The sequence below is a fragment of the Anguilla rostrata genome, chromosome 8, assembly GCF_018555375.3.
Source record: "Anguilla rostrata isolate EN2019 chromosome 8, ASM1855537v3, whole genome shotgun sequence".
In the NCBI taxonomy this organism is placed as follows: Eukaryota; Metazoa; Chordata; class Actinopteri; order Anguilliformes; family Anguillidae; genus Anguilla; species Anguilla rostrata.
The window spans coordinates 1,243,999-1,307,213 of NC_057940.1; the positions used below are offsets into that span (position 1 = coordinate 1,243,999).

Below are 63,215 nucleotides of genomic sequence, written 5' to 3' on the forward strand. Positions count from 1 at the left end.
AAACGGTACTCAGTTCAGCACACCGTGGCCTGCTCTGTTCAGGCCTGCCAGTACACTGGAGTGGATCTGAAGATGCCGCATAATGAGAGGGGATACAAACCTGCTCATGTGTCTCCCCCTGCTGGCAGAGAGAAGGAATGATTCGTTCAAAGAACTCCGGGTGAGGATGCGACTCCTAGAAAGGACACATTAAAAGGAAAATGGGTCAGATTCTTCTGAGCGATGCACAACGGTGAGTATGGAGACACTATGCACAGGAAAAAACCGACAAAGGATTTCCATTTATAAAATGTAAATAGCATTAGCTGAAGACCTTGATCAGCATGTCCAGCTCCATGCGCAGGGTCATGACCTCCAGGGTCACACCGGCGACCTTCTCAATGTCAGGTTCTATGACATCATCTGGGAAGCTCAGGCCATCCGGCTGCTGGTTAGAGTAACCATAGAGACAGAGCACAGCCCTACCCCCCTGTGAAAAAGGAGAAAGGGACACAGAGGCAGAGAGAGAGAGTGTGTGTGTGTGAGAGAGAGAAACACAACAAGAGAGAGGCCTAAATCAGAGCTAATCTGAAAAAACACACCCAGTGCAGTACAAAAACATTTCTATGTCGGAGATGTCCTGCCAACCCCTAAAACCCTGTGTTCATTAAGCCTGTTATGCAACAAGGAAGTGATGATAACAGGACTACATTTCCCACAATGCCTTGAGCTCACCCTGATGGCGTCCACAGTAGCTCTGAAGACGGGGTTGTTGTGCTTGACGCTGCGCCAGTACCTGGGCCGGTTTGGACCGGTCAGGTTACAGCCGTACTTCTCCAGGATGTTCAGCGCCGTAGACAGCCTCTCCAGGGAGACCAAGCTCTGGGAGGGAGGGAGAGGGAGGGAGAGAGCGAGAGAGTGAGAGGGAGAGAGAGGGAGAGAGAGAGAATAGAGGGAGGAGAGGAATGCAGACAGGGGAGGTTAAAGTTCAGAAACACAGCGCTTGAGAAACCGCGTGACCACGGTTATGAAGTCCGACGGCGTCCGTGCGGAGAAACAGGCCTGTTCCCACAAGTCCAGCGCCGCGGGGTTCACAAGCGGAAAACAAACAGCCGCTGCTCACCTCCTGCCTGTTCCTGCCGGCGCCATTTTCCGTCACCATGGTTTCGGCGGCGATGTGGCGGTATTTGGCGGACGGGGGGAGCGGGATATTGGCCATCACCATCACATCCGCTCTCACTTCGGGGGCGGAGCCTGAGGATGACAGACAGGCCTCTGCCCGGCTCCGGACCTCCCCCAGCTGGGCTGACAGGGTCGCCATAGCTGCAGGACAGGGGGGGACATGGGTTCACTGGTCACGGAAACAGCACAGCTGCCATAAGCCTGCCATAAGCATGACTTAACACCTGTCACGGCCTGCTATGTCAGCACATTACAGCTCAGGACAAATGTTATAACGCTCTCATAATACACCAAGCAAGTTTATCTAAATAGATTTCAATATAATAAATCTGTTACAAAATTATCAAAGCATACACATAGAGTCATGTCTGGTTATAACAGGATTTATGCCTGGCTTATGACAGTGTTATGAGGCTTTATGATGTGTTTAAATACATTGTTAAATTATTGGGAAGGCAGGATGCTTTTTATTTATCATACGGGCCATGTATTGGGCTGTGTTGTATACTGTTTTTAACCGTGGTTTGCTGTCAAGTTTACCTTAGTATTATAAGAAAATATTTTGCACCATCCACCAAGTTACAGGTTGCCAAGGCATATGCGATACCAATACAGACAGTTTGGGTCATATATACACCAAATGAGGCTAAATAAGGCATATTCACACTGAATAAACAGTACGGTATATTTACCCTGTACTGACAGTACAGCATAATAAATTTTAATGGATATTACAGTATACTGCTATAGCACTGAGACTGAGGTAATTCACAAACGGAAAGGACCACACAAGTACATCAATACTGCGCTGCAGGAGGGCTAACAATACATACCGACAGACTGCACTGAAAAGGGACCGATAGAGCTTGGCTAGGCCTACTGCAACTAAGAGAGATGATACAGTACATACACAAACCGACTGAGCTCTAGCAACAGTATTAGCCTACATCATTTCTTCAGTACAGAGATGTTGACACGGTGACCGACTGACTACAGGGACATAACCTGCAATGGTTAAGCTTACTAGAAAAAATATACATACTACAAAATCCAGACACAGCAGGACGAAACGCGACTTAATGTCACTTAGCACGAGTGCGTAACAGTTACCTAGCCAGCTATGTTTATACTGTATTTTAAACCACAACTGAGGAGATTTAGATTGCCTCTGGCTTCGTAGAAGACCAGCGCAGCGGAAAACTACGAACTCCGTCAATCTAGCATGAGGATCTATAAATCTCGTTACAGTTTGTACATTTCTGAAGTCAATAGACTAGCGAACTTCCAGCTGCTCACGATGACATGCGAACTACAGACAGAAACGTTGGATATCAAGCTAGCTGGCTAGCAGGCTAGTTAGAAACCAGATTGAGCTTCGTAGACTACCTACCAATGCGCTTTCGCTTATTTTCACAGAGGTTGTGTCCACCGATAACGTCTTGACATTTCCCGTTGATTTAATACATTTTTATAACGAACGATTCTCAAAGGAGCCCAAACAAAAACAGAAAGTGATTTAGTTAAGCGGCTATTCCGTTTACCCGGAAACTGACAGCTATTTTGACGCTATCTGGGTAGGTAAACGTTACAGTCATCGTGCCCTGCTTGCTAACAGATCTAAGATCAGCGTGTCCAACCCCTACACCCAACTGTTTGCCTTTGGTGTACAATGTTTATTCTGACCCAGGATCCGTTGGTAAAGATATAACTTTAGCCTTCTTTGGACGACAGTACTGCCCCCGTGTGTTGAGTCCACATAACTGTCATTGAGTCTCGGAAACTGTCTTACTTAAGGCTGCCATTTTGTGTCAATATTCAGTTGCTCTCGAACAACGCAGCGTCATCCTCGTGGAGCCAAAACGGCGGCGCTATGCCCATTAACGTTTGGCAGATGGCATATCCAGTTTGTGCCACCCATGTTGTCTTGACAGTTATTTCAAATTGTCATTCCCAACGAAAGGACAATGTAAACGAGTACAGTGCACATAATTATGTCCAAAGTGCCAAATCAATAAATATGATTTCTAATAATAACTGAAATGATCAACTGGGGCCTCGCTATTATAGATGACTACTCACGTTAAATAAACGAATAAGAAGCTAAAGAGATCTGCAACCCCTCGGGTTTATGTTCGCTAATCGACAGGCGATATAAAGAAAATGCATGTTTATATTGCTGTAATGTAGCCAGTATTCTGCCTGCATTAAACACACATAAATTATTGTTTCGCTTGTGTGGCTGGGTGGGTGGGTGCTTGATGGGGGCCGAACTGGAAATTTTAATACTCGGCGTTGACAATAAAAGTATCAGTTCTTTTTCTTTTCGCTAAAAACGCGCACGCTTTTTCGATTGGCTCATGCATGCTACACAATCTTCTACACAAATCAAACGTGACCACGCAGCTTGCGCTCACTGCAACGATTCTGCCGACATTACCACGAGGGAGGTGCTTAACCATGGTCAGGTGTTCAAGGGAGGGAGAAATAAGTGAAATCGAAAGTTCAACAAGGAAACACATCAAGACAAAAAGAAAAGGCGGAAGCAAGGCGAAAGCTGAGGTGCCATTCTACTGCACTAGTCAAGCCATATTTAATGTCCAGCTGAACTTGAAATATCCACGATTTCAACCATGCCAAAATCCCCCGTTATTAAAATAAGCAAGGAGAACGCCGGCAAGGTAAGCAGGATAAATTTGTAATTCGTTTTTTTAATTTCAGGCGATAGCGCTTTTCAGGTGGTATTACGATGTCTTTATAATTGTTATCTAAGAAAACTACCACAAAGGTAAACGGTACGCGGGCACATAATTTTAAGTTTCGGTTCTGGAAGTTACACGAGGGTACTGTATAGTCTATACATTCCGTGCGTAATGGCGATAAGCATGTATTTAAGCTGCCGTTGGTACACAGTACTGGAACTGTGCTTTTGCAATTAATTCTGTAATGTAGGGCACACACAAAGAACAGGAGCTATACTTTGCGTAAAATCGCTTGTGGCCTATCTTCAAAATCGAAAGTAACTGGTTCTGCCTACCGCTGGTATTCCCCTGCATAAAGTCAGGCTGAAAGGCAGCAAGTTGCTGCTGTTGACGACCTGGGCCTACGCTGAGTGGGTACCATCGGTGGGTACCCTCGTGCCCGCGCACGTTGTGTTTTACGCCCGGGGGCACTGCAGTGTATAACGTTAGCACGACGAACAAAGTGTGTCAAGCAGTAAGAATCCCAGTCCAGTCGATTATCTCACCATAGAGATTTCAGATTCACTTGTGCATGTATACCCATGCATGTGTGATGTAATATTGGTTGAATTGAGTCTTGCCTGTTTGCTGCTAAGTAAATATATAACAAAAACACTGTGCATGCTGGTGCAGTATAAACACCACTAACTCCGTAACAGTCTGCACTACTCACAACACACATGCCTTGGTTTTCTTTTTCAGTTTGAAAACTTCCGCCAGTCCCTCCTGCAGCAGGTAAGTTACCCTCTCTTTGTGGTGTGGGATGATTGTGTTCAGTATTCCCTGTGTGAATGGGATTCTGCTCAGAGCTACATGGATGATTTAGAAAAATGTTTCTGGAAAAGCGCATCTGTGAGACAGTAGCGATGTAGGAGTGCTCGAGCTTTACCGCTCGGGACGGGTGCGTAGTGCGGTAGCAATTACTGAACTGGAGATTAACAGACTCCACATCCCAAAAAAGGAAGTAAATAAATGCAGTGCAGATAAGTGGGAAATTTTTTCAGTGTAAGAGAGCGTCAGTATGATCCAGTGGTTTGTGCATTTGTGAGTGGAGATGGGAATGGTGAAGCAGACAGAAGATTATTATGTTGCATCAGAATTTCAGAATTTTGCAGATGTTATTATCCAGAACAGCTTACATTTTACATGAAATGCATTTATACTGTTCAATATTTACTGAAGCAGTTCAGCTAAGTGGTTTGTTCAAGGGTACAAACAAACTACAAATACTACAATAAATGTCCCACTTGAGCTGAAACCTCTGTGTTCTCAAAAACCCATAAATATAATCCTGACCCAGTGCATTAATCTAAGCATTGAAATTACAGTTTGGTTAACTTAAAATAAAATGCATTCCATTTTTGTGGCACAGATATGTATTTTGTGTAACCGTTATGTGTGTGTGTGTATTGGTGCTAGGCAGACGACCTGTTTTCCAGTCGCATTCCTCTGAAGATATGTCAGCTGGACAGCTTGCTCAAGGTGCAGTTTCCCCACACCTGTGCTGAGGTTCTCCACCTCTGCTCCACCCCAGCCTGACTCCCTGTGCTCAGGTTCTCCACCCCTGCTCCACCCCAGCCTAACTCCCTGTGCTCAGGTTCTCCACCTCTGCTCCACCCCAGCCTAACTCCCTGTGCTCAGGTTCTCCACCTCTGCTCCACCCCAGCCTGACTCCCTGTGCTCAGGTTCTCCACCTCTGCTCCACCCCAGCCTGACTCCCTGTGCTCAGGTTCTCCACCTCTGCTCCACCCCAGCCTAACTCCCTGTGCTCAGGTTCTCCACCTCTGCTGCACCCCAGCCTGACTCCCTGTGCTCAGGTTCTCCACCTCTGCTCCACCCCAGCCTGACTCCCTGTGCTCAGGTTCTCCACCTCTGCTCCACCCCAGCCTGACTCCCTGTGCTCAGGTTCTCCACCTTGCTCCACCCCAGCCTGACTCCCTGTGCTCAGGTTCTCCACCTCTGCTCCACCCCAGCCTGACTCCCTGTGCTCAGGTTCTCCACCTCTGCTCCACCCCAGCCTGACTCCCTGTGCTCAGGTTCTCCACCTCTGCTCCACCCCAGCCTGACTCCCTGTGCTCAGGTTCTCCACCTCTGCTCCACCCCAGCCTGACTCCCTGTGCTGGGGTCCGGTGCCTGTGGAGGTGCTCTCTAAACAACCACCAATCCATCCCCCTTTCTTTTGCGTTCTCTTTCCTTTGCTCTCTCTCTCATTTTCACTTTCTGCCTGTCTCACTGTTCTTTCTATCTCTAACTCTCCTGAATTCCTACATCTCTCCCTCATTCTGTCCATCTCACTCATTCTTCTTGAGTTAAGAGTTCTTGATTTGATTCTCTGCCACCACCTCTCAAAATTTTTTCAATTTGCTTTACCGGCATGACAAATGTTAGTGTTGCCAAAACACAATGCAGTATCATGCTGAAGAATACTGGTGTATCATACAATAATTAACAAATGAAAGGGAAAATAGCTATCATTAAACATTTGAAATGGGAAGACATGGTAAGATATCTTCAATAGATACACTATATCAGGGATGGGCAATTCCAGTTCTGGAGGGCCGGTGTGTATGCAGGTTTAACTCCAGTCCTGGAGGGCCAGTGTGTATGCAGATTTAACTCCGGTCCTGGAGGGCCAGTGTGTCTGCAGGTTTAACTCCAGTCCTGGAGGGCGTGTGTATGCAGGTTTAACTCCAGTCCTGGAGGGCCGGTGTGTATGCAGGTTTAACTCCAGTCCTGGAGGGCCGGTGTGTATGCAGGTTTAACTCCAGTCCTGGAGGGCCGGTGTGTATGCAGGTTTAACTCCAGTCCTGGAGGGCCGGTGTGTATGCAGGTTTAACTCCAGTCCTGGAGGGCTAGTGTGTCTGCAGGTTTAACTCCAGTCCTGGAGGGCCGGTGTGTATGCAGGTTTAACTCCAGTCCTGGAGGGCCGGTGTGTATGCAGGTTTAACTCCAGTTCTGGAGGGCCGGTGTGTTTGCTGGTTTAACTCCGGTCCTGGGGGGCCAGTGTGTGTGCAGGTTTAACTCCAGTCCTGGAGGGCCGGTGTGTGTGCAGGTTTAACTCCGGTCCTGGAGGGCCGGTGTGTATGCAGGTTTTTATTTCCAACAATTACTCTGACTAAATGAGCTAATTGGCTGCACACACCAACACTGGTTCACTTGTAGGTTAGATCACAGTAATACTTTTCATTTAGGGACTCAAGGACAGTCTTTGGCTCTCATTCATTCACTTATCAAGAAATGTAGGTGACACGTCAGATGGCGTAAATATTAGGGCTAATTAAATAATTAAGGGCAGAAGTTGGCATGGAGACCAGAAACAGATACGGCCCTCATTGCCCACCTCTGCACTATATCTATATCTGTCTTTCTCTCCCTCTCTCCCCCTTTCTCAGGAGGCGGACTTCTGTGTGTCGGACCTCTCCACCCTCCATGCCCCCCTGGACATCCCTATCCCAGACCCCCCTGCCCCTGAAGAGGAGGTGATTGATTAGTCCTTCATCTCCGCTCTACGGAAAGGCAGGATACCCTGCGTTCTGCAGGACTCAGAAGAGCAGCATTGCAGTTTAACACAGCCACCAGAAGGCCATTCAGTCCAGCAGTACCAGTACGGTGCTCAACTACAGATAACAATGGCATATTTAGTCATCCCTCTTGGGGAAATATCATTTTTTGCCAGCAGAGGGAGCCACCTTCACAATTGCAGCATAAGTTTCAAATATACATACAACATATACATTTAACTTGTTTTATTCTGATACAGTTCAGAGTAGCATTGGTAATAATAATATGAATAGTAATAATATTACACTTACTGTTGCAGCAGTTCACTGGAAGTACTGTGTAATTTGATTTCTTTTAAGCTTAAGGAAAACATTTGTTTATCTGAATTACAGGAAATGGAGATTGACAGTAAGGAAGAGGAGGAGAAGAAAAAGAAAGGTGAAACATCTCTCTGTCCTGTTACTCTCTCTCTCTCTGTGTCTCTCTCTCTCTCTCTCTATCTCTCTCTCTCTGGGTTGGGCCGCCTCGGCTTGGCGTTTTAGATCCGGACCAGACTGGATATTTCTCCTAAGGCCTCTCATTGGTCCATACTGACTCTATCTCTCAGCTCCAGCCTGTGGCTACACTCTCATTGGTCCATACTGACTCTGTCTCTCAGCTCCAGCCTGTGGCTACACTCTCATTGGTCCATACTGACTCTGTCACTCAGCTCCGGCCTGTGGCTGAATCTCATTGGTCCATACTGACTCTGTCTCTGAGCTCCGGCCTGTGGCTGCATTCTCATTGGTCCATACTGACTCTGTCACTCAGCTCCGGCCTGTGGCTACACTCTCATTGGTCCATACTGACTCTGTCTCTCAGCTCCGGCCTGTGGCTGCATTCTCATTGGTCCATACTGACTCTGTCTCTGAGCTCCGGCCTGTGGCTGCATTCTCATTGGTCCATACTGACTCTGTCTCTCAGCTCCAGCCTGTGGCTACATCCGGGTGAACGAGCAGATTGTGGGGCTGCTGGACAGAGTGAAGCCTGAGATCCGCACGCTGAAGGAAACCTGCATCGTGGTGAGTCGCCTTCACGCGGTAACCATGGTGCACAGTTATGACGTCATAATGACACCCCTTCTCCCAGTGTCGACCCGTTTTACCGCTGCCTGAACACTTGATGCTGTCTCAGATGCACTGAGAATGAGTGCGGAGGAAGAATGAAGATTTTCAAAGAGGTTCAATCCTCCATTGAAAATGGGAGCATACAGAATCTCAGAAGAGCTGCAAATTGTCAGCCCAGTATGTTGTTGCTCAGTGCTTTCTGTGGAATGCCAGACATTGCCAATAAATAAGAGCAGATATGGCGGCCTCTTGTGGTAACAATTGGTAAATGCATCTTGTAGGGATTCAGTGGATTACAGTTTGGTTACTGATGCCAGCTGTCGAATGAAAGAGAGGCTATATACTGTAGGTTATTTCTGCTGACATCCAGGGAATATTCTCTCTCTTTTTCCCAGGTCTCCTGTTGGATTCAGCTCCTCATTCCCAAAATTGAGGATGGCAATGACTTTGGAGTCTCAATCCAGGTATTGGAGGAGCACGTCCCTCTGGGGGGTGGGGGGGTGGGAGGGTGAAGCAAACACACCTTGCTGTCTGCCTGTTCCATCAGGACAGCACAGGACATCACGTCCCAAGCATAGCATTAGCGTCTGTACACAGCACCACAGACAGGTGTGTTTGTGTAAGCATAGGCAGAACATTCTGTGGTTCACATTTGTTTGAGGGCATGGCTGCAGTGCACAGTGTTCTTACAATGTTCTTTCTTTTCTGTTTTTCACAATGTTTTTGTAAACATTGCAAGCCTGCCCTACACTATCCTATACACCATATCCTATCCTGGATCCTTTTCCTCTATGCTTCTGGGCTCCCTGTGAGAATTACCAGGCAGTTACCCAAAAGCATCAAGCAGCCACCGCAGGAGTTGTGTTGGCTGTTACTAACGAACTCTGTGATTGGTCGAGCTCTTCTCTGTATTCTACCCGTGAGGTGATATCATTGGCTGTCTTATTGCCCCTGCTTTCTGCTGGTTTCCTGTTCAGGAGAAGATCCTGGAGAGGATCACGGCAGTGAAGACCAAGGTGGAAGGCTTTCAAACCAACATCAACAAGTGAGAGGAACTTAAATCAGGCATCACTGGCCTTTTCAGTTGCACAAGATCAGTTTTATAATAATTAAATCCAAGTCATCTGGTTCGTCTGTAACAGTATGGACATGTTACATCATTGGTAACTTGTTTGAAACCTCTTCTCTCAGGTATTTTACGGAGAGAGGCGATGCGGTGGGCAAGGCGTCAAAGGAGAGGCACGTGGTGAGTGTTTTCTGTGCTCACAGCGCAGGTCTGTAAGAAACGTGCGCCCTGCATCTGTGTTTCTGTGCGTCTGTATGGCTTTGGACACTTAGCGTAATGCTGGTGTTGATGTTACTATAATACGCATTTATTCTCTTCCTTACATTTCCTACCACTCTCTCTCTCTCTCGCTCTCTCTCTTTTCCATTTCCCTCCCTCTTTTCCATTCTCCATGGCTCTTACCTTTATTTTGATCCTCTCCATTCACTCTGATCCTCTCCCTCGCTCCCTCCCCCCCTCCCTCAGATGGACTACCGTTCCCTGGTGCACGAGAGAGACGAGGCAGTGTATTCGGAGATCAGAGTGATCCTCCTGGACATCCGCGGCTTCTACGTGAGTCGCATACGTCCAAACATGCGCACGGATTCCTCTGGGATTTCAGTTAATAGGGGGCTGGCCTCTTTCTGTGGGGTTTAAAATATAAATAATTTCACTTTTATTTTTTTGTTTTCAGTTGTGTCCAGTGAGTTGAAGTGTCCAGTGTTGTAGAATTTCAGGCTTTTCTTGTTTCCTCTCCTGCAGGCCGAGCTGTATGACATCATCTTTAAGAACCAGGACAAGGTCACCAATCCGAAGGGAGAGGAGAAGCCCTCAATGTACTGAGAGAGAGATAGGGAGAGTGGGAGAGACAGAGCGAGCAAGAGAGACTGTTTGGGAAAGAAAACATATGTCAATCCAAACTTCCCATGTCTGTCAGTGATGCACTGTAGTACCCAGGTTTATACAAACAGACACGCAATCAATCGAAACTCCACAGTCATAGTGAGTGAGCATGCTTCCTGTGTATAAGGTCATTACATTTTTTTGGTCATAGCAGTAAAACCACAGCCTGTCAACCTGATTCCTGGTGGTTATTTATTTTTCTTTTTTATTTCCATAAAAAGGTTGATTTAATCTTTCTGGGTATGTAGTTAACATCTTTACTCAGTAAGATGTTGCCTGTAGATGGTTTACTAGATTGGCAGCATCTCATTTTGCGCCGAAGCCCCCCCCCCAATCCCCCCGCCCCCGCCCCCGCCCCCGCCAATCGATCTGGTGACCACAGTCCTGTTCAGCTCTACATTGAGAGCCTGGATTTACTAAGACCTTTCACACGCAAAACCAGTGCTTAGTCATGGTATTTGTTTTACACCAGTCATTGGTAGTGTTATTAATGTTGTTGCATGCTATAAGGCTTTGCACATGCTGAAGGTCTTAGTAAATCCAGGCCTGAGGGTCTTCCTCTGGCTCATGTCTGTATGAGTCTGACTTGTGGACTGTGGTGTGAAAAGTTGGGGGCGGTTGGCATCTTCCACATCGATGGCAGGGGTTGCTGCAGTGAACGTGTGATTGGGCATTCCAAATTACCGTACAAAAAAGTAAATAAAATTAGGAAATGCAAACCTCGGAACTGTCAGTCCACGTATAAGCAGTCATAAAATATGGCAAATATGTGACCAGTCAGCAACACACATCCTGTAAAAAGTTTGGTCAGAGTAACAACAGGATGGAGTAGTGTTCAGGGTGACAGGGTGACACCAGCAGGTATACAATGCAATAATGTAGAAAGAGCACTTGTGGGTATCATGGTTAAAGGGGTTTTGGCAGAACCTGGAGGACACCTTGGAAGACTTGTCATCAGTTACACAGAAAGCTTTATCCCTTTAATGTCTGTTTCCTTGAGAATGAGTGGATACAACAGTTTTGAGTTTTAACTCTATGAGTTAATCCCTCCAGATGAGTCAGTTGATTGATTCACATTTGGCTGAATCCAGCTGCTGACTCATAGCACTGGCCATGTGATTCAAATTCAGAGGCCTTCACATGCACATTCACTAATGTACACCTCACTTCACGTTGCATTTGCAGATATATATACATTCATTTTTCTGTTTGAACGAACATTCGCTTATGTGTATAACGGCCTGAACGTTACGTTTGAAGGGGAAGATGCTGGAAGAACCTCAGAAGTGGGTTTTCGTCCACTGGCTGTTACAGTCCATTTAAACCAATTTGTTCTTTACATTAATTTTAAAAAATAGTTATCGCTAAGGTTTTAAAAAAAAACAACAAACAAAAAAACAAACATTATACTATAACATAATACAGCTCTGCAATGTATGGCTATATTGATATATATTTTATATATTTTCTGCTGTAACATAGTCGTACCAATTGCTGAAAGTGAAATTATCTGTCTGTGACTGGAATCATGGGGGGTGTGGCGTCACATCTGTGTTCCTGTGGTTTATATCTATGCAAACACTGAACATTTTTCCACAGGACATTTGTAAACTTTGACTCAATCTTCCTGTCTCACATAGTACTGTATTAGTGTTCGTGCATTTTACACTTAGACATTCAGGAGATGCTCTTTTTCAGAAAGACTTGTATGTTTTTAAAAATTATTTTTCATAAATTTAGCACTCATCGTGGAGCTGAGCATCTCTAGTGCCCACCTCAATGTGAAATGACCAACTACCTGCACCTCCAGCTATGCTGTGAGGCCCCCACTGCTGTTTTGGGGGAGTGTGGACATCCACGGTTCCCCAAAACATGTGGTGTCACCTGCTGCTTGTTTGCACGTCACAGACTCAGAGGAAGTCAGAGGAAGGCCCTTCATATGAGACTTCAGCGGTGCAGTCCAGGGGAGCCCGATCGACCAGCAGGGGTCGCTAGATAGCAATAAACGCTGACTGAGCACTATCTTACCCTGGGCGACGCAATCACCAGCTGCACATCGCTCCATGGAGCTGGTTCGGGTAGAATGTTAACATACAATCCGTTTATGAACCTGGACATTTACCGAACCAGACGTGCGTTCAAGATAACGTTCGCGAACATAAACAATTTCCAACTTTATTCTGTTCGCCACGAACGTTACCCAACAGTCTGAAAAGTTAGTGCGCCGCGAACAAAAATGACTGCTGACAGGAGAGAAACCGAAAGAACAACGGTCGCCGTTTCATCCTGAAATGCGAGCGAAAAGTAAAATCATATAGTATCGGCATATCTCAATTCTGCAGGTTTCTTCATTAGTTGCGCTACACGACAATACAGAGTGTACAATATGTATAATATCTGTCATGTCAGGACCACTATCAGTGAAGTCCTCTAATATCGCGGAAGCCACTGCGAAAATGACCCTCTGTTTAGTCGCATCCATTTTTATTAAAAATGCGTTGGTGAACTAAGTGTCTGTACAAAAGTGTGTCACGTGTGTGTGCGTGTGCCTGCGTTCAACATTAACTGTTCGCCACAAACTTAGTTCGGCACGCACGAACGTTCGTCATCTTGACCGCACGTCTGTTCAGGTTAAGTCCCTTGCTCTGGAGTGAAACAGCGCCCCCCTCCCCTCCCCTCCCCTCCCCTCTCCTCTCCTCTCCTCTATATCAAGCAGGACGCTATCTAGGATTTGAACCTGCAGCACCTCCCTAACCGGACAACTGAAAACACCCCCAGCCACCCATCCCCCCCCCCCCCCCCCCCCCAAAAAAACCCCAGAAAGTCTACTATCCCTTTAAAAAGTCCATTAGTAATCTCACACTGCAAGTCCTCACTCAACGGTCCACTACCTTAGCACAGCAGGGTCCTGTTCTATACAGGTTAAAATTTAGGGCTTTTAAAAAGGCACCGATGGCCACCTGATTAAGCTGGAAACGTCACATCAGTGATTCACTCCTTCACTCGTTGTGTGTGTGGCTGAGTCGTTCCCTCTTAATGAAAATAAGTCGCTTTTCGTGCGCAAGAAAAGGAGATGATTAATTAATCAGAAACAGAAAAATAGAACTGGTGCTGTGTGAGAACAAATTTGAGAGCAACATATTAACTTCTACAACCGCTGCTGTTATCATACATGGTATTTGCTCAATGACATCTCTGGCAACTGTGAAAACACTAGGCTACTATAAAGCCTCTTATTAAGTCTATTTCATGGGCTGTTTTCTGAACAGGCCTACCTTCATTGTCACTGCTGCTTATTTTGAAAAAAGAAAAAAAAAACTTTCCTTGAATAAATGTGAGAAGGCATTCTCATTCTCAGGAAAATTATTTCATGTTTCATATATTCGCAGCATGGCTATGGACTTTCCAGCAGAACATCTGTGGCCATTGTCATTTTCTGAAAATAAACCTCCACGGCCCTTGCAAACTGCAGACACGGTTATGAATGTTGTCACGCATGCATTTTCATAGCCAGCGCACCGGTTACAACAGTCCCAGTGGTTTAAAATCAAGGGCCTTGCAGACAGTCATAAACTGAAGAGACATAGCAGATGTTGCCCCCGGAGACAAGTTGTCGTGGCAACCTTGATAATGGTCACAGTGATGGATGGTTATTGCTGTGTTCTCCGTGCTGATAGGCTGTACAATTCAAAGCCCGTTCTCCTCATTTCTCTTTCTTGTGTGGCTGTAGAGTTCATTTGCCTGTCAGGGTAGTTTATGAGATGCTGCAGAATAAATGAATGCTTTTACCAGGCTTTCCAGAACAGTTAATCATCTGTTTACACACTTTTGAGTATAAATCGCATGACGTGCAACCATGAAACCATGTTTTGCTTACTTGGGGTAAAACATGGCTAATCAAACCCATTTCATTCGATTTCCTGCATAAGAACATGATACTTTCAGTCGTGCACTTGAGGTTTTCATTGTCGCCTTGTAATCTGAAGGGTAGATGTACATCAGAGTGTAGTTATGCATGCTTTGCGGTTGCTGTATGAAGTTTCCGCTTTTATGCAAACGAGGAGTTCTCGGCTGCACACCTTTATGAAACAATGAGCAAACAGAATTTTTACTGCCTGTGTTGTGCTGATAAATTTTATTTTTTGGATATACCTACAAATATGTTGATTTGCATATGAAATAACTAAGAAATAGTTCTGGTCTTGAGACCTTCAACAACAATCTCTTCTGGTCACGTTAAGCTGAACCTGTTGTCATATTCCATGGATATTTGTGAATAATCGTGGTGTTTCTCTTTTTTGATGAATAAAATACCACCAATCACGTAAAATCTAATTAAGTGATGCTTGATCTCCTTCGTAAAGGGATTCACCTGTTTGGGGCTAAAGGGATTCACCTGTTTGGGGCAAATTATAGTCATTTTGTTGAGCCGCTGTAACCGTATAAATACTTTAAAAGTAATAAATCTGTCTCATGAATGACATTCATACAAATGCATGAGCTGACCATAGTCCATTCAGAACAGACAAGGCCCCTGACCTATGACCTATGACCTCTGACCTCTCTCCTCCACACCTGACCCAGGCCAGCTCCCAGGTCCCAGGTCCTTGAGTTGGGTTGTTTGGGGTTCCAAGGGGCCCCGTCGCTCATTAAAAATGCAGGACCCTGTAGTCGGACATTCAAGTTCGAGTCATGCGATAAGCCCACAGTAACCGGGTGCCCTGACTGGTGAGACTACAGGCACCGTTCTGCCAGTGGACCTGGTTTTTTTTCCATGCGTGTGTCGCTTATTCACTTCTTCCACCAGTCTAAGCAGAGCACGCTGCTGCCCGGCTCACCGTCTGGTTTGTAGGTCAGTTTGTACTTTCAGGTTTCTATTCAGACTGTTGAGTGAACAGCACAAATAAAAAGCTCACCATTTTGCTTTAAAGATGCAATGCATACATGAAGTAACCTACAAAATGATTTCAATTTCAATTTGCAATTCAGGCATTAGACAGACGTCTTAAGTCAAAGTCAAAGAGACTTGTAGATGGCGCATTTAGCTTGGAGACCACCCGCGGAGTAAGAGATAGATAAAGCTATATTCAGTTTAGTGCCATAATAGATGTGCTCCTGAAAAACAATGGGAGAGAGCAGCCAGTCTGAAAGGGCAGAAGGAAGGTGAGAGAGGGTGACTGCTGAAAAAAAAACCATATCAGCAGGGAAAACTGAAATTTGTTTCCCAAAGATGGTTATGCATCTTAGTACAGTGAATATACTGTAAGTGATTAAAATATCTATCTCATTGCATGAAGTTGATATAACAATATTCATGTTGTTCTGAATTTTGTACTGGCAGGATGTGCGTAATGATGTAAATGCCAGGAATCCCAGTGAAAATGTAAATCTGCCCAAAGGGAAAGGAGATTAGATAGATAGATAGATAGATAGATAGATAGATAGATAGATAGATAGATAGATAGATAGATAGATAGATAGATAGATAGATAGATAGATAGATAGAGGAGATGAGTTGAGATGAGATGAGATGAGATGAGATGAGATGGACGGACGGACGGACGGACGGACAGATACAGAACCATATTCTAGTGTCAGGGCCCTCTGCAGGAAATCACAAAGTCTAATGAGAGAGCTCTTTTGGGCTCTTAAGAGGGGGAAAAACATGCATTTAATCAACTACAGCTATTGTGCAGCCAAACACTTAAAATACCGATGAGCATTTGAATGTTTTTGAAGATAAAACCCTCTTTGTGGCCGGAAATTGAAGCACAATCGATGTGCGGAGCAATGAAATGTCAACGCATGCTAATAATTTCAGCAATGCCATGCCATGCTCTCCGATTGCATCGCGTTCTCTTACTGTACTTGCCCTTGCTGTATTTGACTTACATTGATATTCTCTTATCCAATCACATTCAGCGGAGTCAGCGGCTCAGATGGTCAGTTGGGGTGTTAAATTAAGGCACGGACACAGGGAAGTGAAGATTAAGTCATTGTGGTGGAGTCCTTCCGCTTACTTGCCCGTAATTACCATCACACACGAGGGCTGTGCCTATGCGGCGAGTGGCAGTCTGTAACTGGAGCACATTAACCACTTCACTCAGTAAAACTGGAACGAGCGGGGGTGGCGAGGGTGGGGGGAGGGAGAGCTTACCTAATATCACCCTTTAGTCTCAACTCACGCGTATTTTCACCGTGAGAAACGGCGGAGACTCCGAGACGCACTGGCGTCGGGGAAACGGAGGCTACGTAGAACTCAGAAATTATTTTCCTAAGATTAAAACAGCCCTGAAAGTGCGCCGGCTTTGAGAATTAGAATCATTTATTGATTGGATGTGTGTGTTTGCACCGTATAATGGTAGCACACCAGCAGTGACCACGGTCTCGTTATGTTTGTTTGGTTTTTCATCGCTTCTTTTCCTAAGGACCTCTCCTTTCCGGCAGTCGGCTATGTGAACTGTGCCTTTGGCCCTCCCCGTTGGTTACATTTTTTTTAAAAACACTGCTAAATTATATATATATTTTTTTTTGATAACTGTTAAAAATTTTGATAACACTTTGGTTTCTTAAACAATCTATGTTATGTGCGATTCATATCCATTTAATGCTTGCTTTTTTCTTTTTTCAAGTTCTTTGATAATCATTTCCTTAAATTTACTGTCATACAATACAGATTTGGCTTGTTGTCATTTGTTTTGTTTTGTCTTCTTCAGCTGGAACCAACGAAAACAATAAATCATTTTTAAATGAATCTAGAAAAGAAAACAAAACCGAAGCAATAAAATGAGCCGTTTAAAAAACATGACCCAGTTATGTTCTATTAGCCCATAAAGAAAAACTAACGTACGCTACCTGTCACCGGAACCCTGGTTTTATTGCAAGAGGAGGGTTATGTTTTCCGCACGCTGGCAGTGTAAGAGTCAGATGAGATGAACGATGACATGTCTTTGTTCGGTCTGGATCGGTCTGGCCTAGCTGAGGGTAGTGGGAACAGGCAGCTCTGTCTCAGGCTTTATGTATGATTCCCGAGAGGAGCTGCAGATCCTGTCCTGTCGCTGGAAAGCCTTCAGGAATCCACTGCTGCAGATATGACTTTATACAAGCTGTGGAATCCACTGCTGCAGATATGACTTTATACAAGCTGTGGAATCCACTGCTGCAGATATGACTTAAAGCTGAATCCTGCTGCAGATAGACTATACAGCTGTGGAATCCACTGCTGCAGATATGACTTTATACAAGCTGTGACATCCACTGATGCAGATATGACTTTATACAAGCTGTGACATCCACTGCTGCAGATATGACTTTATACAAGCTGTGGAATCCACTGATGCAAATATGGCTTTATACAAGCTGTGGAATCCACTGCTGCAGATATGACTTTATACAAGCTGTGGAATCCACTGCTGCAGATATGACTTTATACAAGCTGTGGAATCCACTGCTGCAGATATGACTTTATACAAGCTGTGGAATCCACTGCTGCAGATATGACTTTATACAAGCTGTGGAATCCACTGCTGCAGATATGACTTTATACAAGCTGTGGAATCCACTGCTGCAGATATTACTTTATACAAGCTGTGGAATTCCACTGTGACTATCAGCTCGAACGGAATGTGTCGTTGGGAACTAGCCTGTTTTGAACATATTCTCACTATTCACTGTTTTTATTATTCAGCTTCCGTTTAGTCTTATTTGTACTCACTTATTTTATTTTAGGAAGTGCTTTGAACACAATATATTCAATGGCCTTTATAAATACTTATTATTATTATTATTATTATTATTATTATTATTATTATTATTATTGAGCTTGCTAATTCACAGTTTGCTGATTTTTTTAAAATGGGGAATCATTCTCATAGAAAAGATTTTAACACAGCTGACTAAGGGAGCTGTTTGTATAGAACAGTAATATTTCAGTAATAAGATTCTGACAGGGTATCAGTCCAAGACACGGTAAAATGCTTGTTGCTTTATTTATTCACTCAGAATTCACTCTTGTCTGCAGCACCAGAGCAATTTACACAACCTCGCGTTTAATTGCGCATCATCCGTGTGTGGCTGTGCCCTATCGGGGATTTAAACCTGCAACCTCTGACCTACAAGCCCAATTGCAACAGAATTACTCTGCATTTGAATGGCCTGATTTCAGCCTATGAGTTTCCACTATAGGGTCCCTACTGACAGCTCTCTGTGCTGACAAACACTTCCCGGTCTCAGTGCGAGATTTAGCTGAGTTCCTCCCATGGCCCTTTGCGGAGCCAGAAGAAGACCCATGGGTGCTGGTACACATTGGCCATTCTTGTTTCTCCAGATACTGTCCCGGGCCGGATCTGGGCCGGTGCTGGCCCAAAGTCGGCACTGCCGGGCCGGGCTTGGCACAGATCCGGTCCGGAGTCGCTTGCTATCTGGGGTAAGAGCATCGGCTAAATGTATGCGCAATGTACAGGCTTCCAATGAAGTGAGAAAATGCCCATGTGATCTCAGTACATCCACAGAGTGAGACGCGGATCTGCTGCAGAGTGAATGTAGAGAGCCTGCTTTAGAGTAGGATCAGTCTTAGTTTCAGAGCGAGATGAGTCTCTGTCTTAGGACCAGATGAGTCTCTGTTTTAAAATTAGATCAGTTTCTGTTTTAAAATCAGATCAGTCTCTGTTTCAAAATCAGATCGGTCTCTGCTTCTGGGTGAGATGAGCGTCTGTCTGCAGAGCTTCAGTGCTGAGTCGATCTGAGGACACACGTGGCCGCAGATACAATGTGCATTATTGCTAAAAGGTCAAGGCCGTCTGAAGGGAAATGTCAGCCACACACACTGACCTATTCACAAGTGAGTAATCCCCTAAGAATGTCCTATTTATGCGGGTATAATCCTTTCAGAAAGTATCTGTTGTCTCATAGACTCTGCAAACCCCCATTAAATGTTTTCACAGTAATTGCAATGAGTTTGCTTTTTCTCATTTATTTATTTTTATAGAATTTTTAAAGAAATATTATATAAGTCAATCTTTCAAAAAGCATATTTTTGATGCTATTTTATAAATGGTTTTTTAAATTATTCCATGACTTGGAAGCATCATTATTCAGAGTGGAGGAAGAGGTTATTTTACCTTCTGGCTTCTCATAAGAAGAAGATGTTTACTCTATTCAAGTTAAAAGTTACTCTATGAGAGTTGCTATGACACTGGAAATTGTACTGTGTACAAATGTTTTGGAATGTTTTTTTTCTTCTTCTTTTTCTTCAAAATGATAAGTCAGTGTGTTCTAGAACTCCATTGATTTGATTGTTACTTAATTATTGTTACATCAGCGTTAGGGTGACTCATCCGCAGGCCAGCCCGGTGTCAGACTTAAAGTAAGGCTAAACAGTAACATGGATGCATTGGGGGATCTCCCAGAGAGATAATTATAGTGGTCGAGTAATATGCAAAACAAGGTCTGATCAAATTAGCATGTACTATTTGCCTCTCATTTTGTTATAGTTCTTCTCTTGACAACTTGCATTATTGGTCCAGCTTAATAGCCTAAATGCAATGTCCAAAATAAAATGTCAAATTTAACAAACCATTTTGCCTTTGCGCCAGACATACTTCAGAAAAAGCGTTAATATATAATAGCCCAATATTGTTGATGTGCACGCGCACCGTAGCGCCCCCTGTGGACCACTCGAGCACACGCGCCTTACCTCCTGCTAGTCAGCACGAGCCTTTTGTGTAAATAGTGAGAGGGGTGAGAAGCGAATGAAACTGTCCCTCTTGCGAACTGCGCGAGGTTTCTGTTTTCATAAAACTGGGGATAAAACAACTTTCTGGAGTGGGAACCAGTTTAGACGGACAACGCGATCATTTGTCATAATTCATCATTTCAAAGCTTGTGGCATCCGTTTCCTTTTCCTTTCTTTTCTTTTTTTGCGAAACCGCAAACGGATGTGTAAGCATCGAAGTGTTCCTGTAAATCGACACTGCAAATGTCGAACTTTTACTAACGCGACGACTCCCCTTTTTCGTTGCCGAATCGTTACCTTACAGCGAAAACAGAAGTAAGTGGGGAAACAGGTGATTTGGTACATCTGATGAAATGGACGTGCGATTTTACCCTCCTCCGGTTCCACAGAACAGTTTGATACAGCCTCCATCAGCAACAGACCCTTCCTGTCCGGAACCCTCGCTTCGCTTTGACCCTCTATATTGCAACCAGGTGATTAACTTTAAATTACTCTTTGCGTCGTTGACGCATATTTACAGCAACAAAAGTTTAGCCACCTCAAGAAGTTGGGATTATTCAAAACGCATCCACGCGTATGTTTTAATAATGCAAACATACCTAATACCCAATGTTATTAGTCCAGTCCAGTCCACTTATGGAAAGAAGGGGAACGCATTTCACAGTTTCGGACAGCACGAAAACTAAGTTGTATTGTTCGCAGTGTATTTGCTGCCTTGAGAGCCTGCATATTTACTCTAAGGGAAATGCAACGCCGTGAATTACTGGACCTGTTGGTTTGCGAGCTACGATGAAGTTTTCCGCGAGCAGGGTTCGTATACCTTCGTATTAGAACGAGTTGATGTTTGAGTGTAGCCTACTACGCAGTAATCGCGAAAAAGCTAACAGGTGTAATTTGAGTTTATCCACAGTTTAGTCCAGAGTATTTTAGCTCACACACACTACGATTAATTGGCGTGCCTTACATGATTATTTACACTCAGCTGCTGTCTTTTCAATAAGAGCCAACCCAGTCGCACCTTATTCGAAATAAAGAGCGAATACATGAATTAATTAATGAATGAATGAGAGTGTGCGTGTGTGAGAGAGTGTGAACGGGGGTAAACACTTTTTTTGTCAAAAACCTTTTCCGTGTTTACTTCCTTCACGCTTTCATCCCTTCTAAACGTAGGTGCATGGTTATGAATTCGTCAACAGCGATTTCTCAATTTCACGAGATCATGTGTTTACTTTTTGTGATGTTGCAGTAAGGAAATCCTGCAAAGTCCGTGAACAATGTGAAACATCTTTTTCTCAAAAGCCATAATGATGCCAGGTATACTGTAATGATCATTTCTTTCCCTAAAATAGTTTTTCAATTCCCGACAACATCAAGATTGTTTTAACAGCTAGCCGTTTGTGTTTCTTCCCTTGAGTAGAAGGATTTACTATCCGAAGATGCAATGTAATCAATTATTCGTTTGTACTGCAAATACAGTGCCTGGGTTTATGAAAAAGATATGATTGTTTCTTCTGCTTGAATAATAATAATAATAATAATAATAATTTATTTGAAATTATCTGTTACAATAACACTAATAGTTAGCTGTTAGCTCCCTCTCATGGTCGGTCAGTTTTGAGGGTGTGATTATACACTTCAGTGTTTTAGAAACTCGCCAGATTCACCTCCTGGGTAAATGCTTTTAAATGTGTGTAGTGTGACGCTGACTGTGTGAAATTCTTAAAACAGTTTTTTTTTTAATTAGATGGGGGTGGGATATTTTTGGAACAGCCTGGTGTGTGTGAGTTTGTGTGTGAGATTCAGACCCTGAATGACCTTTTCATTGCGCCCTGTCACGAGCAGCTTGCAGAGCACCAGTCTGTCATCCCAAGAGAGGACTGAGGTTTTAAGAAAAGTGATTCTGATGCAGAATTGAATTGTGAATGATTCACCACAGCAGTGTAAATTACATGGCTGGCGGGGGGGCGGGGGCGGGGGCGGGGGCGGGGGGTGGGGTTCTATTTACTGTAATGTAATTGAACAGGATGTTCAGATTCGGGCCTGCGTGTGCCGAAGCCTTTTCGGTGGTTTTTTGCAGACGACGGGCGTTTGAAGGGGTTCCCTGTCCTCACGTTGCCCTGCTTGGGGTCCCCGGCTTCCAGGGGGCAGTTCGTGTGCCGCCGTTTCCGTGGAAACGCTGAAAGCTCTGCTGTAATTACCCCCGCGTGGCATCGTCAGTGTAAACCCTTAATCACGCTAAATTATTTCTGGCTATAAATAGCTTGGTCGTGGGTAATATAGGAACAGTCGTGTGCTATTCGCCTCGTTCGCTTTGTTTGGTAAATAGAGGCAGGCTCTGCGCTTACTGTCTTTGTGTTTATTGGGCATAATAGAAATCCATGGAGTCACTAGTCAGGTTAAATTTGGCTTGTCCCGTGAATGTTGTTAAGGTGTAGTTATAACAGTGTCCATGTGTTGTGATGGTTAGAAGTCTGGTTTTGTATTTTGTGGTTCAGATTAATCTAGAACAAGACCTTTAGTGAAATCCTTAATAATGTCGCTGTGACTTCAGGAACTGAGGGAAAAGAGTAGATCTGTTGCGCTTACACGACACATCTGTTGACTGAAACTATGAGAAGAGGACTTGCATCCCAGTTAAGACCCGTCACTTCAAAAGCTCTTTTGAAGATAAAGGCGTAAGATTTTGTTTTGACACATGAAATATGGGTCACGCCAATTATTCAGAGGGCAAGACGGATCGTGCCAGACCATGATATTTGGGGCGGAGTTTCCCTATAACGGACAGGGCGGGGGAGGAGCGGATGTTGCCAGGGCGATTGGTAATACCGCATGCAGAAGTGTGGTCAAAGGTGTTGTAAGCCACCTGACCTAGAAACCCCGTTGCCACAGTTTTACAGGAAATTAAAAACCCTGTGCAATCATGTTTTATTGTGATTATAACAAATCAATTTGGTGAGAAGATAGACAAGATAAAGATGTGTAAGATACGTCGTTTTACATTTCCCTTTTTTTTCAATTTTTTAGACAGTAAAATGATCAGTTTTGCTTTTGATGCAAAGTCATTTATAAACACAAGAGCTGATTATCAAATAAAGTGTGTTTGTTCTGGTAGGCCACTAAATGGTCAGACAGCTGATTGGTTAACCTCCATGGCTAATCATGCGCTGTACTGAAGGATACTTCCACTAAGGCACAGGCACCTGACAAATTGCTCATCTCTTTTTCTTTCTCTCTCTCTCTATTTGTCTCTCTCTCAGTCTCTCTCCCCTCCATTTTTTTCTCTTTCATTTTTTCCCCTCTGCATCTCTCTCGCTCAGAGTGTAATGGTTAAAAGCTTTCTGAGTGTTTGCTGCTCTTGTGTCTGCAGTTTGACAGAGAGAACATGTACATGAGCATGGCCGAGCCGATCCAGGACTTCACCCCGGTCTGCCAGGTGGGTGACCTGCTGCTCTCCGCTGCTCTCCACTGCTCTCTGATGCTCTCTGATGCTCTGCGCTGCTCTCTGCTGCTCTCCGCTGCTCTGCGCTGCTCTCTGCTGCTCTCCGCTGCTCTCTGATGCTCTCTGATGCTCTCTGATGCTCTGCGCTGCTCTCTGCTGCTCTCTGATGCTCTCCGCTGCTCTCTGATGCTCTGGAGCAGAGGGCTCACGTTCCGCAGTTTCCAATATTAAAGTCAGTTTTATCGTTTTCATGTTCAAAAGTAAGAAAACACACTTCAAATGACTCCAAAGCAACTTGAAAGGCATGCCTATGCCTTAGTATAACACTGAAAACATAGCATTTGTATAGTTAAGTAATTGCTTTACTGTAGTAACCCACGGCTAGTTAAAGCTTTTAAAGCTTAAAGCTTGAAGCTTTTAAGGTTCAGAAGAAATATTTCCGTTCTCCTGTTATAGCATTTTTCTCAGTTTTCGCTTTTGTTATAAGTGTTAATGTGTGTTGCTTGCAAGAATCACATATTATTTACGAAGGTTTGTCTTTCGAAGCGAAAGTGAAACACAGCGCTAGATTTCGTGGTTTAAATGTACAAAGCTTTTAATGCCTCTTTTCACACATCTCTCTGTTACTTCCTTTAATAGTTTGCACTTTCTGCACAGGAGGAGAAATGCAGAGAGCGAGAGAGAGAGAGAGAGAAAGAGAGAGAGCGAGAGAGAGAGAGGGAGAAAGAGAGAGAGAGCGAGAGAGTGAGAGAGAGGGAGCGAGACAGATCGTATCCATTTCCACATTCACAGTCTTAGCCCTGGCTGCCCAACCCCTGTCGATCCACCATCCTGTAGGTTTTCATTTAAACCCTAATTTGGCTCACCTGACTCCTCTAATTAGCAGCTCAATGAGAGCTCTAGCTGTTGAGTGAGGTGTGTTTTGTTAGGGTTGGAGTGAAAACCTACAGGATGGTAGATCCCCAAGAACGGGGCTGGGTTTGTGCTGTCTAAGCACAACGTGAATCACATTTACCAAAGCTCACTATCTGAGCTGTGTGAAGCCAAGGGGAAGTAGTGGCGATTGTTTCATTTCATTTCTACAGTCACACGTTCCTATAGAGTTAAAACACTCTTTGATGTGCAAGCCTAGGGGTCAAAAGCATCAACCCGCCAGATTTATTCTTTAGTATTATTTATTATCGAGTGTTATTAAGTGTTTATTAAGTGTTTATTAAGTGTTATTAAGTGTTTATTACGAGTGGCCCTCCTTTTGGCCACATCTCTCTGTGGACTGAAATCACACCTGTTTACATTGAGGCTGAGCTAGCGCTGAACTCTGAGCACTCATCCTGGGTTTACATGGGTTTAACATATACTCAGACCCAGGCGCTGCATAGAGATCTACATCCTCAATCTTTCTCTCGCCTCTGCTATGTTGTTGGTCTATGTGTGTTGTTGGTTTTATTTGTGTTGTAGCTTTGTGTGTGTTGTAGGTTTATGTGTGTTGTAGGTAGGTTGTAGGTTTGTGTGTGTTGTAGTTTATGTGTGTTGCAGGTTTATGTGTGTTGTAGTTTGTGTGTTGTAGTTTGTGTTGTAGTTTATGTGTGTTGTAGTTTGTGTTGTAGTTTATGTGTGTTGTAGTTTGTGTTGTAGTTTATGTGTGTTGCAGGTTTATGTGTGTTGTAGTTTGTGTGTTGTCGTTTGTGTTGTCAGTCAGTCAGTCAGAACCTTTATTTAAATTCTCGGAGGTACAATTGAGGGCCAGGCCCTCATTTTCAATGTAGCCGAGATTACAAACACAATTAAAACACAATAGGTGTAATAAAAGATCATAGAATATAGCAACAGCAACTAACATAGTAAATAATAAAATAACAGTAATAAAATACAGTAAAATATGATAAAAAATAAAAATAAAATAAAATAATAAATAAATAAATAAAATCAGCACAGATACGATCAAAAACAGATGCACTCAGAGACAGGAATGTTCAAAACCAGCGATCTAAACTGCCCATAAGTAGGTAGAGAGCTGATTTTCAGCAATTGTTGGAGCTCATTCCAGGAGGATGGGGCACTAAAATGGAATGCTGACTTCCCAATTTCTGATCGAGCCCGAGGGACCTTAAGCATAAGCAAGCCATTTGATCGGGTTTGATAGGGTCCAGAGCGCCACTCTAACAACCTTGTAATATAAGGTGGAAGCATTCCGACAATGGCCTTAAAGATAAACAAAAACCAGTGTTTATCACGCCTCACTGCCAGAGAAGACAGACCCACCTTGGCATAGAGGACACAGTGGTGGGTACCATAACTATCGCCAGTAATAAATCTGAGGGCAGAGTGATAGACTGTGTCCAAGCGCTTAAGGGAAGAAGGAGCAGCAATTCTATAAATAATGTCACCATAGTCTAATACTGAAAGGAAAACTGCTTCAACAATTCTTTTTCTACTGATCATAGGGAAGCAAGATCTGTTTCTATAAAGGAAGCCAATTTTTGTCTCAGTTTGCTGACAAGATTATCTATATGGAATTTAAATGAGAATTTCTCATCAAGCCAGATGCCAAGATATTTATATTCAGAAACTCTCTCAATTTTAGAACTATTTGCAGTGGATATAAATATGCTATCATTATCAGTGCTTCTGGCCCTAGTAAACAACATGAATTTTGTTTTGCTTGCATTAAGAACCAGCTTAAGCTTAACAAGAGCCTCCTGAAGGGCATTAAAAGCAAGCTGCAGTTTCTCAATGGCAAGCTGAGCAGAATCAGCAATACAATATACAATAGTATCGTCTGCGTATAGATGGACTTGACAATCATTTAGTGGGGAAACAATATTATTAATGTAAATGGTGAAAAGGATAGGGCCCAGAACTGATCCCTGCGGAACCCCCTTCGACACAGGCAGGAACCCAGACTGGGTGCTCCCAGACTTCACACACTGAAATCTCCCATACAAGTAATTATGAAACCAATCACAAGCTTTACCATCTAAACCAATGCTGTTGTAGCTTTATGTGTGTTGTTGTGTGTGTTGTAGTTTATGTGTGTTGTAGTTTATGTTGTAGTTTATGTGTGTTGTAGTTTATGCTGTAGCTTTATGTGTGTTGTAGATTATTCTGTAGCTTTATGTGCTGATGACGGCTGTCCCTTATGACGCTGGTGTCTCGGCATCAGCTGTGCTCATTGCCTCGGCCTGCTTGTGTGTGCTTCTGGAAACCACTCTGGGCACGAGCGTCTGATGGACATGATTCAGTGTTGTTATTTATCTTCTATCGGCAGGCGTACCCTGTGTCCAGCCTGGGGGACGATGACTTCAACATCCCCCCTATCACGCCCCCCGCCCTCCCCGAGCTCACACTGCCCCCACGACCAGAGTCAGAGCCCGGAACGTACCATTCCCTGCGCACCCCCGTCACTCAGAGCGGACTGCACCCCTTCCACCCCTACAGAATGGACTCGCCTGAGGTGACCATCTCCAACACTTTGAGCCAAGATGGAGGTCCGGCCCCCAGTTTCCTGTCAGCTGTGAGTCTGTCTTCTGTGTTCAGAGAAACTGAGAGGGGCAGAGGCATCAGTCCATCTATCACTGTTGGGTGTAATGTGAACTAAGTACAGGGATCGTTCTTGTGATTGTGCATTACACCAGTATGCAACTATTTTGCACATTACTGGCTACTTTCAAACAGTGATGTAGTTTTTTAAAAGAGTACATCTTGCATTAAAAGTATTTTGAATGTATTTCAATTGAATGATCTATTTTATGTTAAATGTAAACAAAAATGTTACTATCATCTGGAAAAATAGCTTTTAAAAAAGCATCTCTTTGAGAATATGAAAGTGTAAACACACATACGTGTGTGTGAGAAAACACATCAAATAAATACCGGCCTTTATTGACCGGAGAAATGAAAGTTAGCGTGGGGGTTTGGTGTTTACGTGAAGAGCCCGGGCTGAGCAGCGTAGCGCTGGGCCCTAAAGGGCAGCCTGACTAGCTGTGGTTAACCAGCCCTGCAGCAGCACTCTCACAGTTACATAAACCGAAACCCCCCTCTCACCCCCCTGCTGCTGTCCTCGCACGTTCTGAGCAGTAAGCGTGACCAAATTATCTTAACCGTTGGCCCCGTTTCAGAATTTGTCACGCGCTCTGGTTGAGGTTGTGTGAGTCTCACCGGATCCAACTTAACCCTTTTGCACGGCGCTGGCTTATGCAAGCTCCCTCCCTCCCTCCGTGTGCTGTAACTACGCCGATGTGTGAACGTTCTGTCCCGTCCGCGTTTGGGCGGCTACACTGATAAACTCATTTGCTTTTACCTGTAAGTAACGTGACCCCTTCAGCCAGCACTGGAGTTCTGGGAGCTGTGCTTGTGCATTGCATGATATTGCATTACATTCATATAGCAGATATTTTTTGCAAAATATGTTGACTTGAGATTGCTGACGTAACAAAAATCAACATTTATTAAGCGACAGTTTCTACATCGCAAGTTTTGCATGAATGCTATATTACCCACAAATAAAAATGAAGTCAATTTTTTAAAAAAAATGAATATAGGTGAAGAGGTAGAGAGCATTCTGGGATAGAAGACTGGGGTTATGAAAGATGGGTCTCACGGGGGGGTGGGGGGGGGGTATGGGAGAGGACTGGACGGACAGCAGTCATTTCACCTTGGTTATGTGTATTATTAGTCTGTATAATTCTAATTTACGTTTTTATGTTCGTAAACAACAAAGCGAGCTGAAAAGAACTGAATTATATACGAGACGGAAGGTGTGAGAGTTCAGTCACGAATCCCCTCTTCTTCTCCCCTTAATGTACTGCGATACAGCGGAATGTCCATCGGGGGTCTCTGTGAGTTACTGTTGCCAGGCGACCGGCAGGCGCATGCAGCTGTGGTGTAGCCGGGAGGAGATGATTGGGTGAATTATCTCTGAACATCAGATCGCAAAGACACAGCGGCTTTCTCTCCTTCAGTGACCTGCGATTGGTCTCCGTGGATGTTGGGTTTCTTCAGTGTCAGGGGCTGAGTTGTTGGAGTTGAGATGTCCAGCAGGAGAAAAGTTGTTCTGTGTGTTTTTAGTGAAGTAAGGGTCAGATTAATGGATGTCTGTCAGGACGATGAGCCGCAGGACTGTGGGGACCGTCATAAAATTCTGAACTCATGTAAAAGAGTCAAACAAACACATGGGTTTTCAGTAAAATGTTCAGTGTCAGATCAACTCTTATACGAGTCCCGATTAGACTTATTATTAATTTTACAATGTACAATAATTTGGTTTTGCGTTTTCAACTTGTAGTGTTGTAAATTGTACACTGTGAAAGGTTTTTTGTGTTGCAAAATATAATTCCATTTCAGTTTCCATTAACCTGTGTAAAGCAATAGAACTGAATATTCTGCCCAATTATTAGCCAGCTATAACTCTCTGGGACGGAGTGAAACTAAAAACAGACTCAGTTGAAGATCTGAAAGCGGACGAGCGGTGCAGTACATCTGTGTCTTTATTTTTTATTTTGCCAAGTCGGCAGCAAGAGTAGGACAGATCTGTTGCTTTCGTCTGTGACATCTGATTCAATACGAAAGAATTTCAGCACAAACAGCTCATTCTTTTTTAATTTCTTCCTCTTTGTGTATGTAAAAACTGTAAGGCACATCTGACATTTATTGTGATACTATTTGTGTGTAATGAGTCAGTTTTGAACAAAATTCCAGGAGAGTAAATATATTTTTTGCCGGTCCCTAAGTCCCCTCTCCACTGCAGGTCCCATCATTAATGCTTCGACTCGTTTCGCAGATGCTGCGCAAGACTAGCTCCTCCCAGTGTGGAGCCTACCCGCAAGTGGAAGACTTCAGGCCCTGCATCCAATCGGTGATGGTTCAGCACGGTCAGCTGACCACAATCAACCAATCGGAGCTCAGCGCGCATCTCGGGCTGAGTGGGAACGACGTGGTTCACGGCTCGCCGTCCCCGCCGGGGAGCAAGCGCAGGTCGCCGTCCCCGAGCAGCTCCGCGCAGGAAGACGAGGCTGACGGGGTCCTGAAGGTCAATATCCGGCTCGGGGGCCTGAATGTACCTCAGGAAATACAGCCAATAATAATCTCTGGGGATCACTGGTATTTAACGTAACATAACGTACTCATGAGAGCAGGCCATTCAGCCCGACAATGTTCACCATTTTCCTGCCACTAAAGTGTACCTAGTGCTCGCTTCACCTACAGACTAGATCGTATCTAACACCATATCCTGGTCCATATCCTGCACCATATCCAAACCTGGTCTTGAAAACCTATGGAGTTTCTGCCTCTACTACATGACCTGGCAGGATATTACACACATGAATGACTGTTCCGGAACAGTTTTTCTTGTTTTAAGATGTTGGTACAAAAGCTCTTAGTGCGTGTGTGTGAAAATAGTCATTCAAATTTCTACAGTTGTTTTGACATGGATTGTGTGCTTAGTCTTTACATTACAGGCATTTAGCAGACACTCTTATCCAGAGCGACTTACACACCTTTTACATAGCATTTTTACATTGTATCCATTTATACAGCTGGATATATACTGAAGCAATGCAGGTTAAGTACCTTGCTCAAGGGTACAACGGCAGTGTCCTTACCTTACCCGGGAATCGAACCTGCGACCTTTCGGTTACAAGCCCAGTTCCTTACCCACTGTGCTACACTTTACCCATTAACATTCATGATTTTCGTATATGAGCGCGCTTGTACAAGTAGACATTTCATACTCGGGGTGGATTTGGAGATGCCAAATTTGTATTCAAAATATATATATATATAAAATTCAGAGATGATTTGAATGAATAAAGATCCATTCTCCTGTGCTGTGGTGGTTTTGACCTGAACTGGGTTTTTTTCGGCGGCTAATGAAGGGCGTGGTCTCGCAAGGGGGCGGAGCAGAGAAGAGGCAGGCCGCAGACCTGGGGAAGCCGCCCAAAGTGCAGAAGAAGAAGAAGAAGAAGGACCCGAACGAGCCGCAGAAGCCGGTCTCGGCCTACGCCCTCTTCTTCCGCGACACGCAGGCCGCCATCAAGGGCCAGAACCCCAGCGCCACCTTCGGGGAGGTGTCCAAGATCGTGGCCTCCACCTGGGACGGGCTGGAGGACGAGCAGAAACAGGTGCTGCCCCCTGCTGGTGGACGGCGATAACGAGTCAGGCGCGGCTCTGTGGAGCATCGTGGGTAATGAGGGTGTGTGTGCTTGCTTTCTGTAGCTGTACAAGAGGAAGACCGAAGTGGCCAAGACTGAGTACCTGAAGCAGCTGGCAGCCTACAGAGCCAACCTGGTGTCCCAGGTAAGCGCGGCCACGTCTTTTACCTTTCATTTGAAATTCAGATTTCCTCCTCCTTTTCTGTATGGTTTATTCCTCTGTGCCACCTGCAGTTTGACCTACACTTCCACCATTTTGATTGTCATTAGTAGATGCATGTTTTGAGATACATTTTTCTATTTTCTAGCAAAATAAAAAGGTACGCTTTTTTAATCTAATTTTGTCCGTCCCTGAACTGGACCCATTAAACACTTCCTTTGTCTGTTCGTCACGCGGTCGTTTTTTCCTCTGTCTTTTTCGTTTGGGTCGTTTCCAGAGCTACTACGAGTCGGGTGAAGTCACCGCTCCGCAGGGCTCCCAGTCGCCAGCATTCCCCAGGTCAGGACAGGCAAACAGTGGGGTTTACCCCGAACGCTCTCACCCCCAACACCTGCGTCCCACCGCCCCTATGCCAACACCTCTCCCTGGAGCCAACATGGCGTCCCCGATGTCTCTACCTGGAGCCAACATGGCGTCCCCAATGTCTCTCCCTGGAGCGAACATGGCGTCACTGATGTCTCTGACCGGAGCCAACATGGCATCACAGATGCCTCTCCCTGGAGCCAACATGGCGTCCTCAATGTCTCTTCCTAGAGCCAACATGGCCGCATCGTCCCCTCCCCCACACCCCACAATGCAGCGGGGTGTTAGCCTCCAGCACCAGCAGCAGTTTGTTCCCATGCAAAAGCCCCTTGGCAACCACCAGCCCTTTGGCAACCACCATCATCAGCTTCCGCTCCACCCCCAAACCACAGCACAGGTAAGCTCCTCCCACTGCTACAGGGGCACATAAGAGGGCTAGTGCTACACTGCACCACACACACATACGCACACTCTCTCTCACACACACACACATACGCACACTCTCTCACACACACACACGCACGCACACTCTCTCTCACACACACACACATACGCACACTCTCTCTCACACACACACACATACGCACACTCTCTCACACACACACACGCACGCACACTCTCTCTCACACACACACACATACGCACACTCTCTCTCACACACACACACGCACGCACACTCTCTCTCACACACACACACATACGCACACTCTCTCTCTCACACACACACACGCACGCACACTCTCTCTCACACACACACACACGCACGCACACTCTCTCTCACACACACACACATACGCACACTCTCTCACACACACACACGCACGCACACTCTCTCTCACACACACACACACGCACGCACACTCTCTCACACACACACATACGCACACTCTCTCACACACACACACGCACGCACACTCTCTCTCACACACACACACACACATACGCACACTCTCTCTCACACACACACACACATACGCACACTCTCTCTCACACACACACACACGCACGCACACACATATGCACACTCTCTCTCACACACACACACACACACACACACGCACGCACACTCTCTCTCACACACAAACACGCACGCACACTCTCTCACACACACACATACGCACACTCTCTCTCACACACACACACATACGCACACTCTCTCACACACACACGCATGCACACTCTCTCTCACACACACACACACACGCACACTCTCACACACACACACACGCACGCACACTCTCTCTCACACACACACACATACGCACACTCTCTCACACACACACACACACATACGCACACTCTCTCTCACACACACACACACACGCACGCACACTCTCTCTCACACACACACACATACGCACACTCTCTCTCACACACACACACATACGCACACTCTCTCTCACACACACACACATACGCACACTCTCTCTCACACACACACACATACGCACACTCTCTCTCACACACACACACATACGCACACTCTCTCACACACACACACGCATGCACACTGTCTCTCACACACACACACACATACGCACACTCTCTCACACACACAAGCACGCACACTCTCTCTCACACATACGCACACTCTCTCACACACACACACATACGCACACTCTCTCACACACACACACACATGCACGCACAATCTCACACACATGCACACACACACTCACACTCTGCCTGTGAGACTGGGGCTGGCTGTAGGCAGTTAAGGGGGAGAACACAAAAGAGGCAGATGGTGCCATTGTGACTGAATGAAGAGAAAGAATTTTTTTGGTGGGGGAGGGGGGGTTCAGTACAATGCGTGAATACCCCCCCAACCCCCCCAATCTGCTGCTGAGCTGAGACAGGCCCTCAGTGTGTCCAGAGAGTACCCCACCCCCCACGCACCCCCCCCCCCCACCACCCACATAGTTACAGTCTCTCTCTCTCTCTCTCTCTCTACCCAACCCATAAGTGTTACAGTCTCTCCCTCTTTCTCTCACTCTCACACACACATACACACACACTCTCTCTCTCTCTCACACACACACACACACACACACACACTCTCTCTCGCTCTCTCTCACACACACACGCGCACACACTCACGCACACACGCCAGTGTTTGATGTGTCTTGTGTAGTGGCTCCTTGTTGCTCAGTGTCCTCAGTGCAGGAGCCTCTCCTGGTCTTTCTGTGTGCACAGGCATGGACAGCCTGGCCAGACCAAACCGCTCTGACTGTATGCAAGACTGTCATTGGTCTTCTCTGAAATTGGAACCAGTGGGGTTTCTGTCTAATTTTTTTTTTCTTTTTATTTGTTTTTTAGGGATTTCTTCCTCAAGCAGAGTTCCTGGGCATGTTGAGCAGAACATCAACAGTGGGCCTCGCCTTGACTCCGCCCACCGATTACAGCCAATCAGGGTGCAGAGATTCCTCTTCTCAGGGACTGGATTGGAGTGTGGATTACTATAGCAATGGGTCAGTGCACAACACACTCACACTCACACACACACATAGCTAACACACACGTATGCACACACTGTTGGTTGCAGTCGCTCCTCCTGGACATGAAACTAATAAAGTTTTTCTCATGTCCTTTCTCATTTTGGGACCCTGTAGGACCCTGCAGAGATGAACAGGGCCGTCCCTCAGCTCTTCTACACCCTGGTCAGAAGCAGGGGGGCCGGAGTCCACCGTTAAATCCCAGAGCAAACCTGCCTTCCTTGCGCTACGAGTCTGAAAAGGACATTTTTTTTCTCCTGCTGAAATGTGTTATATTCCTTAACTGCCATAGCTTGTAGTAAAACAAAACCCTGAGCAGGAATGGCCAGGCCATGTATTGTTTGGGGTCAGGGATATGGTCAGTCCATCCTCTGTCGAAGGTGGGTTTATGGCCTGCTCATGTACCATAGAGGGTGGGTTTATGGCCAGTGCATACACCATAGAGAGTGGGGTTATAGCCAGCTCATGTACCACAGAGGGTGGGTTTATGGAAGATCATGTACCATAGAGAGTGTGGGTTTAAGGTCAGCTCGTGTACCATAGAGGGTGGGTTTATGGAAGATCATGTACCATAGAGAGTGTGGGTTTAAGGTCAGCTCGTGTACCATAAATGATGGGAATTTAATCAAGTGTTGCACTCCATCATTCTTTACATGCAATTTATCATAAATTTAAGCAACAGCCCGTTATTGTGGAAACGGAGGCTTTACCTCTGAGGCTTGCTAAAGATGAGCAGAAGAGCAAACAGTTTTACCTTTATGGTTTTACCCTTTGTCTTAAAAGGGATTTTCTATTGGAATATGTTTATATTCTGCCATCTAATTTATAATTGAATTATTGTATAATATTTGCAGTGTTCTCATTTTGTTTTGGTCTCGCTGAACATCAGGTTAAAATAAGTTGTACATTGAGGAAAAACTACTTAGAAATAAGGAGTAAGATTATTTTGAAGTACAGAGGGCTTGTTTTTTAAAAAATCTATTTAATGTTATTATTTTTCTCTTAGTATGTACCACTGAAACCCTCAGCGAGCATGCCAAATGCGTATCTGGCATTAACGAGATTAACTAGCTGTGACAGACTGTACATATGGTTAATTCATACCATGTCTATTTTTTTTTTTAAACCGAATGAAACATTTTGTACCTATTTATGATATAATAAATATAGATTTTTGTACCTAAGTTTCAGAACTGAAAAATGTGGGGTTTTTTTTTTGGACAGAACTGATCCAAACAGCTTTGCAAAGACTATTTTGTGTCAAAAAATAAAGCTAAACTGCATTTTTGTGCAGTAACTAGTAACCTTGAGAATAGTCTTTTTTTTATAGCTTGCAATGCATTTGTTATTGTATTTAGCAAAAGTCAGCATATCATTGTTTTTATGTTAAATGTCTGTAACTATACATAGATTTGTAATATTTATGAACATTTAATACACAACAATAAATGACTGGTTTGAACATTTGTAATTTCTTCAAGTGATTCTTGCTGCTTAATTCAAAGAGCAGCGGGAAAGCTGATCAATTTATGTTGACTAATTTGAACGCAGTATGATATTCAGCCAATAATTTAAACAAACAATGTGCTTCTGCAGGACCTCCACATGAAATGCTTGTTAGAAACGAATAATGAATTCAGAAATTGCCTTTTGAAAAACTAACACGAGGTCCAACAAAATGACAGCATTTTGTTGGAAAAGTATGTAGGCATAATTTGATCACATGAGTAAGAAGGTTAAAGACATTTACACTCTAATGTCCAACCAAATACTCTGTAATATTAACACACTGAAATGTTATCAAAACTAAATTAATTATCAGCGTGAAATTAAAGCTAACCAACATCAGATAACGATATCTCCGATGTGTAGTCTGGTGACCACCCTTAACGCCCTCTGGTGGTTAGTTCTGAATGTGCGGGCGAGCCTAGAAGTACGTGGAGGATAACCAGTTGTCCTTAATAAGTAGAGCGTTCGAGCGACTCACAGTACACCAATTGGCAATGTTGGCAGCAAGGTACACGCGTTTAGCCATAGGTGTTGCTCCTGACATAATGTTTCACGGCCAGGTTCAATATCTGCTGTCAGTATTTTTTTGTGCCATCACTATGCCGAGACTGGATTTTCTTTCACGCAGTTACACTTTTTCCCCCACACGGTTTAATCCGCATGAATAAAGAATGAATACATGCATTTAGAAGACGACTTACTGTAAATTGGCTGAGTCGGGCTGTGTTCATTCAATGAACTTTGCGGTTTGGCCTGCGCCACGTAAAGCGTCATGGATTGAAGAGGGAGGACATTGCCATCTTGTGGCGACCAAGAACCATCGCATGTTTCTCCTGGTAAGGAAAACCCGGTGAAACCTTTTACAAAACCTTAATGGAATAAATCTTACGAGTGTACACACAAAATAGATTTATTATACACTTTCAGTAATTCCCAATGAAACCCCACACCATTGCTGTGTTACAACTGCCATTATTTCTTCCTGAAAAAGTATAAAAATAAATATACAACTATTGGAGGAACTGTGGTGATATATATATATATATATGGGAATAATTTGTATTTTACTTTTTGTCCAATACTTAAAACATTTTGGGATTAAATAATTAGTAAAATATGTAGAACTTTCAAAATTGGAAGAGCTAAAGAACCAAAATTTGTTATCCTAGGTATGATACCACCAGAGATTAATTTAGAAGTTGACAAGTACCTGCACAGAATGTTAAAAATAGCAGACATGAAGCAAATAACTAGAAGCGGGTTAAAACCCAATCCACCGTTGAAGTGCAAAAATAAATTCAAAAAATAAAATGTAAAGGTGCTGCAAACGTTTCAGTTCCTCAGTGTTTCTGCCAAACTGATGCAAAACAGAAGACTAAAAAGACTAGTCAGCCAACGGTCTTAATTAACACCTGCTGATGACCAGGCCTACTAACAGGCTAAGATAACAAGCTCAATAAAAACTTAATTGTCTTTCAGTAATTTAGATTTCATTAGTGGGCCTGTTCATCACCTGTTATTAATTGAGACAATTGTCTGACTCTTATTTTTCTGCATCGTATAAGGAAAGCTTCAGAGGAAAGTCTTTGGACTGAAATGTTTGCAGCCTTTTTTTGGCACTGATGCAATTGCAGCAAATAAAATTTTGTTATTTTTGTGATCTCAGCTTTGTTAATTGATTTTTGGGGCCGTGGGGCATGGTGGAATGTGTAAGGTGTGCAGGTTCTGCTTTTTACTGTCAGTCTGATAATGGAATTGTCCCTTCTGGGAATTGAACCTGCATCCTACAACACAAGCCCGGTGCCCTAACCTAAGTTACATTGCCATTTGCCAAACTCTAAGGCAGCAGCAGCAGAAGCAGCAGGAGCTAATTTACAGCACAGAACAGGAGCGTCAAACTGAATCCCAAAGGGTCTGCAGCGCCTGCAAGTTTTTTGGGTTTCCTTTCAATCAGTTGCCAATTAAGGCCTTGAGAACAAGGTGTGTGGATTCCTCAGCCAATCAATGACTTAAATGAAGCACTTGTGCCGAGGACACCCAAAAAACCAGGACTGGAGTTTTACACCTGTGGCATGGAATGTTTTTTAGAGTCGGAAGAACTGGATAAGAAGGAATATCATGTTACCCCATATTAAAGGGCACTATGTAACTGTTACGATTTGTGCGAATTTGCACCAAAACCACCTGTGTTCTGGAAAAAAAAAACCTGATTGTGCTTTGCTAAAAACACAATCGGGTGTTTTTAGCAAAAATGTGTTTCTAACACAGGACTGCCCAACCATGCTCCTGGAGATCTACCGTACTGTAGGTTTTCACTCCAACCCTAACAAAGCACACCTCATTCAACAGCTTCAACAGCAACAGGGCTGCACAACCCTGCTCCTGGTAGGTTTTCACCCCAACCCAAATTTGGCACTGGTACTAAACAGCAACTGAATGAGGTCTCTAGCTGTTGAATGAGGTGTGCTTTGTTTTGGTTGGAGTGAGATCCTACTGGATGTTAGATCTCCAGGAACAGGGTTATGCACCCCTGTTCTAAAAGTTCAAGTTCTCAGAATCCACATGCATCAAATAAACATGTGGTTGACCTGTGGGGTGTTTTTTTTACATTCTGTATGTGCAAACCCTTTGAATGTTATGGCTGAGAGCAGACAGGCTGATGTAACACGGTCTACCAGACGGCAGTGACATTGCACCACCGGTAGATTTTGCAATGAAAAAAGTTTATTTTCAGTCATTGTGCCGTCTCATACCAACTCTTTGCTTGTGAAAGGCTACTTCTGTGCATCCAGGTACGGTTACGTTAGTGCAACCATAAAACATTACATTTACACTACATTCATTTGGCAGACGCTTTTATCCAAAGCGACGTACAAAAAAATAAAACAACCATGAAACAACCATCACCAACGTGTTCACAGCAGCCGCTCGGCTAGCGAAACGGATCTGTACGGGGAACATTCTTCTCTCCCGGTGTGCATCTTAAAACTAAATGGCGTCCCATCTGGGATGTCAACTGTTGTGTTCAGCGTTGTGGAAGCAGTTCATTCTAGCCTCGGCGTACAAGACACTGAGCGTGAGAAAGAAAGAGAAAAAACAGGGTTCACGTGAGGACACCTGCTCTGCCCGAGAATAACCTGTCTCTCTCTCCGGTTCCCCTGTTTGCATTTCTGTTTCCAGTTCAGTTCGGCTGTCAGAACAAATAGCCGCAGCGCTCCTAGTCAAAGTCCAGCAATCCGAAGCTTCCCGCAGCCACGTCAATCTCTTCATTTCTGTTTGGATAGCGTCTGAGACCCAGGACTGTATCGTGAGAGTTTGCTGCCTCGGTGGGGTTATATAATTCGCTTGGCATAGCGTAACTCTCTGAGGCTGCTGCATTGCCCTTGCCAGTAGAAAGACACAGTCTCTCTGGGATGCGACAGTTTGGAAATAGTACCTTCCATCAAGAGTCCAGAAACTGACGCACACCGTAGAAGATGCGGTTCAGCCCTGCTCTCCTGCGGAGCGTCTTTATGACAGTATCTCTGTGAAAAGCGAAACCCAGAAAATAAAATGCAATTGAATCAATTAGCTAAGTAGCTGTGTGCATCAACGCCGGTTCACAAAAAAAAAAAAAAAAAACGTTTAATGTAACGATACAAGAACAGCTGCTATTCAGTAACTATAAATGTAGCTGAAATGTCGAACATAAGATGTCAAATCACACATATAACTGAAGTGAGTAAAATGCATTTGAGTCGAAGCTGGCACACAAATCCCAGAGACAGACACGGCAGTCCGTGCTCCCCCAGATCTGTAGTCTTTCTGTGGGAATCCAGTGGTCTGGACTCCAGTCTCCACGTTTTCCTGCTGTTCCGCCTGCAGTTGTTCACTGGCACGCACTCAATAACTAGATGCCCAGCTCATGAGTTTTTTACATACACGGCAAAAAGTGGTCTGATCAAATTAAAAATTATTTAAATCCTCACATCTGAAAACTTTCATTTGACTCAACTAAGTTAAGTTTCATTTTAACTTAGTTGAGTCAAATTAATTTTTTTTTATTTGACCACTTGAAGAAGAACTTTGAAGAATTTTTTTTGGAGAAAAGTTGAGCCAACGTTTCCCTTTTTTCAGTGTAGAAAGTCACTCTTGAGTATATGTGCAAGTAGAGGACTTTCTATATCCAGACCGGATAGGAAATAGGCAGCAGAAAATTCCACGCGGGTGCTTTTATTGTTTATTATTCGTCAGAGAGAATATTTGGCATTTTTACAGTGGGAAACATGAAAGTTATACAGAATAATGTGTGACTGACAGTAGCATTCGCAGTGGATTCTGCAGAAGAACAGCTGGTGAACTGCAATGAACTCCGGCATCTTCTGACGCTGCGTAACTTCTGAGAGAGATAGGCCTAAGAATCCGATAAGGCAATCTTATCGCAAGGGAAAAGCAAACGGATAATCTGACACTTCTGTTTACCTGGCAAACATGTACTGCTGATAAAACATCCACAGAGTCCATCTGATTAAAGTCGTGTATAAAAAAAATGTGCACAGCCTTCCTGGCATGTTTCCACGGGAGATCGCTATTATGATGTCATAACAGACAGCGGTAATTCTGATGTGGTTGTCACGGGATATAAAAGTTATTTTTTATATTGATAACAGCCTAGATAAACATTTGTTTTAGTGCTCTGTGGTGCAGTAATGTACACTGCTCTTGACATTAGGCACGAGCACGGACACCATCCACAGGGAAACTCCCACAGGGGCAGGGCCTAGAGCCAAATGTGGGAGGAGTGCATAAAACAGCCACACCCCTCCTATGTGTGATTTATCCTGTGCAATTGCTCATAGAGCACATTCCTAAAACTATAGACAATATAAACCACTAACAACTAAAACACACTTAACACCAAAACAAAAATTCACCGAAACACATAACCTTCAGTGTAGAACAGTGCTCCCCCTACACCAGGAGGAGGGAGAACCCTGTTTCTAGAGGGCCAGACTCAGGTTTTTGTTTCCTAAAATTCCTTAAAATTGCTTAAAAGCATTAAATCTTAAAGTCATTTAGAGGCACAAGAACAGTCTTCTGTCGGCAGTTTTGTTTAATCTAAGAGCATATAAATGTTTGGGTTCATTAACCAATTAAGAGCAGAAGTTGGCATGAAATCCTGAAATGGTGGATGGGCCCACTAGTAAGGGAACTGCCCAACAGCAGAGCTGCCCAACCTGCTCCTGGAGATCTACCGTCCTGCCCCACTTGGTGTACACAGCACATTAACAGTCCGTAGGGCAGGGCTGCTTGGCCCTGTTCCTGGAGATGTACTGTCCTGTAGGGCTTAACTCCAAACCTAACAAAGCACACCTCATTCAACAGCTGGATGTGAGGTGTGCTTTGTTATTAGAGTTGGCGTGAAAACCTACAGGACAGTTGATCTTGCAGGAACTGAGCAGGGCAGCCCTGCTCTAGCTGTTGAATGAGGTGTGCCTTGTTTGGTTTGGAGTTAAGCCCTACAGGACAGTAGGGACAGTAGGGACAGAAGGACCAGGAACAGGGCCAAGCAGCCCTGGTAAATGTAAATGGTAAATGGACTGCATTTATATAGCGCTTTTATCCAAAGCGCTTTACAATTGATGCCACTCATTCGCCAGAGCAGTTGGGGGTTAGGTGCCTTGCTCAAGGACACTTCGACACGCCCAGGGCGGGGTTTGAACCGGCAACCCTCCGACTGCCAGACAATCGGTCTTACCTCCTGAGCTATGTCGCCCCACAGACTGTTAATGTGCTGTGTACACCAAGTGGGGCATTTGTTCTGATTGAATTGAAAAGGCACACATCATTCCCAAACTCAAAGACTTTGACAGAATTATTGCTCATCATGTATTTGCCGGTTTGTCAACTTCTTGAGTCACCAAAGGGCCCCAAAGAGCAACTCCACCCTAAGCGCCAAGCCCTTTAACCCGACATCCATCTTGAATGTCTCAAAAATTAGCCGCCATGTATATATATATATATATATATATATATATTTTTTTTTTTTTTTAAATAAAAAAAACAACAACAAAGTCTGTGGTACATTTCACCACCATAACATATCATTCCAAAGCACACACACACACGTTCAGTTCTATGTACAGTAAGCTTGCAGCAGAGCAGGCACAGGGAGAATGTACAGTATTTACAGTAAACACACGAGCCCGCGTCACACGGTCCTACTGGGCCTTGAGCCGGTAGCGGAAGTCCACGTCGTAGGTGGGCTGCAGGATGCCCAGCCCGGCGCGGGACTGGTCCAGCGGGGGCACCTTCACCTGGCCGTCCAGGAGCGCCATGTCGAAGTGCGCCAGCAGCAGGAACAGGAACTGCTTGATCTCGTGGACGGCGAAGAACCGTCCGGGGCACTTGGTCACGCCCGAGCCAAACGGCATGTAGTAGTAGCGCAGTTTGCGGCCCCCCCTGAAGAAGCTGCTCCTCTCCTGGCCGCTTTCATCCAGGAATCTGTCGTACCTGTAGGTCTGTGGGGGGGGGGGCGAGGAGGTGGGGGGGGGAGGGGTTGATAAATAAGTGATAAGTGTATGGGGAAGAAAATGTAAGAATATATGGCTTCACAGCCAGCAAATGCACAGCTGCTCGCTAGTAGTCTGACGTCAACCACGAACTTGTGGGATGGGTTGTGCGAATCAGCACCACAGTGCTAAAAACAAATGCTTCACTGGACAGACCTAACATTTTACTTGAGTTTGTTACACCTATATTTTTTAAATTTTTATTAACTGAAAATTTCAATTTAATTCGAAACAAACAGCGTAACAAATTGAAGTAAAAATATTAGGTTTTCCACTAGCAGACAGTTGGGACATTTTCTCTATGCCTTTACTGAAGTAGAAGGGGCCTCTGAACATAAGATAAGATAAGATAAGATAGCATAGCATAGCACAGCATAACATAGCATAACGTAACATAGCATAGCATAGCATAACATAACATAGCATAACATAACATGAGGTAAGATAGCATAGCATAGCATAACATAGCATAACTTAGCATAGCATAGCATAACATAGCATAACACAACATGACATAACATAACATAACGTAGCGTAATGTAACGTAACGTAACATAGCATAACTTAATGACAAGAACAGGCCATTCAGCCTAACATGCTCGCCATTTTCCTACCACTAAATTGTACCTAGTTCTCTGATTACCTACAGACTTGATAGTATCCAGCACCATATCAAACCTGGTCTTGAAAACCCCCAGAGTTTCTGTCTCTAGGACGTGACCTGGCAGGGTGTGCCACACAGTGATGAAATAGGCAGTACCCCTGCATGCTCAGAGCTCTGAGGAGAGAGAGAGAACTGGGGCTCACCAGAGGGTCCTCGTAAATTTCCGGATCGAAGTGAAGCATCTGAGGGTACAGGGCGATGATGTCGTCCTTGCGGATGTGGTACGACTCCTTGTTGTCCAGGTGCAGCAGGAAGTCCTCCTTGGCCACCCGGACGTTGAGTGAGGCGCTCGACAGTCTCATGGCCTCCTTGATGATGCTGTCTGTGAGGAAAGCATCCGATTTTACAAAGCAAGTCTGGCGGATAATGTAGAGTATAATGGGAGGTTATAAGGGAGCTGGGCCTGTGCAGGGAGCTTACAGTCATACTATGCAGGATTATATTATAAAGTATTATAAAATAACCATGCTGAATCATATCGATGATGCACCGGCAGTCTCTGTCTTTGTGCATGAATCTGTGCTCCTCTGCCTGTATTTCTATGATTTCTATTTGTAAGATGTGTTTGGGACGTTTTTTTGACGCTCTTTTCTGTGTGGGGAGTGGATGGTGTGGCTACAGACCCTGTGGGGTGGGGTCAGGTTTCAGCAGAGCGTTTGTAGCGAGCTGGCTACTGCAATGGTGGAGGTGAAGAAGCACAAGTACAGTGAAGCAAAACTACAAGCCGACAGGCCTCGTTCAAAAAACAACCTTGTCAACCATGGAATGGCTTTTCCTCAAAATTGCACAGCTATTGAAAAATGGAGATATAAAAATAAAAATGGTGTAGAAACAGAGGTGAGTGGGCAAGGGTGAGAACGATTATAAACACAAGACCACAGCAAGGCTGAAAATCCTGCACAGTATGCCTTTACTGGTTGCGGGTTCAAATGCTGTGTGGGCCAGTGCCATTGTAATCCCCAGCAAGACACTTGAATCGCTTCATTTCAAAATCCAGCAGTCTAAAGGAACTGCATGTAAAACAAATAAAAACCTGAGCAGTTTAAACTGCCCCGTTTGAAAGCTTCTAGTAAGTGCTGAAACGCAAATATTACTGCCAAGCTTGAGGCTGGATTTTATTTGATCCAGTGCCATCAGTGCGCTTACAGGGTCAAACTCCCCTCTTCAAGACATTGTTTCCCAGAACATGCTATGTGACCATCACCTGCAGTGGACTGTGACTGTAGGCATGTGGGGGGTCTGGGGGGTGTGGATTGAGATCATGGACCGTGGGGGTGGACGAGGTTGTGTTTTCAAAACTTTAAAGTTGTTAGCCTTTAAACATTGCAGCGGTTACACTAAAAATATTTCCCAGGACATTTTGGCAGTTTTCTAATTTTCCATGCCTTTTTTTCATGACTTAGAATCACTGCATCAATAAATTTCAGGTTATCCAGGAACGTGTGAGAACCCAGGCTTAGTTTCCGCAGCACTGCTCTTACCTAAGACCGGCAGGTTGTCCAGCTGTTCCCTGGTGAGCGTCAAATGGGGTCCTTTTGGGTCGGGTCTCTGGCCAGTACTTTCCAGAACCTTCTCCACCTCCTCGGTGGCAGCTTTGCAAGCCTCAGGGCTCCTGGCAACAAAGACAGAAGCGATTCCACACTCAGTCCTCCGGCTGAACTGTTCTGCGAACATCCTAGATGGCCCTGCCCATTTACAGCACTTGTGTTATCCTGCTGCTTACCACCTAGCATTAGATTACAGTGACTCTCTGATTTTTTTTCTTTCTAAACCATTTTAGGTCAGTGGAATCTGTAGTGTTGCAGCTAATGCGTAAACACTTTCAAAAAGTGTCAAAAACCAACAATGTGTGGGTTTCTGCCAGTATCCAACCCACCATTTTTTTGGGGTGGGGTGGTGTACCTGGTTTGGGGGGGGGTTGTAGCCTGTGTCTTGCGTGGCGGGTGTATATTGTGTTTTGGGTGGCAGGGTGCATCCTGTGTTTTGGGAGGGGCGGGGGGGTGGGGGGGGGTGCGGGGGGGTGGTTCTGGGACGGGGGGGCCCCGGGATCCCCATACCTGATCATGTAGAAGAGGGTCCAGAAGGTGGCGGGCAGGGTGTTGGCCTGGGAGGCCCAGAGCAGGGCCACATGGGTGCGCGCCTTGCTCAGGTCGTTGAAGGTGGACAGGGTGTCGTTCAGCACCATGCGCAGCGAGATGAGGTCGGACATGTTCTTCCTCTTGCTCAGCTCCTCGGCCATCATGGTCTTGGCCAGCTTCTCGCGGGCGCTGTGGCCGCTCTTGAACACGTGGATGGGCAGGCCGGCCACCAGCGCCGGGAAGATCTTGTCGAACTCCTTGAAGTTCTCCAGGGCATTGAGGACCAAAGCCTTCTGGGCCTCCTGCCTGGCCGCGCTCTGGTCCTCCTGCACGCTCAGCTCTTTGCCGAAGAGCGTCAGGTAGCCCGACTCAAACATCACCTTGGATCAGAACAAAAGAGCATAAGGATACGGAGCAACGAGAACAGGCCATTCAGCCCAACTACAACATTACAGCATAAAAATGCACAGTGACTGGAACAGGGACATTCAACCCATCCCCGACCCAGATCATTAGAACATGAGAATGCACTGTGACTAGAACAGGAACATCCGCGATGTTTCACTGACCTTGTAGCAGAAGGCGAAGATGCCGTCCACCTGCCAGTCCTGGGTGTGCATGGGCAAGAAGCCGGGCTGCAGCAGAACGTTCTGCAGGTTCTCCATCATGTTCTGGATGAGGGACGGTAGGGCGTCGCCCTGCAGGGTCTTCAGGAAGGTCTGGTGCAGGTTCTCCGTGGTGTGCCCATATTTGGGGTCCATGCTGTCGTGCCCAAAGGCCTGTGGGTAAAAGGGGCGGAGCCTCGCTCTATCACTCATTTCTAATGGGGATTCCCACATAAGACTGCTGTCAGGGCTCTCATTGGCTGCTTGCGAAAAAAAAACATTTATATAGAAGTTTAATTGCAAATAGTATGGAAATTACACATTTATATGAGTGTGTCTGAAGTGCAGACGCGAGAAAAATAAAAACGGTAGTGTATATTTTTTATATGGTTCATCAGGTGGTAAAAATGAAACAATAATAATAATAATAATAATTTGAAAATAAACTTAATTTGAAATTTCTGAATAAAGGAAAGAACTGCTGAAAATCGGATAGTCTGAGTTTTTATTTTAAACTTTTTTCCGAAATGTAAATGTAAAGTTGCAAGCTATACATTTAAATCCCCTTCCCTGGGCGTGTCATTCCGAACAATGGACAGCATTGAAAACGCAGACCATAAGATTTTTGGTGTGAAGGAATGGCGACTTCTGTGATTCCGAACAGGCTAATGTTTATCGATTATCTGCAGTACTGCATTAGGCTATACGGGATGCAGAGTGTTTACCATCTCGCACATCAAAGGCCATTTCCGTTCGAATGCGCAATCTCTGCGTGCCAATAATTCTAATTCCAACGATTACAGCTGCCGCGTCAACGCTTTCGCAAATCAGCGAGAGTCTTTCTTTGCACAGGCAGTAAAGGAAAAACCAAACAAAATAATAATAATAATAATAATAATAATAATAATAATAATAATAATAATAATAATAATACGGCTTGATAATGACGCGGAGTGCTTCATATTCTTTGTTTTCGTCTGCACACTCTTCTCTCACTCTCGGAGAGATTTCCGTTGAACTTGAACTCAGGTAATTACATTTTGAGTTCAGGCACACATACGCACGCACACACACACACAAGCACTGCGGGGAACCCTCCGGTCCCACAGTACTAACACTTTTCCCCAAAGCGCTCTTACCTTAACGGAAGCAGCGAAGTGAAATTTTTTCCAGTCCAGGTGGCGTCCCTGGCGGATGACCGAGTGGTAGGAGAAAGGGTCGCAGAGAAAGTGGACGTACTCGCCGGCGATCTTACAGGTGAATATGTGCCCGTACTTCTTCTGTCTGCTGCGCAGGAACTCCAGCGGGTTTGCGCCGAACTGGAGGGCGCACCCGAGGTACGGAATGAGGCCATTCTCAATCGGCGGCTCGCCCGGATGCCTGGAACGGAGACGCACAGAGCGCTCAGCACAAGCGCGCGGACTCTTACCAACTCCGAGGTTTGCCAAGATTTCCGCGTTTGTCTACTTTATTCGCGTCGTTTAACACCACGCCAGATGCTCGCATTGCTGCCAACTCGCGAATAGCATCCCTTGCAAATCCGCTTCCATAAAAATTATCTCGCTGCACGTTCGCTCTAGTAATACATCTACAGAGAGTGAGGGGGAAGAACGTAATTGGGACAGTGACAAGATAAATACTACACTTGTCCAGTAAAATCAAGATAAGACCTTCTGCAGACAGTCCGATGTAATTTTGTGGGGCAAAGTCCTGCAAACTGTATGTCATAGAATTGGTCTTTATTACACCCCTGATAGCTAGTGTTAAGACGTTATGAAAGGTGAATTTAAGGTGTTCAACCTATTTTATACCCTAGCAAAATGATATCAGAACATCTCAAACCCAAGTTCAAGCCTATTTATCTGTTATTAGTTGTTCTTCGTTTAGCAAAGGCGTCCGTTAGAACTTTATAATTGGACGCTCTTAAAACAGGCAACATGGTCATCTAAATCATTAGCAAATAAAATGTAATGGTTTCTTCTACACTTAAACTCTTCAAATTGCTTAATTCATACGTTAACTACATGGTAGCTCCATGGTTTCTGTAACATGCAGTGGGGAAAGGTGCCGCCTGCCTTTCAATTAATTAATTTAATTAAATTAATTAATTGGGAGGAAAAGTTTATAATGTGAAAGAAATAAGCATAACATTTAATAACATTACTATTTCTGTCGGGCTCGCTTCTAACATTTCTGAACGTTTTTAAGTAGGACTGGATAACCTCAGGTGGCAATCACAACGCATATTTAACGATAACAGATTTAATGGATACGGCAAAACGCACAAAACGCGCAAAGCTGCGATGCTTTTTCCCTCTAATTTACAGCACAATTATGTATGATTCATTGAATTTAATTTTTCATCTACGTAGGTTATTCGGTCCAGTATTCCGCGTATTTCAGGATTTTTTTATTCCCTTTCCGTTTTAATTCCCAAGACTGTACCGGAATATTTTTGTGCGAGGCAAATAGTTAATAGTCTATTGACTGCGCAGATGCGCTGCGTAAAAGTTACTCACCTTCGGCGGATGCCCACCGCGAGCCACAGGCAGCAGCATACCGCTACCAAGAATCCCCAGATTAGAGCAATGCTCAGCATTATAGCGGCGGCCGCAGAACCAGTACAGTCAGAGATCAATAACGGACATCGGACGAAAATGACCCGGTTTTATACATGTAACACGGGAGTGACGATTTTTGTCGGAGTTTCATGAATTATTAACAACCTGGAAGAAGGCACACCCCCCTTCAGAGAGATAGACGCTGCGTGCGCTGGCCTCTAGGAAATAAGAAAGGTTACAATCTGTTTGACGGCCTTGAACCCGGTACACGGGTACGAGTGTCACATAGACTGTCCCAAACTACGCGCGGTTGGGAAACCTTTTCAAGGTCTCAACGCGCGATTTCAGATCTGACAAACACTTCAGAAAACGCGTCGCGAGAAAGGAGTGGTGTGTTTCAGAAATATTATCTCAGTTATTTTACTTTATCTAAAAAAATAAACCTGTATTCGGTCTGAATCCTAAATCTTCCACACAATCCTAATTCATTACATTAATTTAATTTCATGTTTATGTATGCGTGACAGATGCAGTTTACTCAGGGAATTGCAAAACCGTTATCCAGTGTTGGGACTGCAGCGACCCTTATCCAGCTACCAAGGAAGACGATTTTTACCACATAAAATTCCTGTCCTGTATGGTCAATTTGGCACTGACAACAAACCTTATAGATCCATCAAATTTCAAAATCTAATTAAAACCCAACCAGAGCTACAGTAAAAAAAATAGCTATGCCAGCCGAGAGACCGCCAAGCCTCCTGCAGCCCGGTATCTGATCTCTGGTGTACAGGAAAGCACAAAGGTGCCCTTCAAGCTGAGCAATATTGCCAGTGCAACAGAACCCTGGCGAACAAAATACATGCCACATGATCTGCTCCACCCTGATGGTTCTCACATGTTTAGGAGGGACATAATTTCAGGAAGAATGGGTGGGGGAATAGTAATGTAATTGCACGCGTCAGACAGCATTCGTTATGGGCAGCACGGTGGCGCAGTGGATAGCTACGGGTTCGAATCTCAGCCGGGGCCTTTCTGTGTGGAGCTTCCCTGTGTGTTCTCCCCGGGTGTCCTCCGGGTCCCCACCGTCCAGAGACATGCAGGTCAGGCTACTTGGGGGACCATGAACAGGGCATTTCTGTGAAAGAGCATGTGTGCTCAGTCAAATAAAAATTAATGAAGAAAACAGTGTTTATGAAACAGAATGGAGGGCTTCAACACTACGATTACGACAATGTCGGACATACGCATGTCATAAAGGAGGAGGAAAGTAAATATAACAGACAACATGGATGACAGAAAAAAAATTAATCAAATCAATCATTCTAGATGGTCAGAAGCAGTTTCATAAACACGGACCTAGAAGTAGAGCGCACTCAGGAGTTAAGCACACAAGCTTGCTAAACAAGCAAAGAATTCATACTACACAGGAGGCATACTACACAGGATGCATACTACACAGGAGGCATACTACACAGGATGCATACTACACAGGAGGCATACTACACAGGAGGCATACTACACAGGATGCATACTACACAGGATGCATACTACACAAGAGGCATACTACACAGGATGCATACTACACAGGAGGCATACTACACAGGACACATTCAACTGCTGAAGAAGGAAAATCCATGAAAATGGTGGGACGATGTTACATTTCACACAGCTGTCATGTAGCTGACCTTTCCAGTTTATTCAAAGTCACAGTTTCAGTGAAAACCTGAAAATGCGTCGGTGGCACTATTGCACTATTGAGTTCTGAGTTTGTTTCCATAACTACAGCATCCACAGTTATTCTTCACCGCCCCAAAGGCTTTATTAACTTCATCGCACGATTGCAGCGAGTGAATTTCCTGTGATCATTTGTGAAGAGTTAGTTTTGACAGCGCTTGTTTGGGGTACTCATATGAAAGCGCCGGTCATTCGGTCACTGAACAGCTGCTGGAGTAGACAGCGTAACGATTTGTGAGGGCGTGGTCCCGGCAAGCCACCAGAGCTGCGCGCTGTCTGTGGAACTGATAACGGTATAGTGACGGTGCCTGGTGATAGGTTCCCAGTTTTATGTAGTCTACATATATATATTATATGTAGTGTATTGTGTTTCCGTTTCTGCCATTACTGTGTCTGTAGTTTGCATGCCTCTGTGTGTGTCTCAGTATAACACCTCTAGTGTCTGCGGCAAGGATGTCACATTCCTATACTAAATGGCTGCGAGGGTCCCCAGGAAGGGACAAGATAATTTGTCTCCGGCCCGCCACTTAACTCAACCTTTTGATATATATGACTCCAAATTGTATATCCAGACACCACACAGCGTGACCGGCAGAGATTCTCAGTGCAGCGCCCGAATGTGCTGGGTCTGTCTCTCCCTTGCGCATTGAATTAAACAACAAATCCTCTGAGGAAACTTTGTCAGCGTGTTCTCCATCGTCCTGCATTTGACTCCACGAATAAGGGCAAAATATCCTAACACTAGGCTGCGTAAAAGCTGCGTAAAAGCTCCCTCTCATGAGAACGGAAGGAGAAATGTGCTGAATTCGTTTTGACCAAAGAAATAACTTTTATTAAAATGTATTTCTTTAACTGCTTTTTCCATTTTGTGTGTTGTCACGCACATTTTAGCGCTTTTCTTAGCGTTCCTGTGACATGCCTCAATGCGTTTTGCCTTACAGCCTACATAACAAAACCACTATAATTTAGAGATACAAAAGTTAAAGTTGGTTCAGTTGTGTCCTTTATCTCAAGAACATCATTTTGGATATGGTTACGTAATCTTTATGCAGTTAGGTCGTTGCTGGTGCAGATATGCAAATATGTCTGACGCCGGTCCGGTGTGGCAGTGGTAGGTAATAAAAAAGCGGCCTTTCTGGAGTTAAAACATATAGACACAGGCTGTGGGCTAATGACACACCCAGCACTGGCTCATGTGGCTCTAAAACATCTGACCTGCCCCCGCACAAGTGTTTTTTCCAGCAAACTTTTCAGTATAGCAAGGGATGTTGTGTCTCCCTATCGCTCTAGACTCCCAGCTCATATGCAGGAGCTGGTCTTCACAAAATACAACTTGGAGATGTCTGAGTAAGAGCATAATCGTTGAAGATGTATTCCAGCCAGGGAAACTTTTCAATTTTTTTATTTAATGCATCCAAACTTATGCAAATCAAACATACAGGTAAGGTGGGGCTTCAAGTCAGTCTTATAAAAGCCTGCTGTGGCCATATAATATATAGGCTATTCATTGATAAATACAGCTTTAAAAAGCAAATTATCTGTTGTTAAACTGGAGGATTTTTGATGTCATTGTAAAACCATGGCTTTAATACTTTAACATCTGAATAATAGCAGTGGCAGTATTTATAATGGTAAAAATCTGGGATTTTCAGCATTTAGCATTTTAAACATTTTATATTATTCTGGGTTAAACTCCACCCATTTCCAGTTTATACCATGCCCACTTCTGGTTTTTATCCAGAATTTTGTGGGTTGAACAAATACAGATACAAATACACATGGTGGCATCTGGCTCTACCCTAGTAGATACACAGCTGTTCAACAGAATGCCTTATTTAACGCATGCTAGTCCTCGCTGACTAATCCGGGTGTCATTGGCAGACGTGAGCAAGGCCTTTGATATAGTCATGCTACTCTGATGCTGTATTATGTGAGGTCATTTCAGATCCTCAGGACATAGCACAGCCTCTCCACTGCCTCTGGAAGTACTCAAAGGATGCTCAGTAACCATACCCACAGCGACAGGACCCCGGTAACCACTGGAGTCCCTCAAATCCGGGATTTGTCCCCATACTTAATCTTGGTCTTACATGAGCTACAGGAGCACAGTCCTTGAAGACACGGGTTCTGTTGGATATGCAGACAACATCAGTCCACCAAGAAGTCTTGTCATCATGTCTCTTTCTTCAGATCAGCCTGTGCAACTGGACATAATCCTGAATGTGAAAGACGAGTGTGGTGGGGTGGGCGTGGTTTGAGCGTCGGCTGCAGAGAGAGAGTGTGAGAGGAGCGGCTCGCGGATCCTTCGTCACGACTGTCAGCTGGAGGTAATCAGCGCCGATAATTGTTAATTGTTTAATTGCGCTGATTGCCTCTGATTGCTTTCAACAGTGAGCCTGGGGTTTTTAAAGGAAGACCGGAAGCTGGAGCGAGAGGGCTGGCAACAAGACGGCTGCGGAACCGTCGTTTGTGTATACAGATTGCTGTAAAACGCATTTGTGAATAAAAGAGCACGGCAGTGCTAATTAAGGAACCAACTGTCTCCCGTGAGTGTGTGTGTTTAAACAGGAGGGGTGGCACTCACTTGCCACAACGAGTATTGAAGTGCAAATTACACGTGTGAGAAACACCCCAGTGATGACATCATTACAGCTGGGTGGAAAGGAAGTACCTGAGGTTGCAACTGCTTGCTACCTGGGTTGGGTCCTAGACTCTCTGCTCTCTCATTGTCACCAAGCCTAGGACCAGGTGATGAAGACAGGAAAACAAGCATGTCTGTGGATTGTACCACAGCATCAGAGAGTGTGTTCTACTGATCAGGGCTGGAGTTTGAGTGTGTTCTACAGATCAGGGCTGGAGTTTGAGTGTGTTCTACTGATCAGGGCTGGAGTTTGGGTACGTACTATTGGTTGGATGTACACCAAAGGGCATAGGTAGACACCTCAGGTACATTTTACAGACCTGTGCCACCAAAGTCAGTTTGAAAGCCTATTTTGTTTCTCCTCTTTTAACCCAAATAGTTGAACCCAACACAATAATATGTAATAAAAAACCTAATACAGTTTACTGGTTTTTAATATATTCAAACACTGAATGGGGTCAAATTGATCCAAAAGTAAAGAGTAAACACAACCTACACAACCCTAAGACATGCAGATACAACGCTCACACTGTCTGTAGACCCTGTATTCAGTATCTTGTTCGTCCCGGCGAGGAGTTTGAATGGAAGTTTGGCTTGCCCAAACAATAAAATTCAGCGATGTAGTTTTGTGCCTGTTTCTTGTCAAACTGCACATTAAGTCTCTTCAGTACAGTAAATAGAGGTCAGCTTGTGGGCTGTGATGAGTGTCGTGTATCACACTCATGCTGATAAAAGCACATTTGTAGCTGCTGGCGCTCCAGAGATATTCCAGAATGTTGCAGAGCTACGGCGGGCTGCTGTTGCTCGGCTGCGTGAAGCCGTGCGGATTTAATCCCGTTCACCTCTCGCCCAATTTCACAGTTGGACGGTTTTTGTGAAGCCGCTGGGTTTGTACGGAGGTAACCCCGCGGCCTCTCCGAGGCTGGAGTCACTCCTGGGTACGAGCGCTACCGTCGGGCCGCTGGTCCGGCCGCTCGCTGACCGTAACCGTTTCCTCTCGCTTCGAATCGCCATGACATGGTTATTCTCAGCAACGTGTGGCTTGAGTCACTGACTAACAATGGGTGTGTGTACGCTGATCTCACCAGTCACGTGACCAGGCACTTGTTCATGCATAGAAAATTGCAACTGGGAGAATAGGGGAATTTAGTTGCGTCGGAAAATCAGCTGATGGAGCGAGTGATGAAATGAACGAATGAATCATTGCATTTCTATAGCACTTTTCTGAGCACTCAAAGTGCTTTACAGTGATGAAGGGGAATTCACCTCACCCACCACCAATGTGTAGCACCCACCTGCAATGGACTCCTGTTCACTGACCAAGCTGGGGGAAATGTCTATAATTACAATAATAATCCTCCTGTTTTTTTTATATTTTCTACGTATGTATGTACGTATGAATATTTTTAAATTTATTTTGCATACAGTCCATTAACCAATTTATACTACACCTTGCACCAGATACAGGCCAGTTGATGTATTGGCAGAAGCCATTAAAAGGACACTCAAACTGATAGAGGTGGTTTGTAGGCGGATTAGATCCACAGACGACCTCGTTTAACCCTGGAGTCTTCGGTGACTTCAGAAGACCAGAAAATGCGTCTGACTGGAAACGGAGGCCACGGTTTGACACATGTTTTACGATCAAGCGGACGGTCGACTCACTCCATTCCACTCCTCCTCTCTAAACTGCCAGAAGGTGCAGTGAATGACAGAAGGAGGGCTAGAATATTCATCCATCCATCCATTCTCTATACCCGCTTATCCTGGGCAGGGTCGAGGGGGTGCTGGAGCCTATTGAGAGGTTGAGAGGCAGGAATACACCCTGGACAGGCTGCCAATCAATCGCAGTGCACACACACACACCATTCACTCACATACTCATGCCTACGGGCAATTTAGAGTCTCCAGTTAGCCTACCTGCACATATTTGGACTGTGGGAGGAAACCAGAGTACCCGGAGAAAACCCACACAGACATTGGGGAGAACGTGCAGGCTCCACACAGAAAGGCCCCAAGCCGAGATTCGAACCGACGACCTTCTTGCTGTGAGATGACAGCGCTACCCACTGCACCACCGTGCCGCCATCGGGGTGGAATACTGACACCAGAAGGAATCCGAGGATGTGGGCTGAATCCTGGAAAAGCTGGAGTTGAAGCTTTGAAACAACATGGGCAGGAGGTCAAACGGCTTCTTGCGTTCAGGCTTTTCATCCACGGGGAAACAGGGAAGCTGACGCTTCAGGGCCACCTGACCGTTTTCCTCTGAGTTGCCAAACTTTTTCCGGGCACTACAGCCCGCTTTGGGTGCCATTCTCGGTCACCTTTTTGTCTCGCTTGTTTTGGTGCGTCTGAAAAGCCCATTGAGGCCGCGCTGGGCTCGCTCATGTCCTCTCAATGGGTTTTCAGAAAGTGCATCTGACTGGAATGCAATGGCCTCATTGAAAGAAGCACAACTTCTGTGGGGAAACCTGAAACATATGTCCCTAAAAAAGACATCAGACGGTATTCTCTAATAGTTGTGTACCATATCTGAGATAGAAATACTTTCCTCACCATGTTTTAAACAGATCCTGTTGTCACATCACTCATATCATTAATGTTTTATTGGAAATTTTATCTGGTTAGTTAGTTTTAACCTGAATGCATCTGGACACTTTGGTGCATATGCATACCTGTGTGCAGGGTCTATAAGCACATGCACATATCAATATGTGCTCACGTGTACCTGTGCATGTGTGTATATAGCGCCTGTGTGTTCCTGTGCATACCTATATGTGCCTGTGATTACCTGTATGTAGTACCTGATGTGTCTGTGCTGCAAACCTAAATGTACGTGAATACTCTTGTGCATACCTATATATATCTGTGATTAGTTGTATACAGTAACTTATGCATATTGATATAAAGCACCTGTATGTACCCGTGTATACCTGTATACAGTATCTGTGTGTACCTGTGTATACCTGTATATAGTACCTGTATGTAGCTGTATATACCTGTATACAGTACCTCTATGTAGCCGTGTGTACCTGTATGCAGTATTTTTATGTACCTGTATATACCTGTATGCAGTACCTGTATGTATATACCTGTATGCAGTACCTGTATGTACCTGTGTGCAGTACCTGTATATACCTGTGTACCTGTATGCAGTACCCGTGTGTACCTGTATGCAGTACCTGTGTGTACCTGTGTGCAGTACCTGTATATACCTGTGTACCTGTATGCAGTACCTGTATATACCTGTGTACCTGTATGCAGTACCTGTGTGTACCTGTATGCAGTACCTGTGTGTACCTGTGTGCAGTACCTGTATATACCTGTGTACCTGTATGCAGTACGTGTGTCTCTCACACACACCTTTAGCAGGCCTTCAGCGCCCATCTTATCGGTTCCTGAAGCTCCACTGAATCTGCCGGTGACATTGCTGATTTGGACTCAATCCAGGAGATAAGAAAACCCTGAAGGCCATGTGTGCATTAAAAATTAACAGTCAATGATAGAGACATCGGTATGACCTTGAAATCCCAGATAGAGTGCCTGGTGTGCACACAACGCCCAGAGAACACCCAGAAAACACTCAGACAACGCCCAGAGAACCCCCATAGAATGCCCAGACAACACTCAGAGAACACCCAGAGAACGCCCAGAGAACCCCCAGACAACACTCAGAGAACACTCAGAGAACGCCCAGAGAACGCCAAGACAACACCCAGAGAACATTGGGGGAATGTTCCTGTCCACACAGGGTTCCAAAAAATAAAAAATATGACCAAACCAGGTTTATCTGAGGCTGAGACAGAAAGTAAGCTGTTAGATATTAAAGAAGTTCAAAAGATGATCATTTATGCGTAACCAAATTGGTAAATGTGCACAAATGCATGCGAATGAATACTATGCATACCTTGGTATAAACATATAAATGTGATATATTTATGAAGGAAGACTAAATTCTGTTTTACTTATTCATCCCTTTTTACAGAAGTTCAGTCATAAAGATGCTTTACAGGAAAAAGAGAAATTGAGAAAGACTGCCCCCCCCCCCCCTTCAAAAAAAGCGTGAAAAACAGCTGTGAAAAAAAGACTGTAGATCAGTACACAGTGTGTGTCACTGCTATGGGGTGGGGGAGGGGCTTCAAGGCTGATTTCCTATTGATGGTCAACCAGGCAAGACTGGTGAATAAGGAAATAGTTTTAAATACAGGCGCACTCAGGCATGCACACACACACGCACATGTACATATGCACACACACGTATGTACGCACGCACACAGACACACGTACGTATGTACGCATGCACGCACACGCACGTATGCACACACACATATGCACATGTACGTATGCACACACACACACACACAAACTGTACAACAGTGCTTTCAACAGTTTTTTTTTTTGTTTTTCCATTTTACCCCAGGTCTGTTGAAGTCAGCGATCTGGAAAATTGTTAATACAGTAACATCATCACTGTAAGTTCCCCCAGGAGCTGGGTATAGTCACCATGCAGGAACAGTAAGTTCACCATGACAACTTCAGAGGTCTGTTAGTGAAGCGGCTCTCAAAAGACCAAGACCAGTTAAGCCTCTTGGGTTCTCACAGCCAAGTGACCAGTACAGCAGATGTTTTACACAAAAAAAGAGTTGAGAGTTAAACTGGCAAATCCTAACTTGACGTTAGTCAGAGAAGCACAATTTGACACATTATATTTATTTAGCAGAGACTCTTATTCAGAGTGATTTAAGGGGGAGGGGGGGGTGTATTAGCGCATACTTAAGACTTTCACCAGACCAAAACCACGAGAGACGAGAAGCAGCACCCAGCACTCCTGCAGAAGAGCTACACGCATAACCGCTGCTTACATAGAGAACACAACAGGTAATACAGAAATCCTAACCCTAACCCTAACCGCTGCTTATATAGAGAACGCAACAGGTAATACAGAAATCCAGTAACAACCAAGAAACAACACCGTACTTCAGTTCTAAACGAACCAACGCAGTATTTAACAACAGCGCTAAACAAACTAAAACAACCACACACACACACACACAAAAATAACCTAAACATAAATGCAAAAATATGAAGAAGAAAAAAAAGGCAAAATAAATTTATATTAACATATTAAGACCAGGATTTTTCTAGCCTGTGTTCTGAATCAGGGCACGCGGTGATGTGGTTTCGTATCGATCGGGCCTCATTGCTCCACAGACCAGAGAATGTGATTTCTGAACCGATACTCCCATTACAGTCCCATGTGGCTCTTGAAATGTTGCCATGGCTCTTGGCTGCATCGGGGGGGGGGGGGGGGGGGCAGCTATGATAACAGCATAAACTCTGCTCCGTGTTCAACAGTCACGGCGATTAGAGCCAGGAGAGAACGCTTATACAACCATTCATTCACAGAGGAGATCCCCATAAAGATCACAGTCTGATGCCCTGATTAAAAGAGAAAATAAATATTTAACATTTTTAGGTCGGATTTTATAGATACATTGCCTAAATATCCATCTAGTGTACTTGATTTATGGAAAGCCAAATCTTATTTTAGTTTCCTAACTTTTCTGCGGGTGCCTGGAGTATTATCTTGAATGCGTGGTGAATAAAAATGACACATAAAGAAAATAAACATTTATAATCCTTCATATCAGGAGCAGAAAAGCAGAAGCCAAACACGCCACTCGCTATCTATTAATTACAGAAGGAGGATCGTGTCTACTGAACTTAAACCTTATCTATCGCATTTTACATGCTAAAGCACTCAACTGTTTAAGGTTTATATCTTGGAGGGAAATGCACTGACAATAATGCTATATTAAACAGAAAACTACACTGCAGTTAATAATAACTAACAGATATATTTTTCAATTATGTTCAAATATTTCTTATTATGACCCTTGTAATTATATTGTAATTTAAATAAAACTGTACTGTACTTCAAGGAACAAACTTGTACGAAAATGTGCTGTTATATTAATCAAATACTAAATGGTTATATATGCACGTCAGTATCAGATTATGACTAGGAGTTGCTTCTGAAAATGTCTGAATTTTAGACCTTGCAGAGTTTTTTTGCCAAGCAATTGCATGCTTGTCCTCTAGATGTGCTTGTCCTCTGGATACTGTACACTCAAAGTTCTGATAAACAAGACCAGCTCTACACATGTGGGGTTCTGCCGGTTCCTTAGCAATTCTACTGCTCCAGCAGGTGCAGTTACCTGGTTCCTCCACTGGGGGGGCCAAGAGGAAAGGGGACTGGAGGCGAAAGGAAAACTGGAGATCTCTGATTGGTGGGTGAGTGCCAGTGATGGATCCCCTGTGGAAAACAGCAGTGGCCTGGGATGCCCAGTGGGCAAAGCAGCAGAGCAAACTTCAGCCCAGCTGTGACCCCCAGCCAGGGCACGCATGCAAGGAGGGACACGGCCAATCAAAACCAGTTTTACTGCTACACAAGGACCCAGAGAAAGCGAACGCTATTACATTAAGCCTATTTTATTCCGTTGAGATTTAAAGATTTAAAAAAATTTTTTATTTAAGCTACAAAGTTCTAATACAGACACTGCCCACTACTGGAGGACTTGAATATCAAAGCAACGTGGTACTTTGCATTTTAACCAATCAGCAGCTGGACTGTTAAGTGGCCTGCCAATCAGAAGTGAGTATCCATACAGAACAGACATTGTGTTTGACCTCCAGCTATACTGTTTAGAAATGGCTTGCTTTACATAAAAAAACTAAGAATTTTCCTAGTTCTAAATTTTGAAAAAAGTATGTCTTAAAAGATTAAATCTTGTGACTTCACACATTTGTAAGAAAAAGTAACAGCAGGGTTTCGTAAATTGCTATTAGTCCATTTCAAGGATATTTTGACAAAATCAGTCCAAAATTGTGATTTCCTGTAGCTAGCCATACAATAAGAACTTTCATGTTCATGTTTTGAGAAAAGTTTGTTTTCTGTGACAAACACCAGTAATATTCCATTCATTCCCACAACCCATTCCATAGTGCAGATCAAATAACTGTCCGAGTGCAAGAGTTTAAATAGTAATAATAATTAAAAATAACCATGACTACTAGTTATAATAATATTCATGATAATAATTTAAATTGAGTTACAATTTCAACCAAGTAACCACTATTATAGCTCAAATAATACTCTGTGACTCATTACAAGGTTCAACAGAAACGTAGCAACAATAATAATCTCTACTACTGCTAGTGATAATAATATTAAAGACAATAACAATGATCAGAATTTATATACAACTGAATTACAGTTTGCTCTAGTTCAGCACCCAGTGACCACTGTTGCAGTCCAGATAATCCTCCGGGACACTTTGTTTTGAATGAGATGTTTTTCTACACATTCTTTGGAGGGGGGGGGGAGCAGGTATTCTGTTCCGCATTCAACAGCGGAGAGAACTTTGCCCGTTTCTGAGCTCCGTCGAAAAAAAAAAAACCCTGACGGCTTTGCACTTCAGCTGTGACCGTGACACCGCCATAAAAATGGAAGCCGAGATACGGCGGCGTTAATTCGCCGTGCCACCGAGGAATATAATTGACCTTGAAAGCCTAATAGCAATTGAAAGATAGACCACGTTAGGGGCCAAAGGTCGGGCTTTGTGGAAACAGATGCTGCTTAACAGAGCGCACTTCCTATTAAAACCGAGATAACCTTGAGAGCCATAAAACATTATCTGTCTAATGAGGCTGTGTACTGTATCTGCAGTGAATCTGGAATGAACTGCTGTGTTAAGCTTAAGTTTGAAGAACTTCTTACTCTAGTGGAAAAGGTAGAGAACCTTTTTTGCACGTATTCACAATTCTTAAGCGCCGCAATGTACAAAAACATACATACACTGAACTAGAGTTAGACCTGCAGACCCTGTGGCCCTCCAGGACTGGAGTTAAACCTGCAGACCCTGCAGCCCTCCAGGACTGGAGTTAAACCTGCAGACACTGCGGCCCTCCAGGACTGGAGTTAAACCTGCAGACATTGGGTTCCTCCAGGACTGGAGTTAAACCTGCAGACCCTGCAGCCCTCCAGGACTGGAGTTAAACCTGCTGGAGTTAAACCTGCAGACACTGCGGCCCTCCAGGACTGGAGTTAAACCTGCAGACATTGGGGTCCTCCAGGACTGGAGTTAAACCCTCAGACACTGCGGCTCTCCAGGACTGGAGTCAAACCTGGAGACACTGCGGCCCTCCAGGACTGGAGTTAAACCTGCAACCCACTATGTCTGTATGTCACATAGTTCTGCTCTATCCAATTGGTGCGAGCAGACAAAGTTGTGTTGTGTGTTACTCCTCAAAACACCCTTTCAGAACCCAATGGATATACATAACGTCCAGCTCATCTCACTCCTCTCCTCTATGTCTAATGCTTTTGAGTGTGCAGTCCGCAACCAACCATCTTTACATCTCACAGAGTAACCTCTTCGTTTCCAACCAGTCAGGTTTCAAGTCTGACCACTCCACTTAGACCACACCTCCCAAGTCACAAACGCTGGTCGCTTGGCAAGAGCAAAGTCGTCAGGTTACTTTGGCTAAAAGCCCCTGCTAAATGACTAAATCGTAAAATTGTATTGTAACGTTTGATTAATTCCCATGTCAGCATTGGCTTGCGCTGTGCTTGGTCATACAGAATGTGCATGATGTCATAAATGGGACTCCAGAACGCGGCAAGCGTTCTATGTTTCTTTATTCTAAGCTCATAACGTTGGTATCACTTCACCGGATCCACAGTGATTGTGTTTGAGGTCAGAATAAAACTTTCAAAGTTTCAGCTCGATAGTACTTTCACAAAATTTTTTGGGAGTGACAAAACTTTTTAATCCCCATATTTATTTTTTAATTAGGGGCTTTTCCCATACTCAATTAATACATTTTTAAACCCATTCGCTGCTAGTTAAACAGCCTCTTCTTGGTATCTGCAGTCTGTCAGATAAGATCTGAACAGGGGAGCTACTGCAAGCGAACATCTACCCCTGATATCAACCCTGGAGAAGCACTGAGAGTGTGATGAGTTACTTAAACAGTACAGGAACTTCGGTGCATTCATGTTGTAAACAAAGTAAATAATAAATATTAGCTGAAATAGTGCTTGTTTTCTTTGGCTCTTTATAATAATAATAAAAATAATATGATTTAGATTTTACAGGGTATTTAATGTCAAACACCTCCAAAAGGTGTCTGTTGGCAGACACCTTTCACTGGAAGAGACAGGTGATGAGTGCCTGTACTCATAAAGGCTCTCAGCTCATGCATATTGACCCTGGATCAGTTTCCCTCTGGCTAACACCCTGACCTTCTCCATTAAGAGGTAAAACACACCCCAACTTTCTCCATTATGAGCTAAAACACACCCTAACCTTCTCGATTAGGGGCTAAAACACACCCTGATCTTCTCCATTATGAGCTAAAACACACCCTGACCTTCTCCATTAAGAGCTAAAACACACCCTAACCTTCTCCATTATGAGCTAAAACACACCTTAACCTTCTCGATTAGGGGCTAAAACACACCCTGACCTTCTTCATTAAGAGCTAAAACACACCCTAACCTTCTCCATTATGAGCTAGAACACACCCTAACCTTCTCGATTAGGGGCTAAAACACACCCTGACCATCTCCATTATGAGCTAAAACACACCCTGACCTTCTCCATTAAGAGCTAAAACACACCCTAACCTTCTCTATTAGGGGCTAAAACACACCCTAACCTTCTCCATTATGGGCTAAAACACACCCTAACCTTCTCCATTATGAGCTAAAACACACCCCAACCTTCTCCATTATGAGCTAAAACACACCCTAACCTTCTCCATTATGGGCTAAAACACTGAACTGGTCCCAGACCAGTGCTCATCCTCCTCTTCCTCCTGACAAAACAATTGTCCCTGGGCCTAAGCTGCCCTCCACCTGCAGCAATACAAATCCCTAAGCCCCCCACCCAACTGCCCCCCCACTGCTGGTCCCCCGTTGTGACCCCGCCAAGATAAGCCACAGAGCGTTAGGACTCTCTGAGCTCTTTGTGCTTCCCTGTCTCAAACAGGTTAAAAAAAAAACAAATTGATGCAATTGCGCCATCTAGTGTGATTCTTTGGAAATAAAAACATTTTTGTGGAAAATGACCGATTTCAGGACCGCCCAGCCCTGTTCCTGGAAAGCTACCGTTCTGTAGGTTTTAATTTCAACCCTAATTAGGCACACCTGATTGTACTAATTAGCAGCTGAACAAGATCTCTAGCTGTTGGATGAGGCGTGCTTTCTTGGGGTTGGAGTGAAAACCAACAGGAGGGTAGATCTCCAGGAACAGCGTTGGGCAGTTGTGACCTATTTACCTAAGTAATAAAAAATACAGACATTAGCAAGCAATGCCTAGCCTACTTTTTGTTGTAGTATTTTTAATTGGATCATCTAGAGCGGGATTACTGAACATAAAAACTTTCCTTAAACCAAGAACAAAAAAACAAACCAAATGTGGTCCAAACACGATGCAGGAACAAAGTCCAGAGTGACTGAGCCAAGAGATTATTTATTAGCAGAACAGAAACTCCCCTTTACAGACCTGGTAACCGCTTCAAAGTCATATATACATATTCTTACAGCATTTACACCATTAAAAAGTTTATATTTTCCAACGCAACTCAGGGAGAAATGTCGTGTCATGTCTCTTAACTTACAAACACTACCAGTAATGAGGTTGCAGGAAGAACGCTCTTCCTTTTAAGTACCACACAATCGTTGGATGGATGCAGACTCCACAGGAAATGAGGCGTACGGACGCAAGCCAATAAGGAACAGCCGTGCGCGGCAGCCACGATGGAAGAGGAAGAAAAGCCAAACATTAGTGAAGGAGCACTAAACCTAACAGCGGCTGCAACATGCACTGGCAGCCCGCGAATATATACACACACACACACGCACGCACGCACACACACACGCATATGCACACACACCCACACGCGTATGCGCACACAAGCACACCCACGCACACCTGCGCACACGTACGCACGCACGCACACACATACGCGAGCACACATTCAGGCACACGCACGCTCGTACACACATGCACGC

At 44.4% G+C, this 63,215-nt stretch overlaps 4 protein-coding genes and 1 long non-coding RNA gene across 11 annotated transcripts in view; 2 read left to right on the plus strand and 3 right to left on the minus strand.

The window, feature by feature from the left end:
- The window catches only part of rnf31 (ring finger protein 31), a 15,460-nt gene extending 12,716 nt beyond the window's left edge, over window positions 1-2,744 (minus strand). Inside the window, exons 1-5 of the mRNA XM_064345699.1 lie at window positions 2,552-2,744; window positions 1,103-1,302; window positions 715-861; window positions 314-469; window positions 101-175 (exon numbers count right to left, since the gene is read on the minus strand). Coding sequence (XP_064201769.1) covers window positions 101-175; window positions 314-469; window positions 715-861; window positions 1,103-1,300 — 576 coding nt within the window. The 5' untranslated portion in view covers window positions 1,301-1,302; window positions 2,552-2,744. The remainder of the gene's footprint in view (window positions 1-100; window positions 176-313; window positions 470-714; window positions 862-1,102; window positions 1,303-2,551) is intronic.
- Window positions 2,745-3,643: 899 nt separating this feature from the next.
- Window positions 3,644-10,627, plus strand: LOC135260478 (proteasome activator complex subunit 2-like). The gene is made up of 11 exons (XM_064345717.1): window positions 3,644-3,839; window positions 4,602-4,634; window positions 5,319-5,381; window positions 7,292-7,378; window positions 7,793-7,838; window positions 8,364-8,461; window positions 8,902-8,970; window positions 9,484-9,551; window positions 9,698-9,752; window positions 10,038-10,124; window positions 10,314-10,627. The coding sequence occupies exons 1-11, from the start codon at window positions 3,792-3,794 to the stop codon at window positions 10,392-10,394; spliced, it is 735 nt and encodes a 244-aa protein (XP_064201787.1). The 5' UTR covers window positions 3,644-3,791; the 3' UTR covers window positions 10,395-10,627.
- A 2,714-nt stretch (window positions 10,628-13,341) lies between these two features.
- Window positions 13,342-36,699, minus strand: LOC135260480 (uncharacterized). 3 transcript variants are annotated; one of them, XR_010331588.1, is made up of 3 exons: window positions 36,512-36,698; window positions 36,003-36,134; window positions 13,342-14,218 (listed from the first exon to the last, which is right to left on the minus strand). It is a non-coding gene; the product is annotated as an uncharacterized LOC135260480 (long non-coding RNA). The 3 variants fall into 3 exon arrangements; XR_010331587.1 differs by lacking the exon at window positions 13,342-14,218 and adding an exon at window positions 29,095-29,685; XR_010331589.1 differs by lacking the exon at window positions 13,342-14,218 and adding an exon at window positions 30,741-30,841 and having other exon boundaries at window positions 36,512-36,699.
- On the plus strand, window positions 20,164-35,258 carry LOC135260479 (thymocyte selection-associated high mobility group box protein TOX-like). 5 transcript variants are annotated; one of them, XR_010331585.1, is made up of 10 exons: window positions 20,164-20,660; window positions 23,555-23,620; window positions 26,895-27,140; window positions 29,406-29,654; window positions 30,502-30,747; window positions 30,842-30,922; window positions 31,215-31,697; window positions 33,617-33,768; window positions 33,910-34,316; window positions 34,384-35,258. XR_010331585.1 is itself a non-coding variant. In XM_064345718.1 (9 exons), the coding sequence occupies exons 1-9, from the start codon at window positions 20,541-20,543 to the stop codon at window positions 33,923-33,925; spliced, it is 1,659 nt and encodes a 552-aa protein (XP_064201788.1). In that variant the 5' UTR covers window positions 20,164-20,540; the 3' UTR covers window positions 33,926-35,258. The 5 variants fall into 5 exon arrangements, 3 of the variants coding, with proteins under 3 accessions (XP_064201788.1, XP_064201789.1, XP_064201791.1); XR_010331586.1 differs by having other exon boundaries at window positions 33,910-34,220; window positions 34,354-35,258; XM_064345718.1 differs by having other exon boundaries at window positions 33,910-35,258.
- Window positions 36,700-39,497: 2,798 nt separating the features above from the next.
- On the minus strand, window positions 39,498-48,040 carry LOC135260481 (cytochrome P450 7A1). Its single transcript, XM_064345722.1, has 7 exons — window positions 47,719-48,040; window positions 46,339-46,579; window positions 45,164-45,373; window positions 44,574-44,974; window positions 43,998-44,128; window positions 42,660-42,838; window positions 39,498-41,801 (listed from the first exon to the last, which is right to left on the minus strand). Exons 1-7 carry the CDS (start codon window positions 47,796-47,798, stop codon window positions 41,502-41,504), a joined length of 1,542 nt encoding a protein of 513 aa, XP_064201792.1. The 5' UTR covers window positions 47,799-48,040; the 3' UTR covers window positions 39,498-41,501.
- Window positions 48,041-63,215: the final 15,175 nt, after the last annotated feature.

What these genes read in the sequence shown, in the direction of transcription:
- LOC135260478 (XM_064345717.1), top strand. Translation starts at nt 3,792, where the DNA reads ATGCCAAAATCCCCCGTTATTAAAATAAGCAAGGAGAACGCCGGCAAG. An exon ending in AGCTGGACAGCTTGCTCAAG is followed by an intron (nt 5,382 to 7,291) that starts GTGCAGTTTCCC and finishes CCCCTTTCTCAG; the next exon opens with GAGGCGGACTTCTGTGTGTC. An exon ending in CGTCAAAGGAGAGGCACGTG is followed by an intron (nt 9,753 to 10,037) that starts GTGAGTGTTTTC and finishes CCCCTCCCTCAG; the next exon opens with ATGGACTACCGTTCCCTGGT.
- LOC135260479 (XM_064345718.1), top strand. Translation starts at nt 20,541, where the DNA reads ATGGACGTGCGATTTTACCCTCCTCCGGTTCCACAGAACAGTTTGATA. An exon ending in ACCCTCTATATTGCAACCAG is followed by an intron (nt 20,661 to 23,554) that starts GTGATTAACTTT and finishes TTGTGTCTGCAG; the next exon opens with TTTGACAGAGAGAACATGTA. An exon ending in ACCCCCAAACCACAGCACAG is followed by an intron (nt 31,698 to 33,616) that starts GTAAGCTCCTCC and finishes TTTGTTTTTTAG; the next exon opens with GGATTTCTTCCTCAAGCAGA.
- LOC135260481 (XM_064345722.1), bottom strand. Translation starts at nt 47,798, where the DNA reads ATGCTGAGCATTGCTCTAATCTGGGGATTCTTGGTAGCGGTATGCTGC. An exon ending in ACCCTCTTCTACATGATCAG is followed by an intron (nt 44,129 to 44,573) that starts GTATGGGGATCC and finishes CTTTGTTGCCAG; the next exon opens with GAGCCCTGAGGCTTGCAAAG. An exon ending in GGACAACCTGCCGGTCTTAG is followed by an intron (nt 42,839 to 43,997) that starts GTAAGAGCAGTG and finishes CTTTCCTCACAG; the next exon opens with ACAGCATCATCAAGGAGGCC.